Here is a 72089-nt window from a genome sequence, read left to right as displayed (position 1 = left end):
CAGACTATACAGATTGAGTTCATTCAGTCTTTCCTGATACGTTTTATACTTAAGACCTTCCACCATTCTTGTAGCCCGTCTTTGGACCCGTTCAATTTTGTCAATATCTTTTTGTAGGTGAGGTCTCCAGAACTGAACACAGTACTCCAAATGTGGTCTCACCAGCGCTCTATATAAGGGGATCACAATCTCCCTCTTCCTGCTTGTTATACCCCTAGCTATGCAGCCAAGCATCCTACTTGCCTTTCCTACCGCCCGACCACACTGTTCACCCATTTTGAGACTGTCAGAAATCACTACCCCTAAATCCTTCTCTTCTGAAGTTTTTGCTAACACAGAACTGCCAATGCAATACTCAGATTTAGGATTCCTTTTCCCCAAGTGCATTATTTTACATTTGGAAACATTAAACTGCAGTTTCCATTGCTTTGACCATTTATCTAGTAACGCTAAATCATTTACCATATTACAGACCCCTCCAGGAATATCAACCCTATTGCACACTTTAGAGTCATCGGCAAATAGGCAAACCTTCCCTACCAAACCTTCCCCTATGTCACTCACAAACATATTAAAAAGAATAGGACCCAGAACAGACCCTTGTGGCACACCGCTTGTAACCTGACTCTGCTCAGAATACTCGCCATTAACAATAACTCTCTGATGTCTATGCTTCAGCCAGCTTGAAATCCACTGAACTATCCAGGGATTAAGTCCAATCTTCACTAATTTATCTATCAGCTCTTTATGTGGAACCGTATCAAAGGCTTTGCTGAAGTCCAGATAGGCAATATCCACGGCACCACCTTGATCCAACACCTTTGTGACATAGTCAAAGAACTCAATGAGATTAGTCTGACACGATTTGCCTTCAGTAAAGCCATGCTGATTTGGGTCCAATAAGTTATTGTTTTTTAGATGCTGATTTATCCTCTTTTTGAGTAGAGTCTCCATCATTTTAACTACAACTGATGTCAAGCTAACTGGCCTGTAGTTACCAGCTTCTTCTCTACTGCCCTTCTTGTGGATAGGCACAACACTGGCCATTCTCCAATCCTCAGGAACATCTCCTGTTAACAGGGATTTGTTAAACAAATCAGTCAGGGGGGTAGCAATGACAGATCTGAGTTCTTTAAGAACTCTGGGGTGGATGCCATCTGGACCCATTGCCTTATTTATCTTTAATCTTTCAAGTTCTTCTAAGACATCGGCTTCTAAGATCACTGGAGCTGAATCCGTACAGCTGGAAGCAATGCTATATCCCTCTATAGTATTATTATTATTTTGTAAGGTGTCTTTTGAGAAAACTGAACAGAAGTAGCTATTGAAATGGTCAGCGATCTCCTTATTCCCATCAATGTATGTATTATTCCCGGTACTAAGCTTTGTGATGCTGCAGTTTTTCTTCTTCCTATCACTAATATATCTGAAGAAGGTTTTATCCCCCTTCTTTACAGATTTTGCTATTTCTTCCTCTTTTGAGGCTTTAGCAGCATATATTATCTGTTTCGCCTCCTTCTGTCTCATTTTATACACCTCTCTATCAGCTATACTTCCAGACTCTTTATACCTCCTATAGGCAGCCTTTTTTTCATTGACTATAGCCCTTACATCATTGCTAAACCATAGCGGTTTCTTCTTCCTTTTACCTTTAGTTACTTGCTTTACATAAAGTCTTGTGGCTTTTAAGATGGCCTTTTTTAATACAGTCCACTGGGTGCTTGCTCCTGCCATTTTATCCCTCCCCTTTAATTCATTATTTAAATATCCCCCCATTGCATTAAAATTTGTTTTTCTGAAATCCAATACTTTGGTTGCAGTATAGGATTGCTCACCATCAGTTTTTACATCAAACCACAAACATAGATGGTCAGTGCAACCTAAATTTTCTCCCACCTTGACCTCTGAAACCCGATTCCCATTGGTAAAAACTAAATCTAGAATATTCTCCCCTCTAGTTGGTGTCTTAACTAGCTGTGCCATAGCTGCTCCTGTAAAGGCCTCTACTATATTCTTACTTTTGCATGTAAGGGCACTGGGGATATTCCAGTCAACATCAGGCATGTTGAAATCACCCATAACCACAATATCTCCCTTTACTGCCATTAGGGTAATCTCATCCACCATCTTGTTGTCATGTTCCTCAGATTGCCCTGGAGGCCTATAGATTACCCCAATTCTAATGACAGAACCGTCTTTATTTTGCATGCAAATCCAGAGGGTCTCCAGATCTTTACATGTATTTTGAATTAGTATTGTTTTTAGACTTTCTTTAACATAAATGGCTACTCCACCTCCCCTTCTCTCTATTCTATCCTTCCTATACAGTGTATATCCTGGTATGGATATTTCCCATTCATTAGAATCCCTAAACCATGTCTCAGTTATGGCAACCAGATCCAAATTATCTCTAGATATTATGGCCATTAACTCACAGAGCTTGTTGCTCAAGCTTCGAGCATTTGTGTACATTACCCGAAGAACATTATTTTCATTATTAGTTTGCCCCTTATCATCAGCAACTACATCTATTTTATTTACAGCTCCCTTTTCATAAGCTTCCAGAAACTGATTTATCCTCATTGGTCGGGGACAGAAATCCTCCACATCTGGTACATCTCTGTCCCCTTTACCTAGTTTAAATGCCTGTCCAAAAAAGTTCTGAATTCCTCACCGAGCACCTGGGCACCTCTGTATGATGGATGCAAACCATCCCTCTTAAACAACTCCCTATTAGACCACCTATTGACATCATGACTTACATAACCAAAACCTTCAGCTTTACACCACTGCCTTAACCACACATTAAACTCTCTGATACAACTTGTTTTACCCTCCTGGCCACAAACCGGTAACACCTCTGAGAAAGTCACTGAATCAGTTATTTTACCCAGCTCCACACTTAGACATTGAAAATCTCTTTTTACTACATTAACATTTCTCTGGGACAAATCGTTTGTGCCAAGATGCACCACCACATCAACGTTATTATCTTTACTCACAGCCTTGATAATGTTTGTAATCCGCCTCCTATCCCTGTGGGCAGTGGCTCCTGGAAGACACCTCATCACCTTCACTACATCCTTCCTCTGTCCCAAATCAACACCTCTGACAATCGAGTCACCCACAAGAACATGTGTCCTCTCTTTATTTCTACTAACTGGTCTTGGTATGGTGACACTATGCTCCTCATTTACAACCACTTCTCCTTTGAACATTCCCTCATTCTCCGCCTGAGGGGCCTTGCTAATATCTACAACATCCCTACTATTTAAATCCGCAAGAACATTATAGGAATTGGATACAGAGAGACCAAAATTGTTATGTTTTGTTCAACCGCACGTAATCTTCCTGAACCAACAGTTGTCCAAACAGCCCTCCTCCTCGGGGGGTGCTGTGGAAGTGGAGGCTGCACACATGGCTGCATTACAGCACGTGGCTGGGACAATCTTTCCACTTCTGCCTGCAAGCTACAAACTAAGGACTGCAATCTAGAGATCTCGCCATCTAACCTAGATGTCCTAATGCAAAGAGGGCAGTACCCCAAGTTCCACAAGGTACTACGGAACACAACAGCCAAACAAGTTTTACACTGCACCAAGCCAATCATCTTAACAATGTATTGAAATACAGGTACTTAGCAAGAAAATGAACCCCTATTGCTACCAAACTTTGCTGATTTTGGTTTATAGTTATATAATTTGCGCGCCGCCAGGCGCGCGGGCCACTATTTTTCTTTCCTCTTCCTCAGTGTTCTTAAAGTGCAGTTTAAAATGGTTTTTCTGACTCTTTTATACTTCCCAGTCTAGACCCCTCCTCCCTGAATTCAAAAACACAATCAGCCAATAGAATTTCCCTTTACAACCAGTTATCTCTTCTCCCACTTGAATTCAGAAATACAAACTGTATAAGAGCACTATTTTTCTTTCCTCTTCCTCAGTGTTCTTAAAGTGCAGTTTAAAATGGTTTTTCTGACTCTTTTATACTTCCCAGTCTAGACCCCTCCTCCCTGAATTCAAAAACACAATCAGCCAATAGAATTTCCCTTTACAACCAGTTATCTCTTCTCCCACTTGAATTCAGAAATACAAACTGTATAAGAGCACTATTTTTCTTTCCTCTTCCTCAGTGTTCTTAAAGTGCAGTTTAAAATGGTTTTTCTGACTCTTTTATACTTCCCAGTCTAGACCCCTCCTCCCTGAATTCAAAAACACAATCAGCCAATAGAATTTCCCTTTACAACCAGTTATCTCTTCTCCCACTTGAATTCAGAAATACAAACTGTATAAGAGCACTATTTTTCTTTCCTCTTCCTCAGTGTTCTTAAAGTGCAGTTTAAAATGGTTTTTCTGACTCTTTTATACTTCCCAGTCTAGACCCCTCCTCCCTGAATTCAAAAACACAATCAGCCAATAGAATTTCCCTTTACAACCAGTTATCTCTTCTCCCACTTGAATTCAGAAATACAAACTGTATAAGAGCACTATTTTTCTTTCCTCTTCCTCAGTGTTCTTAAAGTGCAGTTTAAAATGGTTTTTCTGACTCTTTTATACTTCCCAGTCTAGACCCCTCCTCCCTGAATTCAAAAACACAATCAGCCAATAGAATTTCCCTTTACAACCAGTTATCTCTTCTCCCACTTGAATTCAGAAATACAAACTGTATAAGAGCACTATTTTTCTTTCCTCTTCCTCAGTGTTCTTAAAGTGCAGTTTAAAATGGTTTTTCTGACTCTTTTATACTTCCCAGTCTAGACCCCTCCTCCCTGAATTCAAAAACACAATCAGCCAATAGAATTTCCCTTTACAACCAGTTATCTCTTCTCCCACTTGAATTCAGAAATACAAACTGTATAAGAGCACTATTTTTCTTTCCTCTTCCTCAGTGTTCTTAAAGTGCAGTTTAAAATGGTTTTTCTGACTCTTTTATACTTCCCAGTCTAGACCCCTCCTCCCTGAATTCAAAAACACAATCAGCCAATAGAATTTCCCTTTACAACCAGTTATCTCTTCTCCCACTTGAATTCAGAAATACAAACTGTATAAGAGCACTATTTTTCTTTCCTCTTCCTCAGTGTTCTTAAAGTGCAGTTTAAAATGGTTTTTCTGACTCTTTTATACTTCCCAGTCTAGACCCCTCCTCCCTGAATTCAAAAACACAATCAGCCAATAGAATTTCCCTTTACAACCAGTTATCTCTTCTCCCACTTGAATTCAGAAATACAAACTGTATAAGAGCACTATTTTTCTTTCCTCTTCCTCAGTGTTCTTAAAGTGCAGTTTAAAATGGTTTTTCTGACTCTTTTATACTTCCCAGTCTAGACCCCTCCTCCCTGAATTCAAAAACACAATCAGCCAATAGAATTTCCCTTTACAACCAGTTATCTCTTCTCCCACTTGAATTCAGAAATACAAACTGTATAAGAGCACTATTTTTCTTTCCTCTTCCTCAGTGTTCTTAAAGTGCAGTTTAAAATGGTTTTTCTGACTCTTTTATACTTCCCAGTCTAGACCCCTCCTCCCTGAATTCAAAAACACAATCAGCCAATAGAATTTCCCTTTACAACCAGTTATCTCTTCTCCCACTTGAATTCAGAAATACAAACTGTATAAGAGCACTATTTTTCTTTCCTCTTCCTCAGTGTTCTTAAAGTGCAGTTTAAAATGGTTTTTCTGACTCTTTTATACTTCCCAGTCTAGACCCCTCCTCCCTGAATTCAAAAACACAATCAGCCAATAGAATTTCCCTTTACAACCAGTTATCTCTTCTCCCACTTGAATTCAGAAATACAAACTGTATAAGAGCACTATTTTTCTTTCCTCTTCCTCAGTGTTCTTAAAGTGCAGTTTAAAATGGTTTTTCTGACTCTTTTATACTTCCCAGTCTAGACCCCTCCTCCCTGAATTCAAAAACACAATCAGCCAATAGAATTTCCCTTTACAACCAGTTATCTCTTCTCCCACTTGAATTCAGAAATACAAACTGTATAAGAGCACTATTTTTCTTTCCTCTTCCTCAGTGTTCTTAAAGTGCAGTTTAAAATGGTTTTTCTGACTCTTTTATACTTCCCAGTCTAGACCTCTCCTCCCTGAATTCAAAAACACAATCAGCCAATAGAATTTCCCTTTACAACCAGTTATCTCTTCTCCCACTTGAATTCAGAAATACAAACTGTATAAGAGCACTATTTTTCTTTCCTCTTCCTCAGTGTTCTTAAAGTGCAGTTTAAAATGGTTTTTCTGACTCTTTTATACTTCCCAGTCTAGACCCCTCCTCCCTGAATTCAAAAACACAATCAGCCAATAGAATTTCCCTTTACAACCAGTTATCTCTTCTCCCACTTGAATTCAGAAATACAAACTGTATAAGAGCACTATTTTTCTTTCCTCTTCCTCAGTGTTCTTAAAGTGCAGTTTAAAATGGTTTTTCTGACTCTTTTATACTTCCCAGTCTAGACCCCTCCTCCCTGAATTCAAAAACACAATCAGCCAATAGAATTTCCCTTTACAACCAGTTATCTCTTCTCCCACTTGAATTCAGAAATACAAACTGTATAAGAGCACTATTTTTCTTTCCTCTTCCTCAGTGTTCTTAAAGTGCAGTTTAAAATGGTTTTTCTGACTCTTTTATACTTCCCAGTCTAGACCCCTCCTCCCTGAATTCAAAAACACAATCAGCCAATAGAATTTCCCTTTACAACCAGTTATCTCTTCTCCCACTTGAATTCAGAAATACAAACTGTATAAGAGCACTATTTTTCTTTCCTCTTCCTCAGTGTTCTTAAAGTGCAGTTTAAAATGGTTTTTCTGACTCTTTTATACTTCCCAGTCTAGACCCCTCCTCCCTGAATTCAAAAACACAATCAGCCAATAGAATTTCCCTTTACAACCAGTTATCTCTTCTCCCACTTGAATTCAGAAATACAAACTGTATAAGAGCACTATTTTTCTTTCCTCTTCCTCAGTGTTCTTAAAGTGCAGTTTAAAATGGTTTTTCTGACTCTTTTATACTTCCCAGTCTAGACCTCTCCTCCCTGAATTCAAAAACACAATCAGCCAATAGAATTTCCCTTTACAACCAGTTATCTCTTCTCCCACTTGAATTCAGAAATACAAACTGTATAAGAGCACTATTTTTCTTTCCTCTTCCTCAGTGTTCTTAAAGTGCAGTTTAAAATGGTTTTTCTGACTCTTTTATACTTCCCAGTCTAGACCCCTCCTCCCTGAATTCAAAAACACAATCAGCCAATAGAATTTCCCTTTACAACCAGTTATCTCTTCTCCCACTTGAATTCAGAAATACAAACTGTATAAGAGCACTATTTTTCTTTCCTCTTCCTCAGTGTTCTTAAAGTGCAGTTTAAAATGGTTTTTCTGACTCTTTTATACTTCCCAGTCTAGACCCCTCCTCCCTGAATTCAAAAACACAATCAGCCAATAGAATTTCCCTTTACAACCAGTTATCTCTTCTCCCACTTGAATTCAGAAATACAAACTGTATAAGAGCACTATTTTTCTTTCCTCTTCCTCAGTGTTCTTAAAGTGCAGTTTAAAATGGTTTTTCTGACTCTTTTATACTTCCCAGTCTAGACCCCTCCTCCCTGAATTCAAAAACACAATCAGCCAATAGAATTTCCCTTTACAACCAGTTATCTCTTCTCCCACTTGAATTCAGAAATACAAACTGTATAAGAGCACTATTTTTCTTTCCTCTTCCTCAGTGTTCTTAAAGTGCAGTTTAAAATGGTTTTTCTGACTCTTTTATACTTCCCAGTCTAGACCCCTCCTCCCTGAATTCAAAAACACAATCAGCCAATAGAATTTCCCTTTACAACCAGTTATCTCTTCTCCCACTTGAATTCAGAAATACAAACTGTATAAGAGCACTATTTTTCTTTCCTCTTCCTCAGTGTTCTTAAAGTGCAGTTTAAAATGGTTTTTCTGACTCTTTTATACTTCCCAGTCTAGACCCCTCCTCCCTGAATTCAAAAACACAATCAGCCAATAGAATTTCCCTTTACAACCAGTTATCTCTTCTCCCACTTGAATTCAGAAATACAAACTGTATAAGAGCACTATTTTTCTTTCCTCTTCCTCAGTGTTCTTAAAGTGCAGTTTAAAATGGTTTTTCTGACTCTTTTATACTTCCCAGTCTAGACCCCTCCTCCCTGAATTCAAAAACACAATCAGCCAATAGAATTTCCCTTTACAACCAGTTATCTCTTCTCCCACTTGAATTCAGAAATACAAACTGTATAAGAGCACTATTTTTCTTTCCTCTTCCTCAGTGTTCTTAAAGTGCAGTTTAAAATGGTTTTTCTGACTCTTTTATACTTCCCAGTCTAGACCCCTCCTCCCTGAATTCAAAAACACAATCAGCCAATAGAATTTCCCTTTACAACCAGTTATCTCTTCTCCCACTTGAATTCAGAAATACAAACTGTATAAGAGCACTATTTTTCTTTCCTCTTCCTCAGTGTTCTTAAAGTGCAGTTTAAAATGGTTTTTCTGACTCTTTTATACTTCCCAGTCTAGACCTCTCCTCCCTGAATTCAAAAACACAATCAGCCAATAGAATTTCCCTTTACAACCAGTTATCTCTTCTCCCACTTGAATTCAGAAATACAAACTGTATAAGAGCACTATTTTTCTTTCCTCTTCCTCAGTGTTCTTAAAGTGCAGTTTAAAATGGTTTTTCTGACTCTTTTATACTTCCCAGTCTAGACCCCTCCTCCCTGAATTCAAAAACACAATCAGCCAATAGAATTTCCCTTTACAACCAGTTATCTCTTCTCCCACTTGAATTCAGAAATACAAACTGTATAAGAGCACTATTTTTCTTTCCTCTTCCTCAGTGTTCTTAAAGTGCAGTTTAAAATGGTTTTTCTGACTCTTTTATACTTCCCAGTCTAGACCCCTCCTCCCTGAATTCAAAAACACAATCAGCCAATAGAATTTCCCTTTACAACCAGTTATCTCTTCTCCCACTTGAATTCAGAAATACAAACTGTATAAGAGCACTATTTTTCTTTCCTCTTCCTCAGTGTTCTTAAAGTGCAGTTTAAAATGGTTTTTCTGACTCTTTTATACTTCCCAGTCTAGACCCCTCCTCCCTGAATTCAAAAACACAATCAGCCAATAGAATTTCCCTTTACAACCAGTTATCTCTTCTCCCACTTGAATTCAGAAATACAAACTGTATAAGAGCACTATTTTTCTTTCCTCTTCCTCAGTGTTCTTAAAGTGCAGTTTAAAATGGTTTTTCTGACTCTTTTATACTTCCCAGTCTAGACCCCTCCTCCCTGAATTCAAAAACACAATCAGCCAATAGAATTTCCCTTTACAACCAGTTATCTCTTCTCCCACTTGAATTCAGAAATACAAACTGTATAAGAGCACTATTTTTCTTTCCTCTTCCTCAGTGTTCTTAAAGTGCAGTTTAAAATGGTTTTTCTGACTCTTTTATACTTCCCAGTCTAGACCTCTCCTCCCTGAATTCAAAAACACAATCAGCCAATAGAATTTCCCTTTACAACCAGTTATCTCTTCTCCCACTTGAATTCAGAAATACAAACTGTATAAGAGCACTATTTTTCTTTCCTCTTCCTCAGTGTTCTTAAAGTGCAGTTTAAAATGGTTTTTCTGACTCTTTTATACTTCCCAGTCTAGACCCCTCCTCCCTGAATTCAAAAACACAATCAGCCAATAGAATTTCCCTTTACAACCAGTTATCTCTTCTCCCACTTGAATTCAGAAATACAAACTGTATAAGAGCACTATTTTTCTTTCCTCTTCCTCAGTGTTCTTAAAGTGCAGTTTAAAATGGTTTTTCTGACTCTTTTATACTTCCCAGTCTAGACCCCTCCTCCCTGAATTCAAAAACACAATCAGCCAATAGAATTTCCCTTTACAACCAGTTATCTCTTCTCCCACTTGAATTCAGAAATACAAACTGTATAAGAGCACTATTTTTCTTTCCTCTTCCTCAGTGTTCTTAAAGTGCAGTTTAAAATGGTTTTTCTGACTCTTTTATACTTCCCAGTCTAGACCCCTCCTCCCTGAATTCAAAAACACAATCAGCCAATAGAATTTCCCTTTACAACCAGTTATCTCTTCTCCCACTTGAATTCAGAAATACAAACTGTATAAGAGCACTATTTTTCTTTCCTCTTCCTCAGTGTTCTTAAAGTGCAGTTTAAAATGGTTTTTCTGACTCTTTTATACTTCCCAGTCTAGACCCCTCCTCCCTGAATTCAAAAACACAATCAGCCAATAGAATTTCCCTTTACAACCAGTTATCTCTTCTCCCACTTGAATTCAGAAATACAAACTGTATAAGAGCACTATTTTTCTTTCCTCTTCCTCAGTGTTCTTAAAGTGCAGTTTAAAATGGTTTTTCTGACTCTTTTATACTTCCCAGTCTAGACCCCTCCTCCCTGAATTCAAAAACACAATCAGCCAATAGAATTTCCCTTTACAACCAGTTATCTCTTCTCCCACTTGAATTCAGAAATACAAACTGTATAAGAGCACTATTTTTCTTTCCTCTTCCTCAGTGTTCTTAAAGTGCAGTTTAAAATGGTTTTTCTGACTCTTTTATACTTCCCAGTCTAGACCCCTCCTCCCTGAATTCAAAAACACAATCAGCCAATAGAATTTCCCTTTACAACCAGTTATCTCTTCTCCCACTTGAATTCAGAAATACAAACTGTATAAGAGCACTATTTTTCTTTCCTCTTCCTCAGTGTTCTTAAAGTGCAGTTTAAAATGGTTTTTCTGACTCTTTTATACTTCCCAGTCTAGACCCCTCCTCCCTGAATTCAAAAACACAATCAGCCAATAGAATTTCCCTTTACAACCAGTTATCTCTTCTCCCACTTGAATTCAGAAATACAAACTGTATAAGAGCACTATTTTTCTTTCCTCTTCCTCAGTGTTCTTAAAGTGCAGTTTAAAATGGTTTTTCTGACTCTTTTATACTTCCCAGTCTAGACCCCTCCTCCCTGAATTCAAAAACACAATCAGCCAATAGAATTTCCCTTTACAACCAGTTATCTCTTCTCCCACTTGAATTCAGAAATACAAACTGTATAAGAGCACTATTTTTCTTTCCTCTTCCTCAGTGTTCTTAAAGTGCAGTTTAAAATGGTTTTTCTGACTCTTTTATACTTCCCAGTCTAGACCCCTCCTCCCTGAATTCAAAAACACAATCAGCCAATAGAATTTCCCTTTACAACCAGTTATCTCTTCTCCCACTTGAATTCAGAAATACAAACTGTATAAGAGCACTATTTTTCTTTCCTCTTCCTCAGTGTTCTTAAAGTGCAGTTTAAAATGGTTTTTCTGACTCTTTTATACTTCCCAGTCTAGACCCCTCCTCCCTGAATTCAAAAACACAATCAGCCAATAGAATTTCCCTTTACAACCAGTTATCTCTTCTCCCACTTGAATTCAGAAATACAAACTGTATAAGAGCACTATTTTTCTTTCCTCTTCCTCAGTGTTCTTAAAGTGCAGTTTAAAATGGTTTTTCTGACTCTTTTATACTTCCCAGTCTAGACCCCTCCTCCCTGAATTCAAAAACACAATCAGCCAATAGAATTTCCCTTTACAACCAGTTATCTCTTCTCCCACTTGAATTCAGAAATACAAACTGTATAAGAGCACTATTTTTCTTTCCTCTTCCTCAGTGTTCTTAAAGTGCAGTTTAAAATGGTTTTTCTGACTCTTTTATACTTCCCAGTCTAGACCCCTCCTCCCTGAATTCAAAAACACAATCAGCCAATAGAATTTCCCTTTACAACCAGTTATCTCTTCTCCCACTTGAATTCAGAAATACAAACTGTATAAGAGCACTATTTTTCTTTCCTCTTCCTCAGTGTTCTTAAAGTGCAGTTTAAAATGGTTTTTCTGACTCTTTTATACTTCCCAGTCTAGACCCCTCCTCCCTGAATTCAAAAACACAATCAGCCAATAGAATTTCCCTTTACAACCAGTTATCTCTTCTCCCACTTGAATTCAGAAATACAAACTGTATAAGAGCACTATTTTTCTTTCCTCTTCCTCAGTGTTCTTAAAGTGCAGTTTAAAATGGTTTTTCTGACTCTTTTATACTTCCCAGTCTAGACCCCTCCTCCCTGAATTCAAAAACACAATCAGCCAATAGAATTTCCCTTTACAACCAGTTATCTCTTCTCCCACTTGAATTCAGAAATACAAACTGTATAAGAGCACTATTTTTCTTTCCTCTTCCTCAGTGTTCTTAAAGTGCAGTTTAAAATGGTTTTTCTGACTCTTTTATACTTCCCAGTCTAGACCCCTCCTCCCTGAATTCAAAAACACAATCAGCCAATAGAATTTCCCTTTACAACCAGTTATCTCTTCTCCCACTTGAATTCAGAAATACAAACTGTATAAGAGCACTATTTTTCTTTCCTCTTCCTCAGTGTTCTTAAAGTGCAGTTTAAAATGGTTTTTCTGACTCTTTTATACTTCCCAGTCTAGACCCCTCCTCCCTGAATTCAAAAACACAATCAGCCAATAGAATTTCCCTTTACAACCAGTTATCTCTTCTCCAACTTGAATTCAGAAATACAAACTGTATAAGAGCACTATTTTTCTTTCCTCTTCCTCAGTGTTCTTAAAGTGCAGTTTAAAATGGTTTTTCTGACTCTTTTATACTTCCCAGTCTAGACCCCTCCTCCCTGAATTCAAAAACACAATCAGCCAATAGAATTTCCCTTTACAACCAGTTATCTCTTCTCCCACTTGAATTCAGAAATACAAACTGTATAAGAGCATTATTTTTCTTTCCTCTTCCTCAGTGTTCTTAAAGTAGAGATGCAACTCTACTATATAAAGACATGAACATAATGCATGCTTCTTCATAAAGATGTCGTCATGTTGCTTGATCAGTAAAATGATTTCCAACAAATAATAGCTTCTATGATGTACAACAAGGAGCATGGATAAAAAATAATGTATCCAAATTCTATGTGACATGAAAACAAAATGAAATATTGGAAATTATTCACAGAAAACAAAAGCAAAACAAAACACTAGAGATTACATCTTGGTAAGATGTTTACCAAAGATGAAAAAAATAGAAGAAATATTAAGACAAAAAATGTGATTTTCCTTTCCATCCTTTTATTATATTTTACAGCAAGATTACAAACAATGAACAGAATACAGAAATGCAAAAGTAATAGTGAAACAAAAAATAAGAACATTTTAAGAACTGCAAAAGAAAATTTAAATAGAAAATAAAAACAAAAGAAAAAAGTAGAAAGAACCCAGAGTACATTTTTAAAATACCAGTATTAAATATCTAAAAATATATATTGAACATGCAAATTATTGGTGTGCAAAACTATTATAATATTGTTTAATACCATATTATTATAAAATAGATAGCACATAGAAGTTCTGATAGAAAGGTGGCTTACGAAAGAAGCAAAAAGCATAGAGGATATCTGGAAAAGCCTAAAAAATAAGCTGAATCTTCAATGATTAATTCCCCCTCTATGGGGAATTCTGGGAGTTGAAGTTCACATATCTTAAAGTTGCCAAGTTTGAGAAACACTGTGTTAGGCTATCAATATGCTCAGCGTTTCTATGTACACTAATAAGGCACAGAAATGTGCTCTAATGCTTTCAGTCACTACTTTCCTTGTCTAAGCCCTACTGATAACACATGTAACACTTACAACACCTGCAGCCTTTGAAAAATACCCTTGCTCAGATGTCAGTGGTAACTCTACCCAAGGTAAAACTTCAGTTCTCCCTTATCTTCATTCCTTATTTTTAAAGGCCATAACAGCAAGTAGTGTAACTGTTTAATTGAAGTAAAGGTGTTAGGCTAAGATTTTTGTGATGAAAGTGAGACACTCGTAACTACCATAGCATCCACTCTGTCTAGGAATCATTAGACTAATCGTGGCTTTCTAATTAATGACCCAGTTGTCTTCATAAATGACAAAGATACCAGAAGGTAGCTAGCAGGAAACAGCAGGAAGCTCTTTTCTTTCCTTGTCTTTTATGTATGAAGCTCATTTCTTTCCTTGTCTTTTATGTATGAAATCTGGCTTATCTCAAAGCATAGCATGCAGCAAAAGAGTGTATCATTACAAAATCAGTTTCCTGCCCTATCATGTAATTCTTGTTCTGTTTACTATTCTGGAACAAAATTGCCATTTTCCTTGTGTAGGTATTAAAGCCTGACTTGAAAATGTGGATGAGTGTGAGTGCTTACATTTGTGTGTATGTGTATGTTGTGCCCTGCGTGCATTATCAATGCAAATTTCATTTAGTCCTCCTCCCTCTGGTTCTAGAATACCATGTCTTTGGAGATGGGGGTGGAAATCAAGCCGAACAGGTTTGGTATCACAAAGAATAAATCACATACAGTTCATTGCTAAGATGTCAAGGTGTAGCCTTAATCCAGCACAGTGGTTCTCAACCTGGGGGTTGGGACCCCTTTGGGTGTCGAACGACCATTTCACAGGGGTCACCTAAGACCCTGGGAAAAGACAAATTTTCCTGGTGTTAGGAACAAAAGCTTCTATTCAGGTGCTTTGGAACTAATTTTTACAATCCGACCAATCAGGCGTTCACAGTGGGGGGTGTCCCTTTGACGTTCCTGCCAATCAGGTTAAAGCTCTGCTGAGAGAATTGGTGCTAGACTTATGGTTGGGGGTCACCGCAACATGAGGAAATGTATTAAGGGGTCATAGCATTAGAAAGGTTGAGAACCACTGATCTAGCAGTATTAGACTTAGAGATTATTCTTATGAAGGAACATGATGGCTGAATTGGAAATCATGCTCTAAAAAGCCCTATGCAAGCTTCGTTTTCTCCATCTGTGTGATGAAGAAAGATGGAGATGGAATCAAGTATGATCTTGTTTTTTAAAAAAAAAAAAAAATCAGCATCGGCATGAATGTTTTGTAAATGTCATGGTCCAAAACCTCTCAATAGCACTAGAATTTTTCCTTCTAAAAATAGCACAGTGTCCTGTCATGAGACACTCAGCTCAAGGAATCAAAATACCAAAGTACAGAAGAAACTAGCAACTGCTCTTAGATTAAAAATATTAAAAAGTAGTGACCAGCAGTTATGGACTATTCTGCTTCAGGCTAAGAAGAGAAAAACATGTTGCCGGCTGCTACTTTATGTTTGCTTGTGGTGCCTGAACTGTGGGGAGGAGGGATGAAAGGGGGAAATGGTCCAAGAACTGAACGTAAGTGCTGTATCTACTCAAGATGCTGCCTCAAGGTCATCCAGCTAGAAGAAAGAGGGAGCCACATACCAACCATGTTTGAACGAACCATTAGGGAAACATCTTGCCTGAACTGGATTGGTTACACTGGGAGGAGCGATGAGAGACAGTTAATGAAGGGAAGAATAGAATTTAGGATTTGGGTGTGCGATTTTCACTTCTGGCTTTGCACTACTACAACACACTTGAACTTCAATAAATTATACCTTCCTCAACAAATGGAGCCAAGGGTTGGTTGGTTGGTTGGTTGGTTGGTTGGTTGGTTGGTTGGTTGGTTGGTTGGTTGGTTATTTATTTATTTATTTATTCATTCATTCATTCATTCATTCATTCATTCATTCATTCAGTCAGTTATTTATTTATTGGATTTGTATGCAGCCCTCTCCGTGGACTCGGGGCGGCTAACAACAGTGATAAAAACAGTATGTAGCAATCCAATAATAAAACAACTAAAAAACCCTTATTATAAAAACCAGACATACATACAGACATACCATGCATAATCTGTAGAGGCCCAGGGGGAAAGAATATCTCAGTTTCCCCATGCCAGAGGTGGGTTTTACGGAGCTTACGAAAGGTGAGGAGGGGGGGGCAATTCTGATCTCTGGGGGGAGTTGGTTCCAGAGGGGCGGGGCCGCCACAGAGAAGGCTCTTCCCCTGGGTCCTGCCAAACAACATAGTTTAGTTGACGGGACCCGGAGAAGGCCCACTCTGTGGGACCTAATCGGTCGCTGGGATTCGTGCAGCATTTCCAGAGGTAGATTGCACTTACTGCCACTACTGGTGCACTGTGCACGTAGCTTCGGGTCTCTGGCGTGCACATCCCAGTGTGTTTTTGCTTCCGCGCATGCCAAAATCTCACACACATGCACATCCCCTCACGAGATTTTGCTTCCTGCCTGCATGCCAGAAATACAAAGCTGTGCATGCAACACAACTGAGTCCCAAGGGTATTGGCGTCTTTTGTTCAGTTCACTACATATATGAGAAAGTTGACACTTTCCATTGCATCTCCAATTTTTGTCTGCTTTGAAAGCTGGCTGCGCCGCAGATAAATTGCCATCAATTTCACTTCTTTCTAGGGGAAGACCTAGATCAGGGGTGTCAACTGGCAGCCTGCGGGCCAGATGCATCACATACAGATCACACCTACCCCAGCTCTGCAAATGGGAAAAAACATGGTGAAACGTCATGTGATGGCAATGTGACGCCCCAAGTTTGACACCCATGACCTTTTTCCTCCTATTTAATCCCACTATGTTCCTTTGCTCTCATTGTCTTATTCTAGGTTGGGAATATATGTCATGTATTATGAAAGCAGAGGAGAAAATTAAGGCAAACTCAGATACAGTCTACGGTATAGGTGGTTGGGCCAAGTAACCAAAATGTATATCTAAATTTGATGCTCATAAATATAAATATTTGAAGTCTCTCTTTTTCTTTCTAAAGGACTTCTTTGGGTAAAAGGTGAGTAATACTTCAGGAATCACTGCTATCTATCTATCTATCTATCTATCTATCTATCTATCTATCTATCTATCTATCTATCTATCTATCTATCTATCAATTAGTTTGATTTCTAGGCCGCCCTTCTCCTGAGACTCAGGGTAGCTTACAACATAAATTAAAGTGACCAGACATCCCGCATTCATCCCGCTTTTCAATCATTTCTCCCGCATCCTGCTGGGTTTCCAAAATATCCCAATTTTAACAGAGGTCCGAATTAACAGACCTCCGCCCAGAAGTTTTAGGAGAAAACCAAAGCAGCACAGAGTGGTGTTTGATGAGCCTTGGCAGCTCAGGAAGTTCCCCTTCTTCCTTTGCCTCCCGGTGCTTCCCTTTGTGTGCTGCTCCTGCTGTCAATACTGTTGCTGCCGGCATCACTGCCACTACCACTCAGGCTACAAGGGAAGGGAGGGGGGAGATGGAGGGGGAGATGGAGGCAGGGGGAGGGAGAGAAGATGAGAATGGGGTCCATGTGATGCCAATACCGCCAGCCTCCTCCTCCTCCTCCCCCCCAGGACTGGGACAGAAGGGAGCTCCAACTCCGGGTCACCACACCCCGTTTTCCCAACAGCCACCACTTTCCCGTTCGCAGCTGGGAGGCGGCGCCTTCAAGTAGTGCCTTGGGCACCTTCTTTGGTCGCTGGTCTTGGGAAAGAGGGTACACACTTGGGCACTCCTCCTCACATGTGAAGCCTGCCGTGGGGTGGCCGCATTGGCTGGTTGTAGTTTTGCCTCAGGAATTGGGGCGTTTAAATCACCTCCTTGGAACTAGCTGAGAATTAAACTGGCGAGAATTGAACCGCATATTGGGAGAGGTTCCGGTGAGAGAAACAGAGCAAGAGGTGGGGAAGGAGGGAGAGAGAGAGAGAAAGAAAGAGAATTAGATACAAGGGGAGAAAGAGAGAGAGAAAAGTGAGAGGAAAGGAGGGAGGGAGGGAAAGAAAGAGAAATAGGGAAGGAGGAAGAGAGAGAGAAAGAGAGAGAGAAAGAGAGAGTAAGAGAGAAAAAGATCCCCCCCCCCCAAATGGTGTCCCTCTTTCCCAGTCTTAAAATCTGGTTACTTTAACATAAATACATAAAAAGCATGTCAGAAATTGAATTTAAACTAAAATGCAATTCTAAAACCCAATAAAACATATTAAAAGTCCCTATCAAACCGAAATCATAAAACATGCAAATTGATCCATCCATATCTCTCTCATAAAATGGGCTGGAACATCTTATCCAGGCACAACAGCCCCAGGCCTGATGGCATAGATTTGTTTTCAGTGTTTTCCGGAAGACCGGGAGAGTGGGAGCAGTACAAATCTCCAGAGGGAGTTCATTCCATAGGACTGGGACTGCCACAGAGAAAGCTCTTCCCCTAGGGCTCACTAGCCAATATTGTTTAGCTGACAGGACCTGGAGAAAGCTAACTTTGTGAACTCTGACCGGTCGCTGGGAAAGATGAGGCAAGAGATCATCCCATAGGTAATCTGGTCCTAAGCCATGTACCTTTCTTAGTATATTTTTCATTGGCATTAGCATTAGCCTTACCAGATAATGTGGCATGTGTGTTGTGAAACTACCTCTCTTGATTTTGAGGGTGAGAAGCATGGAAGACGTCCTTTCCAGCAGTTATCATTCCAAGTCACACCATCATTTTTCTGCTTTTTTGCTTTCTAAGTTCCTTTGAATTCTGATGGGAGAGGACAGCTTTATTTCTTTCCTAGTGCCACAATTTCTTGTCAGATCTCCATTCTTACATGATACAACATTTCTGTTTTTGAAGCTGAAGGACCAAACAGACATTCTTGTTTTTTCCCCTGACAAACCTAAAGGCCACTATCAATTATTTTACAAGTTTCAAGTCCTCAGAATTTGCTGTCTCCACAAGGTATAAGCGAAACCTTTGCCATTCCCCCCCCCAAAGAAGTGGCTCAAATCAGTCCTTTCATATTAAAAATGGACAGTTCAAATGTGTTATTTATTGATTTAATAACTTCCTTGCAGTATAAAAATAAATATTTCCTTCAAATTTTCCCCTGCTCCTCCCAAAAATAGCTCCCAAGAATTAGAAAATGCTTCATATCTGATTTCGAGCAATGCAAACATGCTGTAGAAAAGGCATGGGGGAAATTACAACTTTATTTATTTGGTAGAATAGCAGTAATGAAAATGAATATTTTTCCAAAGTTTTTATACTTTTTTCAAACAGCCCCCATTAGTTTACATCTAAAATTCTTTAACGAACTAAACAGAATGATCACAAACTTTATTTGCCAAAATAGGAAAGTTAGAATTAAATTAGCATATTTACAAGATAATAAAGATGGAGGAGGCTTAGGGCTTCCAGACATGAAATTTTATTACTGTTCTGCTTTTTTAAGCTGGATAAAATATTGGATAAATTTAACAAATAAAAGGATCTTGACCTTAGAGGGGCATGACTTGCAGTAGGATTGCATGCCCACCTGTGGAGTGACAACTCAAAAAGACAAACCACATTCAATAAACATTTAATTTGGAAATCCCTCTTAAAAACTTGGCATGAAATTAAAAAAAAATGATATCAAAATACCAAGGTAATTATCTACAATGGAGGCTATTATCTAATACAGTGTTTTTCAACCAGTGTGCCATGGCACACTAGTGTGCCATGAGACATGATCAGGGGCCGTGGGGAAATTAAACATGGGTCCCCAAACTACGGCCTGTGTGCTGGATATGTATGGCCCGTGGAGGCCACTTATCTGGCCTTCTGCCAGTCGCCTCCATCTGAACATAAACATTTCCCTCATGATCTCTCCAGCTATCAGCGACAGGAAGAGTGAAGGCATAGGGAACACTCACTGACCAATCACCTTCTAGGATTCATCCTGACCACTAGCAATGGACCAATAGCAGACCACCTCTCATCCACACCCAGGAAGGTCCCTGCTCGGGCTGCTGCGCACTTGTCATTGTATGGCCGCGGCAAGTAGTTGAAGCTGCTATTCCTCCCCATGGTCCCAATTTCTAATCCTGGTCAGGACTGGAGGCAAATGTTGCCACCACTAGATAAAGTCTCAGCCTCAGCTGGTTATAAAACTATATTATTAAGGGTACAAACAGCAAAGAATTCAATGAGATATCGAAAAACTGTTATAAATGGATGGAGGAAAGAAAAAGGATAATATGACACAATGTAGTTGCACTGGTTAAATAGATAAATACATACACATGATACAGACAATGAGTAAGGGAACATAAATACAAATGTATAAGCAATAATAGCTTTCGACATATTCACCTCTGTATCTACTGTGTCTGTATCTGTATCTCTATTTCACAAGGTTACTCAGTGATATTTTTGTACACTTATAAGTGTAATCAACTACTACTAATCTATTTTACTTATCACACTTATCCTATATGTGTTAACCAGGAATGTATTAGAATGGCTTATGATCTGTAAATGACAAATGTGAATAATATTTGCTTTAGTCTTTTGTATTTGTGTAAAAACCAATAAATAAACTTTTAAAAAAGAAAAAGCATTTCATTGCAAAAACAGAATTCCTGGCTACAACATACACAACTCTAAGCCAGTCATGGCTAATCTCAAAAAAGCTAAATAGGCCTAGAACCAATCAGTATTTGGATAAGAAACTACCAAGAAATCTCAGGTAGTTTCCCAGGATTGTGGGGTGGGAAGAATAAAGATAGACTACAGTAGACCAACAATCAAGCAACAAACAATACCCCAGTCAAGTAACAACCGACTCAGACAAACAATCAAATAGTAAACAACAGCCTAATCAAGGAACCATCAAAAACACTCCTACCAACACTTATATGGCAACCCACATGTATATAAAGAGTGCAATCCCACTCCCACCAACCACTGATGATGTTCTCTAGATGGGCAATGAAACTTTTGCAAGAAAACAAGTAAGGTCAGAGAGCACTAAAGACTCCACATTTCAACCCTGAGATACAAATATTTTTTTCTATTGGTAAAGATAGGGTAGGATGGAGATCGATATATTAATGAGAAGTCTGGACAAAAAGAACAGAGATTTCCTCTCTCACTACAATCAAACCAGTCTGGTTTGGACCATCATGTGTTTACAATTAAGTTAATGAAATTAGTAGCTGGAGAAGATTCTCATATAATTTAGATGTAGTTTAACCACACATGTGTTAATTTCCAAATCATCATGCTCAATCTGTGGGATCATGCCAAAGCACAGATTTTATTCCCCATTATTGTTATAAATTGCTCTCATGCAATGTTGACCAATCTACAGGCAGGGAAACTACTGAAGAGAGAAAAAATTATTCTTGCTGGTGGTTAGTCTGGTCCAGTAAAGCAGTGTTTCCCAACCTTGACAACTTGAAGCTATCTGGACTTCAACTCCCAGAAGTCCCCAGCCAGCGAATGCTGGCTGGGGATTTCTGGGAGTTGAAGTCCAGATAGCTTCAAGTTGCCAAGGTTGGGAAACACTGCAGTAGAGAACACAACTCACTTATTTCAGAGTAAGAAATAAGCAGAGGAGAATCTTCATGCTATATAACTAACCTAACCTAAATTTAGCCTGCTATCAGGCCTTCTTCCTAGATTGAAGAAAAAAATGTTTTTAAAAAAAAATTGTAGAAAGCTGATATCACACGCTCTTCACATGGTGTCTGATAAAGCAGAATCCACAGGTCCAAATGTTACAATTTTTCTATTAGATGTTAGGCGTAGTTTAAAGGGCAAATTCAAATACCATAAAGCAGAGGAATGGTAGCTCACAAGGAGTTTACACATAGCACAGTGGCATACGGCCTTAGTAGTTTTGTGTAATTGTATCAGCTGACGCTTTCCCCTTGAGATATTTCATATTGCTATTGTAAAAGCTATGATCACTTCCTTTGAATCACATCTAAAGCACATGATGCTTCCTTTTAATCAGCCACCCCCTTTGTTTCGCTTTATTTTTCTAAAAGTAGATGCACAATGTTAACTGATTGTAGAAAACAGCCTACCACTTTAAGAGTGTGCAGAGAAAACTGACTAAAACAGACACACACATCTTCCACTCTCATTTGTGTAGATATGCATCTTTTAGAAAGTCACACAGGAAGCCGAAATGTGCCTTATGTGCCTTTGTTTGATATAAAGGTGGCTGACAAATGCACAATACCAAAAACTGTGGAGAAATGAACATGCTGCACCTACTTTGACTTAGTTCTGTCATCCATCAAACAGAAGAGCTGCTAAACACATTCCACTCTCAACATTAATTTCTACTTAGACTCATAACTGATTAGGAAAAATCTGATTTTTCTGGAAATATCGTAATTTCATAATAATAGCATAAGTGCACCAGCGTGCCTTCCGTCCCCTGTCCTAATGTTTCTTTTATAATAATCTTTTCTATAATGTTTCTATTACCATGCATATGAATGTTATTATATCTAATGTTTCTTCTTATTTTTTTCTTTTTCTGTTCTTCTTACTAGTATCATGTATATGAATATTATTATATTTTACATACCTCCAATATGTACTTGACAAAACAAATAAATAAAAATAAATAAATAAATCTTCATTAAACAGAAGGCTTTTTCAAGAGCAGAAAGCAGCTTCTTTAAAACAGTAAATATCCATTATGGCAACTTCCAATTGTACCAGGATTCTAACTTGCCAAATTCTCAACCATCCACCTCTATGCTGGAAATGCAATAGAAACATATATGAAGGACACCATGTTGGGACCGATTTGCTTAGAACTGGTGCACACCAAGTGCAATGCAAAGAATGACATCTCAGGTCTGATTTTTCCACCAGATTCCAATGCTTTCTTATATCAGCAACAACCCTTCCAATTTGTGCCTACCTTGGCCTTTTTGTTCTGTACCTGCTAATCTACAGCACAAAAACATATAATATAGTGTAATACTCTGTGTGAGAAACAAAGTATATAAGATACTTTTTAAAAGAACTTTGTCTTTGAAATTATTCAAGCTACGAAAAATTAAGATATGAAGTGGTACGGAATTATACCAGTGGTGGGATTCAATGTTTTTTTACTACCTGTTCAATGGGCTTGGCTTGGTGGGCATGGTATGGCTTGGTGGGCATGGCTTGGTGGGTGTAGCAGGCCATTTTTTTTGCAAAAATCATGGCATTTTGCCTTCTCTCAACTCCAGGAGCACTCTGCAGGCATCCCAAACTCTCTGCATGTCCCAATATTTGCAAAAATGGATAACAAATGGGCCCATTTTTGCAAAAAAATGGGGCATGCAGATGGTTTGGGAGGCCTTCAGAGTGCTCCTCGGGGGTGGGGAGGACAAAACATTTTTTATTTGCTTACCTGTTTGAAATCTTAGTGTGTCGTATACACCAGCGCACCTTATAGTCCAAAAAACATGGTAAGTTGAATCAGTAGAAAATATTGCATGCATAAAGATATCTCTTACAGAAAGTCAGTTCAGATAGTTATTGCAGTTTAGTAAAAGCAACAGATTTTTAAAATCAAGATGCAAAGTTGATGCAATGTAGAATGAACTCTGTTTTGCCCATTCCTGCCCTCAGCAAGGGTCAGCTCCCTCTATTTCACTCAGCTAAATTAATAATGAAACATAATGACACTCATTTCCTGTTTTCCAGAAAGAAGGGAAGCAACAGCTGAGTGAATCTTTGAGCTGTATTAAATCTCTCTGTACCCATGAATATTAGTTGTAAGTGAGAAAGGTCAGCCGACATAAGCAAACTAGCATTTACAGAGATCACAACAGGTTACGGTAGCATCATGAAAGAGAATGAAGGGATATTTGTGCAAAAAGGCCAGGGATAATGCATCTTCATTAATTTTAATGACGGGGTAGGTTAATGAAGTTATTAATCATGTATCTCTAAATTAAGATGCCATTACTTATTCCCTTAATCAGTGTTAAAGTCAAACAGCCACTAAAGTTTAGCCGAAGTTTGTAATTGTAAGCTATTAGAAATATATGTTTGACAATCCTTTCATTAATATGTCCGATGATGTATGACGATGAAACTGTATCCCTGAGCTTTATTAAATCTAACACTAGCACGTTCCCAGCGTGACTCTTTTATCTCCCTGTCTGTCTTGCGTGACAGTACTAATTTTTCATACTCAACATCTGGATCCCATGGAATCCGTGGTCAAAAATCAAATCAAATAGCCTCTAAGATTCTCTCCCTTCATTCCTTCTTCTTCAACTGGAAACTGAAAATAACCTTGCCATATTATCAATTTTGCAGCACTTTTTGCTGGGTTAAAGTTTTGTAAAATTAGAGAGAAACTGGCAGAAAGAAAGACATAGGTGTGTGTCCATGTGTGTGTGTGTGTGTGTGTGTGTGTGTGTGTGTGTATGTATGTATGTATGTATATATATATATATATATATATATATATATATATATATATATATATATATATACCGTATATATATATAAAGAATAGTCCTAAAAATGCGAATTCCAGGTACATACGTGAATGATGAGACAGCAGCCATCTCGATCACCGGAACATAGAGACTTTAATAAAACCACTTAGCTTTCGTTAGCGTGCTGCTAACTTCGTCAGAGTTTTTAAAAAATGCCGTGGGAGACAAACATCTTTATAAAGCATTACTCAGTCTGCTCATTGCCCGCGTCACGGGGCCACACCCTTCCCTCCCCCCTGCGGTAAGCCTAATTGTGGGCTTAATCCTGCTGGCTGAAGGGAGATCTACCACTTTTGCTCGTGTTTGTTGCCTTTTTCCCTCCCCAAGGGAGGGGGTGGGATTGTGAGGCTTAATCCTGCTGGCTGTAGGGAGATCTACCGCTTTTACTCGTGTCTGTTGCCTTTTTCCCTCCTCAAGGGAGCGGGTGGAATTGTGAGGCTTAATCCCTACAGCCAGCAGGATTAAGCCTCACAATCCCACCCCCTCCCTTGGGGAGGGAAAAAGGCAACAAACACGAGCAAAAGTGGTAGATCTCCCTTCAGCCAGCAGGATTAAGCCCACAATTAGGCTTACCGCAGGGGGGAGGGAAGGGTGTGGCCCCGTGACGCGGGCAATGAGCAGACTGAGTAATGCTTTATAAAGATGTTTGTCTCCCACGGCATTTTAAAACTCTGACGAAGTTAGCAGCACGCTAACGAAAGCTAAGTGGTTTTATTAAAGTCTCTATGTTCCGGTGATCGAGATGGCTGCTGCCTCATCATTCATATATATATATATATATACATATACATATACATATACATATACATATACATATATATATATATATATATATATATATATATATATACACCTACAATGTATACCTACAAATGCCAATTCAGAGTTTTCAAAAGGAGCTCATGCAACTGCTACTCTATGAATGCCAGTTTTGGTTGCAACCGCTTCAACTGTACCTATTAAACACAAAATATCAGCATGGAAAAGATGGATAAAGTTCATAAGGATATTTATGACAACTTGCCATAATCTCTACCAGAGTTTATGAAAACTTACAAAGAATGTTCCCAGATCCCTGAGAGATGTGAGACCAGCTGAGATTTGTGCATTTCACCCATTGTACGAGTCAGTGGTGGGATTCAATTTTTTTACTGCCAGTTCTGTGGGCGTGGCTTGGTGGGCGTGGCAGGAGAAGGATACTGCAAAATCTCCATTCCCTCCTGATCAGCTGGGACTCGGGAGGCAGAAAATAGAGGGGGCAGGGCCAGTCAGAGATGGTATTTACCAGTTCTCCAAACTACTCAAAACTTCTGTTACCAGTTCTCCAGAATAGGTGAATCCCACCTCTGGGACATTGAGACAAAATAAACATTTCTGTTTCAAATCAGGTTTTGTTGCTATTTACCATATTTTTCTGAGTACAAGATGCACCATTTCCTCCCTCAAAGAGGCTGAAAATTTGGGTGCATCTTATATTCTAAATTATACTAGAACAGATCACCTCCCAGACCATCCAAGTAAAACCCGAACTATTTTTATTAGGAATCATAAGACAAAATATTAATAAAGAAAACAGATATATTATAATTCACATTATTACAGCTGCGAGGATTCTATATGCACAATACTGGAAACAGGAAAAAAAACCCAACCATTTTATCTCTTTTGATTAAAAAAATGGAATGTGCAGAAATGTCCAAGTTAACAATGGAACGGCAAAATAAGGATGAGACAGATTTCTACAAGGCCTGGGACAAATGGTACCATTGGTTAAAAAAAAGAAATTACTTAAAAATTATTCATCAAGAAAAATATCCAACAAAAACAATATGAAATACCAGCAATCTACGACACAAATCATAATATCAAATTGAAACGACAAAGTAAACATCGATCGACACAAATTTCAAACTACAAAGAAACCGAATGAACAAACTCTTAAATCACTGATACGTGTTGGCACTAGCAACTACGTCAAACGCATATGGATAAAACTTTAGAGAAATCTACATCACCTATATGTTCAAACCACAGGCCGCTAAACATTGAAGCCCCAGCTCTAACGCTGGCCCTCTATACTCTTCTTACTACTCTTTTTTGCTCCAATTTCCTATCTCTCTTCCCCTCGTATCTATTCCCCTTCTTCCCCAGCCCCCTCCCCTTCTTCTTTTCTCCTTACCCACTTATGCGTACTATATAAGTAAATTATAATCGATAGAATGTATATTATATATATTCCCTTTATTTTTCTGTACCCGTTTTTAATGTATATATTCAATAAACATATTTTTTTTAAAAAATAAATGTGGCTTTTTTGAAGCTTCCCCCCCCCCCAGTTCTAACAAGGTGATAATGATCTTCCCAGCTTCCTACTCCCTCTGAAGAAGATTTTTTCCATCCCTAAGTTTCTGCAGGCTTGTTTTCATTCCTACTCCCTCTGAAAAAGGCTTTTACAGCCCTAACCAGATGATGGTAGCCAGATGAATACCTGGTAGGTAGATTCTTTTCCCTATTTTCCTCCCCCAAAAGTAAGGTGCATCTTATACTCAGGTACATCTTACTTTGAAAAATATGACATACACTTTCACAACACAAGCACATGAAGAAAACAAAGTTTGCCTTCCACAGCACCTAGATTTTCCTAAAATAGTTATATGCTTAAAGTTATTTAAAATTCACACCTCTAGCTGAACATGTTGTTGGCATCTATTTTTGTCTGACAGGTGTTTTCTTGAACCTATGGAAATAACTTTGCCCATGCTTGTATAGTCAATTTCTCATGCAGATACCTGTGTGCCTATTGGGAGTGGGGGGGGGGATGGAAAGAGCTTTTAAAATTAGGAAAAACAATTTGAGGATAGGTGGATGGGCAGGTGGTGAATATTTTACCTCTCATCTAAGATGAGCTGCCTTTCTGGTATGTAAATATATGAAAAAGAAGTGGAGTGTACAAACATATAAAAATAAATTAAGCATGCAGAGGAGGGAGTAAACAGAACAGTCTTCTGATCAGATAATGGTGCTGTTTCTCTTTAAGGGGTACAAGATTATCATTTTTATACATGTCTATTCTGCAGTAAGCACCACTAAACTCAGAAAAGCTGCTTATAAAATACAGGAGGCACAGGGAACTGCCACTATCCTTTAATCCTGGGACTCTGGAATTGCAATTGCCAGCCTTCCTGTTACACTTGACTTTTTATATATTTTAAATAAGGGTTAATTAAAGTAGTAAGAAGGTGCCATGTTGCAAAGCAGTGTAATCTGTAGGTTCAACAATGCCTGGGAGGGTTGTTAAAACTTTACATTTTCTTTAAAATACCAAACAGTCCATTTGGCCAAACATTTCATTCTGATTCCCCCCCACTTGTGACATTACAGTGCTAATTTCCTGCCAAGCACCTTGCAGGTCTTTAAGTTAACACATATAACTCAACATGTATAACAAAATAAAGTAATGTCCTTTTTTAAAAACTGCGGTGGAGGGATATGGCAATGCAAAACTTATAAATATAGCCTTAGAGCTTGCTTAACCAGAGTGATTAAGATTAGTTAAGTCTGTAATAAGCATTGATCCAAAATTTCTAAACTTTTCATTAACCCTATTAACCCAATCCAGGCACAGAATTTAGAGATTATGAATTTTAGTCACACTAAAGTTAGTTTAACGGACATACCTCCATCAGATTACTTTGTTTTAGGCTGCCATGAGACTTTTGGCCCCAATACAACCCACATTGAACATGTTTTGACAAATCCTGGATTGGGACTGAAAGGCGAAAGCAGAAGCAGTATGCTCCATCCCATATTTGGGTAGTCCAAGTTGTCCTGATAGACCAATCTCGCCAGACCAACACTTAATCTTTGGAGAAAGTACTGAGGCATCATTCACTAATCTATCAGACTTCAGATAGTTGGGATTTTCTCACTTTGAGAGACACTCATACTGGTTGGGGATTGATTGATTGATTGATTGATTGATTGATTGATTATGTGCCATAAAACCCTTAGCAACAACATAGAGAGACCTTCTGGATGATCAGTCTTCAAACCTGGCCTTTCCAAATCCTTCCTTTCTTTGGAAGGAAGTTTGCCTACCTCTAAGTATGGCAATCCTTTTGTAAAATAACAACCATTGGAAAAAATTAGGCCTTTGAATTTGGAAAACTCCTGAGTAAACTTTGTGATTATAGAATAAAATATTACCATATTTTTCAGATTATAATACACACCTCCCCCCCCAAAAAGAGGCTGAAAATTTGGGTGTGTCTTATACTCTGAATGTAGCTTTTTCGAAGCTTTTTTTCCAGCCCTAATTAGGCGCTAATGATCTTCCCAGCTCTTACCAGCTTGCAGGCTTTTTCATTGCTACTCTTTCCAAAAAGTTTTTTTCCAGCCCTAAGTCTTTGCAGGCTTTTTTTTTTCAGTGCTGCTCATTCAGAATGCTACTCGCTCAGTTTTTTTTAATCATGAGATAAAATGTGCTGAAGCTGATCAGATTAATGCTGTTCTGTTCGGGTCTGTGAGACCCGAAATCAAGGTTTGAGACCCTGTAAAAAATTTTCCCTGCATATCTGAAACTTGAAATTTCATGACTTTTCATCATTTCAGGGGTTCTCTCTATGAGAATTTTTTTTGGGGGGTGGGAGGTTTCTTTCTTGCTGAAAAAAAAAAACTCCCTAATGTTATGTTCCCGGGTCACCCTGACCCGGACCGAAAACTCTTCATTTGCAGTGCTTATGTTTGGTCTTTTTGAAAGCTTTTTTCACTTGGAAAGTAGTCTGAACATTTCTTCACACAATGGAATGAAAATTGAACTGAAAAAATTAATCCTTATTGGTTTATTTTGCCCATAAATGTGCCTCCCCCCCCCGTTTTTGTGAAAGTTTTTTCAATTTATGGATAGTTTTGCTTGCAAAATGCAGTCTATTTTACTGGAGTTGGTGTGGGAATGGTACCTTGAACATTTCTGAATATAAGAAAAATATAAAGGAACTGAAAAAAATGATTCTTACTGGTTTTTTAACATCAGAAATAAGGCCTCCCTCCCCCCCTCGGCTGCTTGCAACCATTTTCACTTTATATTTATGCAGGCTTCAAATCCAAAATATTTTTAATATCTTAGGCATTCATTTACTCAATTTAACAATGCTGATCATCAAAAAAATATTTGTGGGGGTGGGGAAAATTTTTTTTTTCTGGGCAAAAAAAAAGTCACGTTTAGTCTGTTCGGGTCATATAGACCCGGACCAAAATGATTTTTTTTAGGTACTTGAATTTGGTATTTTTGAAAACTTTTTCAACTGGAAAACTAGTTTGAACATTTATGAACATAATGATATGAAAATTGAACTGGAAAAATTGAGACTTATATTTTTATTTTGATCAAAAAGCCCCTCCCCCCATCCTTTCTGAATTTCGTGTCAATTTCTATTTTTTAAGGCTACAAATCCCTAAGGAATTTTCCCCCAAAAGGTTTGATATACTAAATTGAACATTTCTGAATATAAGAAAAATATAAATGAACTGAAAAAAATGGTTCTTATTGGTTTATTTTTGCCACAAAAGGGACACCCCCCCCCCGGCCTTGCTGTGTGCCATTATTGTCACTGTTCATACATATTTGTCTAGAAATATTTGGAATATCCTTTTGAAAATCAACCACATTGTAGCCAGATAACTAATTTTATGAAAGAAATCCATTTTACTAAAAAAAAGTATGTAAATTTGAAATTAACAGCACAAATTTTATATAAATTGAAATAACTTTATATGCAAAATAAACCAATATGCATCAATTTTTCCACTTCAATTTTCATATCATTATGTTCAGAAATGTTCAAGCTACAAATCCCACACCAACTTTAGCAAAATCGAATGTATTCTGCTAGCAAAACTATCCATAAAGTGAAGACTATGTCACAGAAACGGGGGGGGAGCACATTTATGTGCAAAATAAACCAATAAGGATTAATTTTCTCAGTTCAATTTTCATATCATTGTGTGCAGAAATGTTCAAGCTACCAATCCCACACCAACTTTAGTAAAATAGAATGGATTTTGCAAGCAAAACTATCCATAAATTGAAAAAACTTTCACAAGAGTTTTCGGTCCGGGTCAGGGTGACCCGGGAACATAACATTAGGAACTTTTTTCGAATAGAACAGCAAGGACGCTAGCCAGATGAATACCTGATAGGCAGACCCCCCCCCCCTATTTTCCTCCCCCAAAACTAAGGTGTGTTTTATATTTTGGAACGTCTTATACTCTGAAAAATATGGTAAGTCTTTGTACAGACCAATAACTAATTTGAGCCTAAGAACACAGTTTTCACAGTGCAATTTTCATATTCAGCAGTGGTACTAAAAAGTATAAGGCATCTGATGTCTGAAATAAGCAGTGTGTGAGCCAAGTCTGGAGATGACTTTAAATTTTTCTGGATCATGAAAATCCAAGCAAAGATGTGTTGGAATGTAGTAGAGGGAGGGGAGCCTTTTCCAAGACCAAAGACCCAGCATGGTCTGGAATTTTTGGTATGTAAGAAGAGAGCCTCCCTAACCTTTCACAGGGTATATTTAATAGTTTTACAGATTTGTGCTTTAGTCTAGCAAGATTCCTGTCTATAGGCAAGCAACGATACAGACACTGCTCTAGTGTAACTCCTGGTGCCGTTCTTTTTACTTTCTTGCTTGACACACTATGAAATGCATTTAAAAGTTTCCACTAAAATGGATGAAATAAGAATTTAATGGAAAACATTCATTTCAATGGCTATTAGTCATGATAGTGATACAATATTTGGGATCTGAGTACAGTATAGTGTGTTTCCTTCTTGATAAGAAACAAAAGCTTACAACAAACCCCCCCCCCCCCAGGAAAGGCAGCTGACTGGATAGACTATTCATGGGATTCTTGAAGTCATTAGGACAAGTGCTCCCGCTCTCTGGAACCAACTACCCCCCCCACGGTTTGTACTGCCCCCACCCTACTGACTTTCTGAAAAGCCTTGAAAACCTGGCTCTTCCAGCAGGCCTGGGGGCTATGAATAATTGACCTTTTGATTCCGCTCTCAATAAGACATAAATTGGGATGTATGATATGGTGTGACTGCATGAATGAGATGTTTCATAGTTTTATATTATTGTTATTGTTGTTGTTAATGGTTTATATTGTTTTATTATTCCTATTGTTGTAAGTCTCCCTGTGTCCCTTGGGAATGGGCAGTATACAAATTTAATAATTAATTAATTAATTAATAAAGTGACAACTGAGCACTTCGAAAATCCTAGGGCTATTTTGAACTTTAGGGCATTTTCAGCTGGGTAGTTTGGACTTTACACACACACATACACACATACACTCATAAACACACAAACACACAAAGTATATGGAATCTATGGTTCCAATTTTACACCCAGTCCTTCAAAGCTTATATGAAGAACCTCTCCAAAAGTTGCCTTTGAACCATCATGTTTAATGCAAAGGATTATTAGACATAAATAGTTCAATGTTCATAATTGTATTTAGTGTAAAATGAAATGGAATTATATGTTTATCTTTCATTTTGACAAAGCTTCATCTCCTTTTTGTTGCTGCAGCCACAGCTTTCTTGAAAGCAATTCTCAGGACCCAGCATGTCCATTGTAAGAAAAAAACTTCAAGTATCAGATCATAAAAGCCCTCTTAGTTTAATAACAAAGCTGAATTCTCATGCATTCTCTGATTCCATCTGCAAGCCACTGAAGTCAACTAGCCATCCACAAGTTGGGTAAGCCTTCTCTATGTGACATCCAAGAGGAAGCTGAAGTCATTAAGCAATGGGTGATTGTGGTTGTTGTTGTAGTTTCTTGACCTGTTTTCTGAAGGACAAAACCAAATTAATTCTAGTTAAGTAGTCTAACCAGTTCACAGGGAGTTAACAGGTGTCAGCAATTGATGCTAAACAAGTAGGGTATATTAGCCAGGTATATTAAGTGTTTGTGTTGTTTCCAGTGATGGGCTACCAAAATTTTTACTACCACACTGTAGGAGTGGCTTATGCATTTTGTTTCAACATCTTTCAGTACAAATTGGGTGCTCTGGAGTGGAGCTCCAAATTTTGCTACCGGAACTGCGTTCCTGGCCGTTCCCATAGGAGCCCATCACTGGTTGTTTCCCTTGAGAGTTTTATTAGATACTGCCTTCACCAATGCAAGCTAACTTCATTTAAACCAAGACAACTTCATGAGAGTTTGGCTGCATTGTACCTGGAGGGAAGTACCAATTGCAAAAAAATATATGTGAAAAATTTGAAAATAGATCCAGAGCAAAACAGGAGAATAATAGAGTAAAATACAAGGAATAGTAGAAGAAAACAAGTGATGATAGCATCAGTCTAGGGCAGTGATGGTGAACCTTTTTTCCTTCAGGTGTCGAAAGCGCTCATGCGTGTGCTATCACATGCGGGTGTGTGCCCACACCCATAATTCAATGCCCACATGTGCCTCACACCCAGCAGCGGGCAGAAGCTGAATTTTGCGTGAGCATGTGAGTAGAAGTGAAAAGAACCCAGAAATGGGCAAAGAGGTAAGTGCCTGCTTGCCGTTGCCCGCTGCTGTTTGCCCCCCCCCCACTTGCCACCGTTCACCCCACACAGTGGCTTCCCCCCACCACCCACTTGCCACTGTTTGACTCTGTTTGCCCACTTGCCTCTCGCTCTCGAGGTGAATTGTGGCAGCACAGGCAGTGGGGAGGGAGCCGGTGCAAGGGGTCCGCCTCTCGCTCTGGGGGAAAACAGTGGCAGCGTGGGCAGTGGTAGGGACCTGGTGGGAGCTGGTAAAAAGCAAAGTCACTTTATATCTTTGAAAACAAACACAGAGAACAAAAACTGTTCTTACAAACTGGAATGCTATGAGGCTTCACAGAAGAGTCACGATGGCCAGACAATACAACAGGCTTCTTGCTGGCACACACACCACTGTAGATAATAAAACCCACGCCTTCCCCAAGTTTTCAGCCTTCGAGGCCACAAACCAGAATCAGAGACGCCAAGGATCGAAGCAAGGTCACAGAACTCCCAAAAGATAACTCTCCACAATACAGGAAGGGCGGGCCTGCCTTTTCAACCTTTCTGAGGAGAACCACACCCAAACCCAGCTGTTGCCTATTAGGGATGGAAGTACCTGGCTAATTGTCCCCTTCGTTGGGATGCCCTTCTCTGCCTCATATCGATGATGGCTTGTGCGTTCTCATCTAAGGATTCCAGGCTACTCGCTGGGGAGAGCTACCCCCGGGGGTCTCAGGCTATTCTCCCTCCTCTTCATCCTGGCATTCCTCTTCCCCGTCTGCCTGGTCCTCCTCCTCCTCCTGTTCCTCGTCCTCCCCCTCTGAGCATGGAGCCGGCAGATTTCCAGCCGTTCCCTGAGGAGCCTCAGACTGAATCACAACATCCCCCCACCCCGAAACCTCTGCACAAGCTGAAAATCATCTGGCTGCAACACACCTGCATGCTGGAGCTGAGCTAGGGCAATGGCTCACACGCTGGCAGATATGGCTCCATGTGCCACTTGTGGCATGTGTGCCTTAGGTTTGCCATCACCAGTCTAGGGGATTGCTTGTAGAACTGTTTCTAAGAGTCTTGATATAAAGATGGCGATGTTGGAATAGTGCTGGAGTGAACTAGGTTTTAGCCTGTCCTCATTTATAAAAGTTAATTTTGGGGTAGCCACATTCCTTCAGGGTTTTTACTGTATGACAAAAAAAGGTGTGTGCGGGTGTGGAATTCCAACTTCAGAGGGTTTTTTACAAAAAGGCAGGAGATAAAAGAGACACACCAATAATCCACAAAAGATGACCACAACAATAAATCAGAATCTACCAATTTCTCCACAATAATTTCAAGAATAGAATTTTCAATGTGGGAAGAAGAAAGTCTTGAATCTTCCATGTGGCAAATGAAAAATGTCTAGACGTCTATAGTGGGAAAGGGAAGACTCCCAAAAGATCTTGAGCAATACAAAATATTGCAGCCTGTTTTAATCTGGAACTCTTCAACTGCAACTTGTCTTTTTTAGAAGACACCAATTTTGGGAAAGCTGCTGGAATGGAAGGATGCAATAAACTCCAGGAATTGAAAAGCGTTTCCCTTCTGATAATCTTTTGGAAGCAACCAATGTTAATTTTTGTCTCAAAATCTTTTTTAAACCATAACTTTAAGTTGGTTGGTATTCCTGCTCATTCTTTTTTTCTATGGCTTATCTTTAAACCATCTTTTGTGTTTCACAGAAAGCAAAAAGTTTCATGTTTGATTCATGGTTTTTGTCTGCAAATTAGAAAATTACCTGATGGCCGAACCCAGATTTATAACAGTCTTATTGCTGAATTATGAAGGCACTATTTTACTCCCACTAACTCTGCCATTGCAGAAAATGATTATATGGGAGACTTTTGCATACACTTTGCAAAGACCCAGCTCTTTGGAGGGTGAGAGAAATGGAAGGAAAGAATAGAGGAAGACATTCAAAAATAAATGGATCGATTTTGTTGCAATGGCGATGAATGGACCATTTGACAACTTGAAAGAACCGGCTAAGATTGTCATGGGGGGAAAAATCTATATATGTGTTCACTCAGAGTTGAAAACAACTTTATGGCACATAATCAATCAATTAGCAGGAAAGGTGAATTCTATTTCTTTAGGCCTTTCAACAAGGGGTACACTTATTAGATGGTTTAAGGAGACCCTCATGTCATAGCAGAAACACACACACAGAGAGAGAAGGGTTTTGTTGCACTTGACATAAAAACTACTAAGCCTCTTCAGTGTGGGTTTCTGTGTTTTCCTTGCAATTACTTGCCTTTGACATTTTCTAAAACTTGTAAAATCACAAGATCAGCATGAAAAGCATCATGTGCTGCTCGACTACTTATTCAAAGAAGTCCATTGAGGTAGAAAAGGATTAGAAGAGAGAGAAAGAGAAAGGGTTGTGCCAAACCAAATAGTTGGCAAGACCAGGATTAGAAAGCAGATTATCCCAAACAAATTAGCATTGCTTGGTTTGGGAGTAGAGAAACAGGGGAATGAAAGGAAAATTCTACCGAGAAGGGCTGAAGACATCTGTAAATAAAAAAGGTAAAAGGCAGAAATCTCGGAAAATATACATTGAATAGAAATTAGAGTACTGTGGAAGTGCATAATGTATGCAAATTATACTTGGAATTCGGGAAATTAAGGTTAATCTAAGGGGTATGTTTATCAGAGTAGGAGTGTTAAAACTATTAGATATTGTAAACTATAATTGTGGTAATTAATATGTGGAAAGGTTTCTTGCTTGATATACTTGGAAATATAATTTGATGGTTGAACACAATACTATTGTGATCCTTTATCTTTGTGAAGAGGGAGAAGCAGAAGATAGGATGACAGAAATATAGGAATTGAAATAGATTCATTATAGGAATATAGGAATCGCTGAATGGATCTACAAGCTTCTGCTTTCTCTGGGAATGATGAAAACAATGTTTAAGCTTAAAGAATATAATAGTTTCTTTAGGTCTGCAACAAGTGTGTATGCATTTAGTCACCGTTGTTTTGAATGTTGATATTAATAACCATGGATTCAACTCTCCAAAAAATGGAAGCAAGGTATTCCTTTTCATTGGTGAAACAGGGGATTATTACACCCCTTTTCCTCTTTTATTTCAGAGCCCATTTTTCTACAAAGAAATTAAGAGAATTTCCCAAATACCGAGAGACACAAACTTGCAGCTTTGCTTTGGTGGGATCTGAAAGTTATTATGCATCTTGCAATACCATTACTCCTCCTGTTGGAAACAATCAATGCTCAGTTTCCACGACAATGCGCTACAGTGGATGTGCTGGTCCAAGGTGAATGTTGCCCAGACCTATCTCCTGGAGTGGTTCCTGGTTCAGATCGCTGTGGCTCATCTTCTGGAAGAGGCCAGTGCGTACAAGTGATAGCAGATTCCCGACCCCATGGACCTCAATACATGCACGATGGTCGAGATGACCGCGAGCAGTGGCCTCTTCGTTTCTTCAATCGAACTTGTCGGTGCAACCGCAATTTTTATGGTTACAACTGTGGCTCATGTCAACCTGGCTGGACTGGCCCCACCTGTGACCAGAAGATTAATATAGGTAAGCACAATAGCAAGAAAGAGAACCTAGTCCTCTTTATGTTCTACCTTTGAGCTCCCTGGTGTTTCTTTCTTGGCCCTTCCAGTAATAATGCTCATGTTTGAAGAATGACTTCACAAGATGCTTGCCTGATCATCTCAAATGACAAAAGTGTTGGCATCTATCCTTGCATCTTTTGCTCACCCAAGCCTAAGTCTTTAAATTTAAAAGAAGAGCAGACTTTAAAAAAAAGAAAAGAAATAAATCATAAGTAAATAATTGGGAAATGCATGTATATTCATGACTGGATTGGCACTCTAATGCCAATTTATTTCACACTAATATAATAGGCCTTCCAGCTTCATGCTTCTCCACTAAAAAATTGTCATAGAGGATGATGATCAGAACAAGAAGACTTGAGGGAGTAGGAATATAAAAGTCACGAAATATATATTTTGTTTGAAAGCTTTTTGGTAGTAAAGTCAGTAGAAGATATAAACAGCAGCCCTATAGCAATGTCTTTCTGTTCAGGCCATTAAGAATTATTAAGAATTATTCTAAATGAGTTTTTCTATGTTGTTTGATTCCAAAAAATGGGTGTTTGTTTGTTTGTCTCCCTAATGCTAAGCATTCAGCAGAATGAAAGAACATGAGCGCATAATAATATTTAGTAAAAAGAAGATACTTAATGCATGCATCTCAAAATATAGCAAAATAATTTGTTTTCAAAGGAATTTTTTTGTTGTTCTCATTGAACAATAAAAATGATCCCACTCAAACCCAGTATATGATTTCATCCAATAAATAAATACTTTGTGCTGAATAAAAAAAAACCCGAGGAAGAGCTAAAAATTCAGATTATTATTATTTTTTAAAGAACAGTTTTTAGATCCTTCAGAAGTTACATTGGATATGACGGAAAATGCAGCAAATTATCTGGATTTCTTTTGATCAACATTCAGGCTTGTATATAGGACAGAATCCACTTTCATTCATTGTGGTGGGTCATCTTTATCAGGGCTTGATCAAAAAAAGTGTACCCCTCCTGTTCCTTTTGGATCTCCAACGGCTTTCAAGACTGTTGACCATGGTATTTTTCTGTAGCATCTATGAGAGTTGTAGGTTGCACGGACTGTTTTATTGTGATTCCATTCCTTCCTAAAGTGGACAGTACTAGTTGATTGTGAGAAAGAAAAATCATGCAGGCAGTTATGATTTGTTGCTCTCTGTTGTGAAATGTATGCTTATAGCAGCAGAGCAGAAAAGATTTTGCCAGCTCCACAAAAAAAGCTCAGATCAAGAGTCATGAGTTGGATTGGGGAGGAAGGAAGGGGTTCGGGGTAACCACACCCTAAAATCTCTCAAAATGTATAAGTAGTCCTAAAATTACGACCCCAATCAAGTCCAAAATTTATGTTGCTCGGTGAAACATTTGTTAACTGAGTTTTGCCCAATTTTACAACTTTTCTTGCCCCAGCTGTTAAGTGAATCATCACACATGTTAAGGTTAGGCTTAGGACCAGATTACTTACGGGGCCATCTCCTGCCTCACGTATCCCAGCAGCCAGTCAGGTCCCACAGAGTTGGCCTTCTCCAGGTCCCATCAGCTAAGCAGTGCCGGCTGGTGGGGCCTAGGGGAAGAGCCTTCTCTGTGGCAGCTCCAGGCCTTAGGAATCAATTCCCTTCAGAGATTCACACCACTCCCACCCGCCCGGTCTTTTGTAAGATTTTAAAAACTCACCTTTGCCGGCAGACCTGGGGCCATTGAGTGCTGGTATCCTGCTCTGGCCAATGACATGAGCATATGATTGTGATAGGATGAATGTGGGTGCCTGTTTTTAATAACCCTGGGGTTTTAGAATCAGATTTTATGTTTGGGTTATTTTATATGTTGTATTTTGTATTTATTCTTGTATTTATTCACCCTGAGTCTGCGGACAAGGGCAGCATAGAAACCCAAACAGATAAGTAGGTAGGTAGGTAGGGAGGGAGAGAGAGAGAGAGAGAGAGAGAGAGAGAGAGAGAGAGATAAAGTGAATTTAGGGTCCCCATTGACTTTGCTTGTCAGAAGATCATAAAGATGGTCATAGGATCCCAGGAAACTGCAATCATCAAAAAATAGGAGCCGGTTGCCAAGCATCTGAGATTGGATCAGGTGACCAGGGGAATGCGGCAACAATCATAAGTATGAAAAATGTCCGTAAGTCACTTTTCCAGTGCTGTTGTAACTTTGAACAGTAACTAAATGAATTGTTGTAATCGAAGACTACCTATTTACGTTCAAGTTAATAAGAGTTGGACTCAGTTGGATCTCAGTGTCTCATCTCTTGGCTTGAACCGGACTTCAATGTGTTAGACACCCAACAAACAGAATCTTGCCAAACTGAAGCTATTAATTTTTAAGTTATTTAATGTGTCTCAAGAGATTCTAGGGTGTGGTTGCCATTAATAGTTTTCCTTCTCTCCTATCCAGCTTGGGGCTATGTAGTCTCTTGGGCTGGGTCTCCTTCTAGGAAAGCTTTGAACTGCCAAAATCTTCTTGGTCTGCTGCTGCATTCTTATCACTGTTCTTTAATATGTGCATGAAGATGTTTGGAGAAGTCATTCACCAGCTTGGGTTGAAGAACAATCAGTAAGCCAGCTATACATTTTTGCTCCCAACAAATGCAAGGGAATTGGATGCAGGCCAATAGAAATTGGATAAGTAAAACTTGAGATTGAATCTCTGCAAAACAAGATTATTGTTTGTCCCAAAGATACGTGAGCTTTTTCCTGCTCCAGTAATAATAAAATGGGGAGACACTGTTGCTAAAATAAATTTAAAAAAATCATAACTAGGAATCCTCCTAGACTCAAAGCTAATGCTAGACAGCAGTCAAAGTTGCTTCATCTCTTCCTAAATGAGCTTCCAACAACAAATATTAATACCTTTATCATGTTTAAAATTGTTGATCTGGATTGGGAAGTTGCAGCTGGTGCAGAGTTTGGGAATCTCATGGGACAAGAGACACCTGTCCATGTCATAAAATAGTGGTTTTTTGGGGGGTGCCACAGTAGTTTCCAATAAGCTTCTGAGTAAATTTGAGTTGACTTTGTTTATTGCATGGTATCTGGGTAAGCTATTGCCTTCTGTTATGTGCATTTGTTGTTCTAAAATGCTGTGTTTATGTCAGATTCTATGTCAGATCAGGAGAGGGAAATAAGGACATGATGTGTGTGTGTGTGTGTGTGTGCGCGTGCGTGTGTTTGTGTAGGTATATAGCTTTATGAGTTATCCCTGTGAAATTGTTTCTTATCGGAGTCTAACACGAAGTCTTTCCATAGTGAAATTCAGAAGTGTAGTCACAACTCATCACTTTATCAAAAATTATAATGGAATTACCCAGATGTTATTAAATAAGAGTTTAATACATTTAAATGTAGCCACTGGACATGGATACCGAGGTTAGGTTGAGATTTTATAGAGACAACAACTGTGATGGAAATATATTACTTTCACTTGTGGAGCTAGTGATATGCAAATATTCCAAAGAAATACATAAAGCAGCTGCATCTCACCAATTCAGAATAAAAAATGTTTTCAAATTGCAATGTGCATTTGTAGTGGTTTGTAGTGGTGAAAGTATATTGTTGGGTTTTTTTTAATAGCCTAGGTACCAGCTTCTTTGCTTGTTTGCTTGTTTAAGTGAAGCTAAATGACAATTTATTATTTATTTTGTTTATTATTTAGATTTGTATGCTGCCCCTCTCCGCGGACTCGGGGCGGCTCACAGCAAAATATAACAAATCGTAACAAATCCAAATAAATTTAAAATATTTTAAAAAGTTTAAAAAGAACCCCATTTATTAACAAGCACACACACAAACATACCATGCATAAATTGTACATGCCCGGGGGAGGTGTTTCAGTTCCCCCATGCCTGACGGCAAAGGTGGTTTTTAAGGAGTTTACGGAAGGCAGGGAGAGTAGGGGCAGTTCTAATCTCTGGGGGGAGCTGGTTCCAGAGAGTCCGGGCCACCACAGAGAAGGCTCTTCCCCTGGGGCCCGCCAACCGACATTGTTTAGTTGACGGGACCCGGAGAAGGCCCACTCTGTGGGACCTAATCGGTCACTGGGATTTGTGCAGCAGAAGGCGGTCTCGGAGACAATTACTATAACCTTCCCTTACTAAGAACTTCATTCAAAAAATGCAGTGTGGGAGAGTTGTCTAAAAATTGTAACTTCAAAACCTTAATTATGAAGATAATGAAGATGTGTTCTTCATCGTGTGTTCTTTGCAATGCAGCTCTAAATCTTTCGTGCATCCTCTACTTCCTGAAAAAGTCTGAATTCATCATGCACTCATTCCACCCAGAACTACCCTTTGGTAAAATTGGTGGCCAATAAATCTGATAAATAAATTCATGAAGGGGCATTTTTACTTACACCCATATTTATTCACATTCAAGGGACATATTACTGTAATGATAAGCCAATTCATTGTATGAAGTGAAATGTGGAATTTAAAACCCTCATGCAGCTGATGAGCTTCATCAAATACATGTTTTTGAAATTCACGAGGTGACATGTTAATCTATGTATCTGCTAAATGGCACGTACATCTCTTGTTTACTTCATAAAAGGTGTAACAAATCAAAAATTACTGCATAACATAAAATGATCTATGTGCACAAGATATTTACTCTCCTTACAATGGAGTGGGGGTGGTGAGGAGGTGATATATTAATTTAAAACTCTTTGTTATACCATAGAAAGTCCAAAAGATTCCATTAAAAGGCTAATCCAATACCCAGCTCCCAAAATAGTCACATTATTTATAGAGGTAAAAAGCTAAAGGTATCTCTGCAGTTTTTACTCTGCTAGTTGTTGCCGACTATAGGGGTGGAGGTGTTCATCTCCCTTTCAAGGCCTTTGAGCCAACACTTTCAAAGACATTTCTGTGGTCATGTGGCTAGCATAATATCACAGAACACTGTTCCCTTCCCACCAAAGTGGTAATTATTTATCTACTTGCATTTGCATGCTTTCAAACTATAGAACAGTGATGGCGAACCTATGGCACATATGCCACAAGTGGCACATGGAGCCATATCAGTGAGCATATGAGCTCAGGCCTGACATGCATGTGCATGCCAGCCAGCTTATTTTTGGGCAGGGGTGGGCTACTTCCAGGACTGGGGAAACGCAGTGGGCTAGCGAAAATGGAGCTCCACCTCAGAGCACCCAATTTGCACTGAAAGATGTTGAAAGAAAATGCAAGATGTCCTGCATAGGTCAATGCCAACAGTGTGCTAGTAAATATTTGGGTAGCCCTTCACTGTTTTTGGGCCACCTGGTCCCAGTGGGAATTAGGAAATAGGCTGTTCCAGCCTCCAGAGGGAGTGAGGAAGGCTTGGGTTGGGTTTTTTTTTTTGCTCTTCTCAACTTCCAGAGCTTTCTAGGAGCCTGGGGAGGGTGAAAATGGCTTTCCCCACACCCCTGGAGGCCCTCCAAAGGCAAAAAATGGCTTGTTTTGTTTTGGGTTTTTTGTCTCCTCAGGCTTCAGTCTTTCAAGGAGCCTGGGGAGGGCAAAAACAGCCTTCCCTACTCCCCCTGGAAGCAGAAAACGGCCTATTTGCAGGGGTCTCTGTTCTCTTCCAAGCTATTTCAGCCCGGGGAAGGAATTATGGCACAGGTGGGGGTGGGGTTGGAGGCATTTCCATCCCCAAATTACCAGCAGTGTCCCAGGTGCCCCGGGCTGAGGTGGGGAGAGGGAGATAGAGAGAGAGAGAGAGCTGACCAAGAAGCCAGAATTCCCGGCCGTGGAGGCAGGGAGCCTCAGACTTGCCACGAACAGCAACGGCAACCCCTCCCCAAATTCCTCCTACCCTTTTGACTCAGTCTAGCCTTGCCCACTGCCCCCCTCCCTTAAAGCTTCCTGGGCTGCAAAGGGAGAGAAAGGATGGAAAGACTCCCAAGGCAGGTGAGCACCCACCCACAAATCTCTCTCTCTCTCTCTCTCTCTCTCTTTCTCTCTCTGCATCAATGACAGAGCACAGTCAGTCTCTCCCTCCATTCACGGCACCGGGAAAAATGCTGGGCCGAAACGAACCCACCTTTATTCACCGGGCAAGCTGGTGCTTGGAAAGAGCAGACGGGTTTTCCCACCCAGCGCAAATGCTGGTCCATTTGTCTACCCTTCTCCAAGCACAGTGGATAGGCTATTGGAGGAGGAGGGGGCAAACTCCTCGGCCACGCCTCCCTTTCCTTTTCTTCCCCTTTGCTGTCCCTACTAGCGTAAGGTGACCAGACGTCCCGTTTTTTAAAAATTGGGACTTTTAAAAAATGCCCCGGGATGCAGGAAAGTTGCTCAAAAGTGGGACTGTCCCTCCAAAAATGGGATGCCTGGTCACCTTATCCTAGAAAGGCACTGAAGCCTGGGGAGAGGGAAAACATAACGGACTTTATGGTCCAACCCAAAGTTGGTAAATGAACCATTTTCTGCCTGTGGAGGTCCTCTGGGGTGGGGAAGGCAGTTTTTATCCTCCTCAGGCTCCTAGAAAGGCTCTGAAGCCTGGGCAGAGTGAAAAATGGGTGTGCCATCGCATGCCAGAGGCCTGGATAGAACAGACAGGAGGGGAGAGGTCACAAATGTATGTGCAGAGGGGCCACATGGAATTATGGGTGTGGGCATGCATGCGCACAACCCCCCATTCCAACCCTTTTGCCACGTGAACCAAAAAAGGTTCACCATTACTGCTATAGAAGCTCTAGAAGCCCTCTTTAAAATCTCCGGCTTAATTTATATACTAAATTGAATTAAATCATATGATTTTATATATATAAATTATATGATATAATTATAATAATATAATGTGCAGCCCACATTTTACTTTTATATTTTATTTCAAAATATTAAAGTACAGTGATACCTCATCTTACAAACTCCTCATCATACAAACTTTTCAAGATACAAACCCGGGGTTTAAGATTTTTTTGCCTCTTCTTACAAGCTATTTTCACCTTACAAACCCACCGCCACCCCTGGGATGCCCCGCCTCCGGACTTCCATTGCCAGCGAAGCACCCATTTTTGCACTGCTGGGATTCCCCTGAGGCTCCCCTCCATGGGAAACCCCACCTCCGGACTTCGGTGTTTTTGCAATGCTGCAATTTCACTGATGCTCCCTTCACTGGGAAACCCCACCTCCGGACTTCCGTTGCCAGCAAAGCGCTCGTTTTTGCACTGCTGGGAATCCCCTGCTGGGATTCCCCTGCAGCATTGCAAAAACACAGAAGTCTGGAGGTGGGGTTTCCCATGGAGGGGAGCCTCAGGGGAATCCCAGCAGCACAAAAACAGGCACTTCAGCTGGCAAAAGGGGTGAATTTTGGTCTTGCATGCATTAATCACTTTTCCATTGATTCCTATGGGAAACATTGTTTCATCTTACAAACTTTTCACCTTAAGAACCTTGTCTCGGAACGAATTAAGTTTGTAAGACAAGGTATCACTGTATTTTTATCCATTTTTTCTAGGTACAACATCTTGTTGAAATGTGATTTGATTTGAGAACTTTTTAAACCAGGATATTGATAACCATGTATTTTCAGTCTTCTATTGATATTTTCACTGTTCCTTTAATATGGCTTTAATTCTATTTCATTGCTCTCCAGTTAGACGAAATCTTCTGGATTTTAGTAGTGAAGAAAAAAGAGAGTTTCTAAGAGTCTTACAGCAAGCCAAAACTACAACCCACCCTGACATTATGATTGCAACACGGAGACGTGAGGAAATCTTCGGTCCCGATGGCAATACTCCACAATTTGAAAATGTTTCCATTTATAACTATTTTGTGTGGTCTCATTATTACTCGGTCAGAAAAACTTATCTTGGTCCTGGACAGCGAAGTTTTGATGGAGTAGATTTCTCCCATGAAGGACCAGCATTTGTCACCTGGCACAGATATCACCTGCTACAACTGGAGAGAGATATTCAGGTAAAATGTTTTTATTTATATCGCCTTATATCAGATCAAAGAACAGGCATGCCCTGCCTCTTTTTCCATTTGGAGTAATGATGTACCTTGTCTAAAAGTAAAAATACCTGTGGCCTAGGTAGCGCTGCTGTGGCCTAGAGGTTGTGAGTTTGATCTTAGGTAGAGGCAGATGTAGGATCTCCTGTTTGGGCAGTGGGTTGGACTAGATGACCTTCAAGGTCGCTTCAAACTCTGTTAATCTGTTAGCTACTGGGAAAGCAGTAGATCAGGGATGTCCAACCTTGGCAAATTTAAGACTTGTGGACTTCAACTCCTGGAATTCATGCCTGGCTAGGGAATTCTGGGAGTTGAACTCCATAAGTCTTAAAGTTACCAAGATGGTCATCTCTGCTGTAGATGATTTGATTTGATTTGATTTGATTTGATTTGAATGCCGCCCCTCTCCGTAGACTTAATGTTGGGTGGCCTAGGCAACCTGCTGTTTGACAATTATATATAAAATGATTCAAACCTCCCATAACCACATATATCAAAATGTCAGATTACTTTATATGCAAAACATCTGAATAGCACCAAGGACTTATCCAGGCTGCAGATAACTTGAGTATATAAGGCCACACCTTAAGGAGGGAAATCGGAACCTGGTTCGTTTGTTTGTTTTTTGTTTTTTTACACAAATGCCTCTTATTAGAATTAAAACTATCATATTCAAATCCATTTACTTCATTATATTGACCTACTAAGTCAGTGGTTTTCAACCTCTCTAATGCCGCGATCCCTTAATACAGTTCCTCATGTTGTGATGACCCCCAACTATAAGTCTAGCGCCAATTCTCCCAGCAGAGCTTTACGCTGATTGGCAGGAAGTTCAGAGGGACACACCCACTGTAAACACCTGATTGGTCAGATTGTAAAAATATGTTCCTAGGCACCAGAATAGAAGCTTTAGTTCCTAACATTATGGTCTGTTAGGTCACCAAATTTGTCTTTTCCCATGGTCTTAGGCGACCACTGTGAAACAATAGTTCAACCCCCAAAGGGGTCCCGACCCCCAGGTTGAGAACCACTGTGCTAAGAGAAGGAGCTGCCAAGAATAACTTGCATTTCCTTGTGAATTGTATGTGTCTGTCTGCAAAACAACATGGCTCATCATGAATCCCTTATTCTATCCACCAGGATATGCTACAGGATCCTTCTTTTGCCCTCCCTTATTGGAACTTTGCCACAGGTAGAAACAGCTGTGACATCTGTACAGATGATCTTATGGGATCCAGAAGCAGCTTTGATGACTCTCTTCTCAGCCCCAACTCAATCTTCTCGCAGTGGCGCATCTTGTGTGAGGCTATTGAAGACTACGACACATTGGGCACCATTTGCAACAGTAAGCCTAGATTTATAATGCTATTTAGTTTCATAAAATGTAATAAAGATATTTAAGAATTCTTTTTGGTTCATATATGGAACCTAGCAGGCTTAATTTCATCTTTACCTCAAGTTGCACATATACATACAAAATATTACATGTTTCATTCAGAGGACATGAAAACTTTTTATCATTAATCAAGTTCATTAATCAAGTTCAGTTCCAATTTTGGATGTTGAGGAAAATTCTGCATTCTTTCACATTTATATCTAGTCTAATGAAGGGAAGAACTAGCAGATTCCAATATCTGAAGGGTTCTCACAGAGAAGAGGGGCTCAACCTATTCTCCAAAACACCTGAGGAGAAGACAAGAAGTAACAGGTGAAAACATATCTGGCAGGATTCCAAGTAATAAATCCATATCAACCAAGACTCTGAGGCATGTAGATTCCTCAAAAAATACTTTCACTTGCAATTATCATAGTGGCACATATCTGGTGATAACCAAGTCTAAGGCTCCCGCACTTTAAAAGAGGAAGTTTTTCCTCAAACTCCAAACAATCAGTTACATTGTCCAACCAAGGCACTGTCTAGTCGTCTGGAAACCTCCTCCTCCTTCCAAAGTCCAGGTTTGAGAATGTCCTTGGTTCCCAAGAGAAAGTATTTTATTTTGGCTACACAAACCCCTCTATCTCTACTTTCCTCTCTCTATCACTCAGTTCCAGTGTGGCAACACTGAAGTTCCAATATGGTTCTGGTCAGGTCAGCTTCAGAGTTGACAGTATCAAGGAGATATTTATTTGTTTGTTTGTTTGTTTGTTTGCTTGCTTGCTTGCTTGCTTATTTATTTGTTTGTTTGTTTGTTTTGTCCAATACATAATACACATTGAAGAGAATAGATATGTAATAATATAAATAAAGAAAAGAATAGAAGAAAAGATATAAAAGTATAGGTGAACATATTTGAAAGGAAGAAAAGATAAATGAGATAAGGAGAGACAATTGGACAGGGGACGGAAGGTACACTGGTGCACTTATGCACGCCCCTTACTGACCTCTGAGGAACCTGGAGAGGTCAATCGTGGATAGTCTAAGGGGAAAATGTTGGGGGTTAGGGATTGACACTACTGAGTCAGGTAATGAGTTCCACGCTTCGACAACTCGGTTGCTGAATGGAGGCCCCATCTAGAACTAAGGAGAAAGATTTATGCCAGAATGGCTAGCTTTTTCCTGGTTTGAGATCCAGACTTTGGGGCCCCAATTGAAAGACATGGAAAGAGGTCAAAAGAAAAACTGGGTAGGTCCAGAAAAAAAGCCATAGGTTTTATTAACTTTAGAAATATCCTTGCTATGGTTCTTCCCTGTTGTTTTCCCCCTACTATTTCACTAACAGTTACAATTTTGCAACAGAGGCTGTATGTGCTATGTCCAAGAGGTTGAAGGATGATATAAATGTGACCTCTAGCACAACCTTGGAAACTTTAAGATGGATGGACTTTAATTCCCAAAATTCAATTGAAGTTCATCTTTAAAATTGCCAAGGCTGAGAAACACTGACCTGGTGTCACAGCACTACACCTGTAATCTAATTGATTGAATTAATGGCAGAGGCAAAATTTAAATTAGAATCTTTCTCATTCAATGTCTTAAAAGTAGGTCTTACTGCACTTTTATATATCACAGTTATTTCTTTTACCCTTTATGAAGCCTAAATGGTATTGCTTCCATCCTCCCTCTACTATAAAAGCGTCAAAGTAGCAGAGAAAGAGAAGAAATCTATTCAGACTAATGTTTTATGTTTTAGTGATCCCATGTTACCCTCTTCAAACTTACATAAAAAACAATATACCTTTTATATATCAACAGCTGCATATTTGGAATTCTCTAGTTTAATTCACAGCTCAAAATATCTACACCAAAAATGTACACATCAGAAAACAATGTATATGCAAATTAATACCATTTTTTTAATCCAGCCTGCTTTGAGGGAAACCAATGCATAAATAGAGTGAAATAAAGGTACAGTTGGAGGGGGAAAACATTACAATTGAGCGCAACCAAGTGGACAAATTATGAATAAATCTATATATTTTTTTGTATTTACCATGTGATAACTTCCCTTTAGAAAAATAAAAGGAATTCAGCAGTGTCAAGACAAAGGAGTGTTTATCCATATGTTTTGGGAATGCCCGATAGTGCAAGAATTTTGGCAAAAAGTGAAAGAGGATATCAATAGAATGCTAAATATACAATGGACAATTACTAAGAAAATGGCAGTACTAGTAAAAAGCAATGCGATGGGAGAATTTAGAGAAATAAAAAAAGCAGCAATAGAAAGCGCTCAGGCAGTAATAGTTTTGGGTTGGAAGGATGCGACAAAATGGACAATGCAAAATTGGTATAGGTACATGGTGGACCATATTCAGTTTGAAATTATGGATAAAAGGATAAATTCGGATAATGAAACTGAGTTGGGACAACTGATGGGACGGTGGGACAAGGTAAGACAATATATGACGAGCAGAATCCGAGACCAAGCTACAAGAAATAAATTGAAATCACTCTATAATATGTAAACAGATATATTGCTCTTGGGTCAAGTGGACTATACAAGAAACACCCCCGATTTGGTGGTGGGGAATGTGTGTGTCTGGGTGGTGGGCACAATTCACTATGCACTGTTTTATGTTGTGTGATATAAAATTTGTTAAAAATTTATTTTAAAAAATTTATTAATTAAAAAAAGCAGTGATAGGTAACATTAACTGTGAGTGGTTCTTAGCTTAAAAAACAAGGAACTGGGAATTTTCTCTCTCTCTCAAAAATGCCTTCCCTGCATTATTTTTTAGATTATGTGATTGACCTGATAATCCATTGAATCTTATTCTCCCTCCCTCATGCCCCTGTTTTTGTTTTGTTTTTCAAATGTCAGACACAGAAGGTGGTCCAATTAGACGCAATCCAGCTGGAAATGTCGCCCGTCCCATGGTGCAACGCCTTCCAGAGCCTGAGGATGTTGCTCTTTGTTTAGAAGTCGGATTATTTGACACGCCTCCATTCTACTCCAATTCAGCAGACAGCTTCCGTAACACAGTAGAAGGCAAGTCATTTCAAAGCAAACAACAAACCCTTGAAGCCAAAGGTGAAATCCACCACACTCCTAATAATGAAGTGGGTTAAAAAACAACAACAACCCAACTGTTCAAATCCATTTGTGGAAAAATAAATTGGTTAACTCCTGCAAGATTCATTATCTGGTTTTCCAAATCTGGAAACAAATAGGATGAGAGGAAACTCCTTTTATTGAATTCAGCAGGTTTTCAAAAAAACAGTGGCCCTGCCAGTGAAGGGTGAGATGGAAGCAAATGTTGGCTTTATCAACATCACCAAGTATTACTATTTGAGGCTAAGGCTCATGGTACTTTGCATCAGGAAATGATTTTTTTAAAATAAGAAGCACTTCAAAACATAGCATATTCTTGACTTTGTTAAAAGCAGTGACATACTCAAATGTCCATCTCTCATTATATTATATTACATTATATTATGTTATATTACATTATTATATTATATTATATTATATTATATTATATTATATTATATTATATTATATATTATATTATATATTATATTATATTATATTATATTATATTATATTATATTATATTATATTATATTATATTATATTATATTATATTATATTATATTATATTATATTATATTATATTATATTATATTATATTATATTATATTATATTATATTATATTATATTATATTATATTATATTATATTATATTATATTATATTATATTATATTATATTATATTATATTATATTATATTATATTATATACACAATCTGAAGTTAGTTGGGGGAATGATCAAAGGCAACATGAGAAAATATTGTTTTACTGAAAGAGTAGTAGATCCTTGGAACAAACTTCCAGCAGACGTGGTTGGTAAATCCACAGTAACTGAATTTAAACATGCCTGGGATAAACATATATCCATTGTAAGATAAAATACAGGAAATAGTATAAGGGCAGACTAGATGGACCACGAGGTCTTTTTCTGCCGTCAGTCTTCTATGTTTCTATGTTTCTATTGTATTATATTATATTATATTATATTATATTATATTATATTATATTATATTATATTATATTATATTATTATATTATATTATATTATATTATATTATATTATATTATATTATATTATATTATATTATATTATTATATTATATTATATTATATTATATTATATTATATTATATTATATTATATTATATTATATTATATTATATTATATTATATTATATTATATTATATTATATTATATTATTATTATATTTATTATATATTATATTATTATTATATTTATTATATTATATTCCTGGAGATCTCTGCATGTTAGGCAGCACATATTGCAAATGTCCATGATTTAACAAGTCTCAGGATAGCCCAATCCCAAGAGGCCCTGGGCCAAATGGAAACTCCCAACTTTCTGATGGACCCAGAAAGCCATTGGTAGATGTCTCTGAATAATGAAATGCTAAAATTAGGGAAGAGGAGGGGGTGTCTCTTGGACTTTAAAGGTGATAATCGGATATGGAGATGTTTGAGATGTTTGAGATGCAAGCTGCTAGAATGCCCATCCTTTAAGTTACATACCATTTCAGGAAGTAGACCCACAATAGTCCTCAGGGTTACTTTGAAGTGAGAGCAGGAACTGAAACTTCATGGAGATAAGCTACTACTGTTGCCATCCTCCAAACCCTGTTAAGGCTTGGAAACTCCTTAGAAATGCTGCTGCTGAGGTTCTGCTATTTTGCCACCAGGTTTTGGTAATATAATCTTAGTTTTAGAGTGGGCATCATTTTTAATGTGCAAAGCGGACTTTTTAATGCACAAAAAGCATTCTAAATGAAATCATTTAGAATGGTTCCAAATAAAGTCATTAAATTAAGCAGTTCTACCAATCAATTTTGATTTAGTTAAATATGTTGACTGAATACGTACAGTTAAATATGATATATGTCCATTTGGACAAATCATTTACACAGACCAGGTCTAGATTGTATAGATATCCTTATATAAAGATATAGAAGAAAATAATCACCAACAGCAAACAATTCAGAAACCCAATTCAACAGGTAGACCTCATTTAGTGACTACCTTTTTTAACAACACTGGCTTTTTGTCTTAGAGGAAAATTATATATTATATAACTAGCATGTCCACATGTGTTTTTACCTGTACCACATTTGGAGAAGTCCCATCCAATGCAATATTACAGTTCAGTACTTGACATGATCAAATGGCTCAATACATTTCACCTACATTTCAGCTACAAGATTGAACAGTGAAAATATATCCTCGGAGAGGGGCGGCATACAAATCTAATAAATTATTATTAAATTATTATTATTATTATATAATCCTGTATCCTATTTCACTTGATGAGAATACCATCTCAGGCTCAACCTTAAAAAAGGATAAGTATATCTGGGAAATAATTTGTTATATCACCTTTCCTTATGTTATTGCCCATTTGGAATAATATATTTTGGTACAACCAAGTTGGCTTCTGCAGTTGAGGTCTATCAACACCTGATAGAAAAGTATGAATTCCCAATTATTAGTTAAATATGCAAGTTCTGGCATTTTGCTTAATTGCTTTGCATTTAGTAGCATTGAATAACATGGATATTTTAGGCAAGAAAAATTAAAAGGAATTTTTTAAAAAACCAAGATATGGTATTATCTGAACATCAATAGCAAATGGAGTGGAGGTGGAAAAGAAATGGTTAAATTCAGTTTTAACTCCAAAGAATCCCTAAGATCACCCCCACCCACACAGTCAGGCAAGACACCAGAATATAAACTGACAGCAAACAGCACTTACTAGCAATGATGATGTTAGCTTGTTAGGGTACTGAAATGTCTGCAAGAAAACAAGCAAGGTCAGATAGCCACAAGGATTTCTCATATGTGTGCATGTATCAGGGGTGAAATACAGCCAGTTCTCACATGGTCTGGAGAACCGGTAACAAACATTTTGAGTAGTTCAGAGAACTGGTACCAGAAATTTTGAGTAGTTTGAGAACCAGCAAATATCACTTCTGGCTTGCCCCAGAGTGGGATGGGAATGGAGGTTTTGCAATATCCTTTCCCCAGGAGTAGGGAGAAAATGGGGATTTTGCAGTATCCTTCCCCTGCCAGGCCCACTAAGCCACACCCACAGAACTGGTAGCAAAAAAAATAATGATTTCACCATATGCGTATGTATATTTATGTATCTAGGTTCTCTCTCTCTTTCTCCCTTTCTCTCTTTCCCTACCTCCCTCCCACCCTTATTTATTTATTTATTTATTTACTTATTTATTTATTTAATTAGATTTGTATGCCGCCCCTCTCCGAAGACTCCTTCCACTCCTCTCCTCTCTCCACCCCTCTCTCTCTTTGATAGAAGGCTAAAAACCCCTTAACCCCGCAGCAGATACATATTTAAAGACAGTGTTCCAAGAATGAAAAGTACCACAAAACCTGGACAGAGCTGTTCCATAAGTGTGTATGTGTTGTTGTTGTTTTAAAAGCACAGCAATATTGCAAGCATGCATTTGCAAGGAATTAATATACAGGATGCTTAATACATTATACTAAATACTTAATTTTATTCACTCCATTACAGCCACCTAACTTCATCTTAACATTGGGCTAAATTACAATCAAGATTCACACAGGCCAAGAAAGCTAGAGTGCTAGTTGGGTTTTCAGAAGCCCAGTCACTTCTAAAAGACACACGGAGAACTGAAAAAAATACCTTGGAGAGCAGAGAACGCCCATGTTTATTAAATGAATAAAGAGATTTTAGCTATTATTATTGCAATGTTGATACAAAGTAATTGTTTTATTCAAAGCTAGAAAACACATCCTCCCTCCCTCCTTTTTCTTCACTATCCATGTGTTCTACCTCATTTTGTGCAACCAACATCAGAACCAGGTCTATTGTAATATATTGCTAAGTCACTTATTTCACACTTATCTGTTCTTGAGAAACAGAAAGTTATATCTGGGCTAGGGGGTGATCTGTTTTTGTCATATAATTGGCCCAGACTTTTAGCAATGCAATTTCCCTGGAGAAGATGAAGACAGTTTTCTGATTTATGCTAGGCAGGATTGTGCTTAGCTGGGACTGTCAAGCATTCCAGAATTGCTTCTCAATTGCTCCTCTTCTTTATTCTTATGCCCAGGCTACAGCAATCCTTCAGGGAAGTATGATCCGGCAGTGCGAAGCCTTCACAATCTGGCTCATCTGTTTTTGAATGGAACTGGAGGGCAAACTCATTTATCCCCAAACGATCCCATTTTCGTCCTCCTCCACACGTTTACAGATGCTGTTTTTGATGAATGGCTGAGAAGGCATAACCCTGGTGAGATATTTGGATTTATCTTATTCCTCTGTATAGAACCCGAGGTACAATCCATGCCCAACACGGGCTTGAGATAAATTATCCAGGCGACAATCTTTGTCTCTGTAAAGAGGACACTAAGATCCCACAGCAGCAATGTAACCAACCACAACCACATCCTTTATCTCCTCTTTCTAGAAGCAGAATAAAATCTACCCCCAAAAGGAATTACTGTATATACTGCTGATAAAGGATAAATCACACCAGAAGATCATAAGCTCTTCTGGTATTTCCTTGTGTCAGCAGATCCAAGAAAGAGAAATGCTAACAGTTTTGGGTTTTTTTACATCTCCTAACTTCCCAAAAGTGTATTTCTCTGTATTTCCATCTCCCAAGAAGAAAGCAAAACAATGCACACTCTGTTGTAGGGTATACATTTGAAGGTAGTCTTTATTAAAAATCTTAAAGCAACACTCTGTGTGTGTTTTTAATAGCAAGTCAAATGACATTTCTTAAGATTCATATGACTGTTCGTTGCTGCAGGAGAATTCCTTAAGTTCATGCCATGCTTTGCTGAGCAATAACAGCCGAAAGGAACTGGCACAGTAGAAATCAGATGGGGTTTGTGTAAGTCTTGTAGAATTAAAAAAAAATGAAACTTTTAGGGACTGTAACATGAGAGCAACAGCTTTCAATTGCATGGAAAGATGGGAAGGCATGGTGAGTCTCACAAGATTATGTCAGGAGGCAATTAATAATGGATAAAGTAGTTGGTTAAGTACTGGCCCAGTTTAATTCATTGTACCCATGATCAATGTCCAGGCATGAATGTCCAGCATGAATAAATTTTCAGCTTCCATGAGGCAAAAGTGACACTTGGTGAATATCACAAATATTCATGCATGGGGGAAATTATTATTATTATTATTATTATTATTATTATTTATTGGATTTGTATGCCACCCCTCTCCGCAGACTCGGGGCAGCTAACAATGATAAAAAACAACATGTAACAATCCAATTTAATAAAACAACTAAAAACCCTTATTATAAAAACTAAACATACACACAAACATACCATACATAACTTGTAATGCCTTATAACAAGGATAATGATCTAGAATTCAACTCCCATCAGTCTCAATCTGCATGGGCAAAGTGTTGTGGAATTGTTAATTCAAAGCATCTGGAGTGAATCCGACTGACAATCCTTATTGTTGAATGTGTTCTGGAATACTTTTCAATACAAAAGTTCTATGAAAGATTCACAGCCAGACTCCAAGGTACAAGTTCAGATTTTCAGATGCTTTACAACACTTGAATACTTTAGAAATACACATACATACACACACAGAAACACACACACACACTTGCAAATGTTTGATTCACTCAACCTATATTATTATAGAATATTAATTGGTTCTGTCCCTGAATCTATTCTAAGCTTTGTAATGTTTGGCATCTATAGAAGGATGGTTTCCCTATAAGGTGGCATTAAACATTGATTCAAGACTACAAGCTTCACTTTATTTGCATGTCGGTCATGCCTCTATTATATTCAGGGAGGGATAACATTTCTGGTATGGGGGCACATCATGTCCTTTTATGGCTGCCCATTTTAGGGTAGCTTTTAGGGCAGCTCGCTCACCTTTGGTCCTCACCTGTCACTCAACTCTCACCTGTAACTCCTAGTAGTTGTAGATGTGCAGTGGCCACACCCTGAGTAACAGCTCTGACAGGCTGGCCAAAGCAGATTGAGAATAGCCATTGGGTTATTGACCTTCGATGTGATAGGGACATGTCTATCCAGAGCATGTGAAGACTGAGTGGATGAAATCTAGATTAGTACAATGGTCACAAAAGCAGTCTCTGCAAGCAATGTGGTATGCTAAGAGCATGGCAAGATACAAAAGATCTTGCCATGCGCCCAGACCATTTCCAACTGTCTTGACTCTTGTTCTGCTATTTGAGCAAGATGGAATCTGGGAAGAGAGAGAATAGAATAGAATTTTATTGGCCAAGTGTGATGGGACACACAAGGAATTTGTCTTGGTGTATATGCTCTCTATATAAAAGAAAATATAGATTTGTCAAGAATCATGTGGTACGACATTTAATTATTGTCATAGGGGTCAAATAAGCAATGAAGAAGCAATATTAATAAAAATCTTAGGATATAAGCAACAAGTTACAGTCATACAGTCAACATGGGAGGAAATGGGTGATAGGAATGATGAGAAAAACTAGTAGAATAGAAGTGCAGATTTAGTAGAAAGTCTGACAGTGTTGAGGGAATTATTTGTTTAGTAGAGTGATGGCATTCGGGAAAAAACTGTTCTTGTGTCTAGTTGTCTTGGTATGCAGTGCTCTGTAGCGACGTTTTGAGGGTAGGAGTTGAAACAGTTTGTGTCCAGGGTGTGAGGGGTCAATAAATATTTTCCCCGCCCTCTTTTTGACTCGTGCAGTATACAGGTCCTCAATGGAAGGCAGGTCTCTCCCTCATTTTAAATCCAATTCAGGCGCAAGTCTTGACATCCCCTCCAAGATGTCCAGGTCATCTTCAAAAACAATGGACAAACATCATCATCATCATTAAAATAATCCATAGATTGTCAGTCCATTAACTAATCAAATAACACTGGAAGCCATGCAGTATTAGATGAACATTCCATTTGGTCTCACAGTCACCCAGCTGTTTATACTGGATTTAGCATGGTTGTCCACCTATCAAGTCTTTCCCAAGGATATAGATAGGTGGATGCTGTTGTTTAATCTATCATTTAGTGCTGTTTTATCAGCCATGAAAAATGTCAAACCAGTTTTTTCTGAAAAACCATTTAAGTGTTTAATTCCAAATTTTTAAACTTTATTTTTTTGTTTAGATAACTCAACATACCCATTAGAAAATGCCCCCATTGGACACAATAAACAGTATAATATGGTACCATTTTGGCCGCCTGTAACCAATGATGAGATGTTTGTTACAGCACCAGAAAACCTGGGATACAGTTATGAAGTTCAGTGGCCAGGTAACTTATGACTTTCTTCTTTTCATCATGTACCATAGGACTATTATTTTCTCTTAGATAAAAGAAACTTTACTATCGGTGTATATATTATGTGCAAAATAATTGTCATGTACTGATTTTTGCAGCTGCTTTGACTGGTTTGGACTATTAAATAATAATCAGGCTAAGTATCAAATACATGTGGTTTTTAAAATCTGAACATCTTGATTTATCTGTTTAACAACAACATTGTATTTGATAAATGGTAAATGTTCCTTTTTAGCATCATAATAAGCTAATAAAAACATAGCAAACAAGTCTATAAGAAATAAATTAAATATTACAAGGTCTTTATTTGATGAACAGCTTGGTTTATAGTAAGGGAAAATACATTTTTGAGTTGGCTACATGATATTTTCTAGTAATGTTACCAATAGCTTTCATTTCATTTCATGAGTTTATATTACAGAGTTAAAAGCTCAAGTTTTGAATTGAATTCAGACTCCAAAAGGATGTATTCCATCAATTCAATCTTTCAATTGGTTTAAAAAAATGATTGGGGGGACTGGGCAACATAGAAATGCTTATAAACAAACAATCCATAAAGCAGGGGTGAAATGCTCCTGGTTTGGGCATGCCTATTGGTTGTCAGAGAGCCAGTCATGAAGGCAATGTGAGGCTCCGCCCACCCACCCGGACACTGCCATTTGAGTTCTTTGACCATCTGTGCATGCGCAAAGTGTTGTTTGCATGCACAGGGGCTAAAAGAACCCAAATGGTGGCATCTGGATAGGTGGGCAAAGCCTCATGCTACCTTCATGGCCAGCTTTCTGATGACCGACAGGCACTCCCAAATTGAGAGCAATCCACCTCTGTCATATGTTCTATGATTTTAGATCTATGGCAATTTAAGAAGGCATTTTTTAAAATATAAAATAGCTATTTCTAGGGCAGTGTTTCCCAACCTTGGCATGTTGAAGAGATCTGGACTATGCCGCCCCGAGTCTTCGGAGAGGGGCGGCATACAAATCTAAATAAATAAATAAATGAATAAATGAATAAATGAATGAATGAATGAATGAATGAATGAATAAATAAATAAATAAATAAATAAACAAACAAACAAACAAACAAACAAACAAACAAACAAACAAACTCCCAGAATTCCCCAGACAGCGAATTCTGGCTGGGGAATTCTGGGAGTTGAAGTCCAGATCTCTTCAAATTGCCAAGGTTGGGAAACACTGCTCTAGGGGGATAAGGCTGCAATTAATAAGGTTCTGAAATTATTGGAATTTGGTTAACTTGTCTTAAAATAAATTCCCAAGTGGGTTAAGAGCTCACAAATCTGACACTCTTCTTTGTGTTTTTCCCATTTCTTTCAGCTCCAGTTCTCCATGTGACCGAAATCATAACAATTGCAATAGTTGCTGCTTTGATCCTGGTTGCAATTATATTCGCTGCAGCCTCTTGTATTGTGTATTCCAAGAGACAGGAGGAGCACCAGCCACTTCTCGCTGATCACCATCTGACCTATTCAGATGATTATGACAGCATTCCAACCCCAAGGCAGTCAAACGTGTGAAGATAAGTGACTTATCTGCATTTGATGGCATCTGCTGTGTCTGATCCACGCTTGCAGGAAAAAAATCTTCCTTCGTCTAATATTTATCTCCAATCCATATTCTTTCTTAGAAATCAACATTTCTACTGATTTCACCCATTTCACTCCAGTTTTATCTACAGAATTTTCACAATATAAAAGACTAACAATGAATATTTTACAGAAGTTAAAGTAATTACTAAGTATATATTAACTGCTTCTATATGGAAGATGGTGCAAAAATTAAGTCTATGCTAAAATTGTTCTGAGAGCCAGTTTGGTGTAGTGTTGAAAGCATCTGGCTAGAAACTAGAAGATCATCGGTTCTAATCCCAAATTAGGCATTAAGTTACCTGGGTGACCTTGGGACAGTCACTCTCTCTTAGCCCTAGGCAGAAGGCAATGGCAAACCACTTCAAAAAGCTTGCCAAGAAAATTTCAGAGACTAGTCCAGGCAGTCTCTGAATTAGATACAATTGAACAAAAGGAAAAAAGAAAATATTGAAATAAGATGTCACAAAACACTATTAGCACCAAGGAAACAGCTACCCTGCTTTTTTTTAGGATTCAGTCACCAGCTAGATTCTTTCTGTGCACCTCGATAACAAATTAATTCTAGTATCTTAGCAGACTATAGTGATGTGTTTTTCTGTAACTAAGTTTATATTGAGCCATTCTCAAATAAGGCTGGACATTGGGTGAAATTTCCCTCCAAGAGATATGCCCAGGTTCGCCTGGTGCACCAGTTGCGGCCCTATTTGGACAGGGAGTCATTGCTCCCAGTCACTCATGCCCTCATCACTTCAATGTTCGATTACTGCAATGCTCTCTACATGGGGCTACCTTTGAAAAGTGTTTGAAAACTTCAGATTGTGTAGAACGCGGCTGCGGGAGCCATTGTGGGGCTTCCTAGATTCGCCCACGTGTCTACAACACATTGGCTGCCGATCAATTTCCAGTCACAATTCAAAGTGTTGGTTATGACCTTTAAAGCCCTACATGGCATTGGACCAGAGTACCTCCAGAACCGCCTGCTACCACACAAATCCCAGTGACCAATAAGGTCCCACAGAGTTGGCCTTCTCCGGGTCCCGTCGACTAAACAATGTCGTCTGGTGGGCCCCAGGGGAAGAACCTTCTCTGTGGTGGCCCCAACCCTCTGGAATCAACTCCCCCCGGAGATTAGAACTGCTCCCACCCTCCTTGTCTTTCGTAAACTACTCAAGACCCACCTATACCGCCAGGCATGGGGGATTTGAGACATCTTTCCCCCAGGCTCCTTATAATTTATGTTTGGTATGTATGTGTTGTCTGGTTTTAATATGATAGGGTTTTAGTTATTTCTTTTAATATTAGATTTGTGTCACTCTAATATTGTTTTTTGTCATTGTTGTGAGCCACCCCAAGTCTTTGGAGAGGGGCAGCATACAAATCTAATAAATGAATGAATGAATGAATGAATGAATGAATGAATGAATGAATGAATGAATGAGTAAGTCCTGAATCCCAAAAGATCCATCCATATCAATCTATCCAGGTTGGGCATTTGTCCAATCCGTATCAGAAAAGATCCTCTCTATCTCCTCAAGCTGAACAAGATCCCTTTGCAAGAGTTTACCTCACTTATCATGCCAGAACACCCCTAACTGGCATTCAATCCAACCAAACACAAATGACTAAATCTGAAAAGGAACTGGCAGACATTATTTTAGCAGCTTGCTAGAGAGGGGTCCCCAACTCCTCGGCCATGGGCTGTTCGAAACTGGGTGACCAATAGGTAAAAGTACACCCGTGAAGCTCCACTCACTTGATGGGCAGACCCTTGCGCTTGCATGCGAAGCTCTACTTGTGCAAATGGAGCTTCGTGCACAAGTACTCTACACTCAGACGAGTGGAGCTTCGTGAGTGAGCACAAGCACCCTCATTCACATGCAAAAGCCCATTTACAGATGCCACTTGCACACACACACACACACACACCACAAGGCTAGGCCACCAAGCTGGAAAGATTGGGGATCACTATGCCAGAGTATGTCTTGCCTTTCCTTCTGTAACAGGTCTAAGTAAATCTGAGCAGGATCGTTGGACAGAGATCTAAAGATAATAATAATAATAATAATAATAATAATAATAATAATAATAATAATTTATTAGATTTGTATGCCACCCCTCTCCGTGGAATCGGAGCGGCTCACAACAAAATAATAATGTCAACAAATGTCAACAAATCTAATATTAAAAAAACATTTTAAAACCCAATATTAAAACCATGCAGCGCAATCATTCCATACATAAACTATATATGCCCGGGGATATCTAGTTCCCCCCTTGCCTGGTGGCATAGGTGGGTCTTTAATAATTTACGAAAGGCAAGGAGGGTGGGGATGGTTCTAATATCTGGGGGGAGTTGATTCCAAAGGGCCAAGGCCACCACAGAGAAGGCTCTACCCCTGGGGCCCACCAACCGACATTGTTTAGTCGATGGGACCTGGAGAAGCCAACTCTGTGGGACCTAGTTGGTCGCTGGGATTCGTGTGGCAGAAGACGGTTCCAGAGGTATTCTGGTCCGATGCCATGTAGGGCTTTATAGGACATTACCAACACTTTGAATTGTGACCGGAAACTGATCGGCAGCCTATGCAACAAGATGCAATAAGAATGCAGAACTATTCATTCTTTGCCATTCTTAACCATCACAGTGGAGGTCTAAATGTGGACATTTATCTGTATTCAGTCATAATCAGTCCATGGTTCCTTTGCTAATATTGTTCCATGCATATGTTCAGTAGCATTATTTTCCAAATTGCCCCAGTAAATGAAAGACACATTCCCTCCAAGGATAAGCAACTGTAGAGAAGCATATGGGAGCAATCTTGTCCAACCCCCTAATCATTTCTATACAAGTAGTCCTTGACTTAAAGACCATTTATTTAATACCATTCAAAGTGATGATAGCCCTGAAAAAAGTGACTCATGACCACTTCTTCCACTTACAACCACTGCATTGTCTCCACAGTCACATCCTCAGAATCCAGGCACTTGGCAACTGGGTTGTGTTTATGACTGTTGCAGTGTTCCAGGGTCATATGATTGCCATTTGTGACCTTCTCAAGACAATGCTGACAAGCAATGGGGAATCAGGGAAGCCAAATTAGCTTAATGATTGTGTGATTTAATTGTGATCATGATAATTTGCTTAACAACTGTAACAAAATTATTGTAAAATGGAGCAAAGTTCATTTAATGATCACATTGTCAGGGTTCCAAGTGATACATCCATAATAAACAGAGGTCCAAGACAAGTTGGTTTCTCAAAGAATTGGTTCATTAGATATATCTTATTGGCATAAGCTGTTGAAAACGAACTCTGAATATTCCTGCAGTTACATGGTCCAATCAAAGCCCAGTCCTGTTGCCAGCCAACATTGTTCCTCATTTCCCCAGCCACCTGTGGGAATGTTCTTGGTTCCAAAGTGAAAGTATTTTGTTTTGGCTACAAGGTCCCTATCTCTATTCCATTCTCCCTATGCCTTACCTCCAATGTGGCAACACTGAAGCCTCAAAATGTGTTAGGTCAGGTCAGCTTCAGAATTGATACATATCACTAAGCTAAGCTTTGATCCTAACTGTGGTTGTAAGTTGAAGGCTACCTTTATTCCAAATATTGCCTAGATGTATGATGAAACTGCCTATAAAATCACAGGAAAAATCCCAAAAGGTATTCAAAAAGCCCCCAGAGTCCATCAAATATCTGGCTTTGTATCATCCTAAATAGTCACCATCCTCCCAGACCTAAAAAGCACCAGCAGTCTATACCCTGATCAGAAAATAAATTCACTGCAACACAAGATTGATAACAAAAATACCATTCATCCTAAGATCCTCTACATCTATTCTGATCTAACACTGGGATTAAGATCAGCTGAAATAAACTCATAGTTTTCAATAGAGCTAGAAATTCCCAAATTCCTGTGAGTAGCTGTTAAGTGGCCTATTCACGTGCTGCACAATTAGTAATGGACCCAGAGGACCCAGAGACGCTGTACAGGAGTCCTGTGTTCCTGTCACCTGAGACTGACAGCGAAGAGAACATGGTGTCAGAGGCTGAAGAGGAACCAGGGCCTTCTGCACCTCCTGAGATGAGTGATTCAGGAGGAGGAGCCTCTTATTGATGCTAGGATTCGAAGGGCCTCTAGGAAACTTGAGTGGTTACTCAGGAGGAGATTTACTCTTCAGTAACACTGTTGGCTAATAGGTCATTCCCTCAAGCTATTTAAGGGGGAGTCATGTGATGCTTCATCACAGAGAACAATGAAGTGCATTTTAGAAAATCTGGTTGCAGCTCGTGTCTTCGGCTTGTGATTATAGAACCACATTCTTGGCTGCAGTAATTAGCTCTGGGCTTCCAGCCTCTGTACATCTACATTACTGAATCTTGTTTCAATCTGGTAATTTCGTTTGTGTTTATCTAGTCTTGGGACTCTGGCCAGCTGATTAGACTTTATAATCAGTGCGGTGAATACTTTGCTAGCATTTAACTTCGAAAAGACTCAAACTGCACAAGACTTTTGTACATAGTAAAATCTTTAGTAGTTAATGTGGTGGTGTGCATCTTACTTTGGGGGGCTCGACACTGGGACAGAACAGTAGCACTCCGAAGGAATATGACAAAATCTTTTGCAGGGTTTTTTGTTCTTGTTTCAAGTTTCAAGTTTTATTGGATTTATATGCCGCCCCTCTCTGAAAACTCGGGGCGGCTAACAACAATCATGAACAATATACAATAAAATCCAATACTAAAAGCAAATTAAAACCCCTTAATATATAAAAACCGAACATACATACAAACATACCATGTATACAGTTGTAACGGCCTAGGGGGAGAAGAAGTCTTAATTCCCCCATGCCTGGCGGCAGAGGTGGGTTTTAAGTAGCTTACGAAAGGCAAGGAGGGTTGATTCAGATAATCTGTGCCTTTACAGAGGGGAAAATCATTAAATCAAGCACATTCTTAAATTGCATTATGAACCATTATGTTGGCTGTTGAGAAAAAAAGAGGACATCCATTGCTTTTTCATGTGTGGTACTTGTTCCTTTGCTTCAACCTCACTGTATTTCCTCTTCCCTCCTCCCATAACAACAACTCATAGAGATAATTGAGCTGGGGTGGTGGAAAAATCCTTTAAGGACTTCAATGGCTACAGTGAACTACAACCTCGGTTTCCCCAGGTCTAGGCTAACTCTTTAAATACTTTTGATACCCCCTACTTCAAGATCATTTAATTTTGTTCTGATATCAGTACATCAGAGATCAAAGCTCTTTATTATTCACTCTACAACATTTGATCTGCCCAGCCGAGAGGAATTTGAGTGGGTTAGCAGCACAGAGAGTCATGTACTCATTAAATATAGGTCTGGTGGGTAGAATTCTTGGCCTCTCTTAGTTATGTTGGCTGAACTGTAGCACTGAATAGTTATGTCAAGCTTGTGCACAGCTGATATAATTTTCCAGTTTTGAGGGGAAGGGTCCACATCTAGTCTATGCTGAAGTGAATAAATTCCACTACATTCAGTTTAGTTGATATTAGCATAGATCACCATAGGGCAGAATAGTAAGAAAATAGTTATTGGATTAAAATTGAGCTGAAAGATGGTAATATTTGCATCATTCTTAAATAAACTGTGTGAGATGCTAAAGTTCATATTTGACCCAAAGGGGTTGAGAAGCTCAATGACATTTATAATCCAGAGAAGATGGGGATTGCATACTATCAAAATGTTACACTTCTTATGATTAAATAAAGAGCGCCGGTGATGGGAAAATAGATCATAGAAAAACATATCAGAAAGTATAAATATGTATATGAGGAACTGCTCTGACTATGGCATTGACCAAGAAGCATTATAGCTGATATTATTTGGGGACCTCACAAGCAGTGATATTTCTTGGAAGCATACCCTGACTAATTCCTTTAAACACAAGTCACATACTTTCTCTTTTGCCATTGTGAAAGCAACTGAGTAAAAGTGAGCAGATAGGATCTGCAGAGTTGATTTAGCCTTGGAATTACAAACTGCCAAGTCCAAGAATGAACAATTGTTGATCATTTGTTTAAGTGCTCTAGGTTTGCTACAAGGAACAGGTTAGCTGGCAATAAAAGCAGGTGGTTTTTTTAAATAAAAAAAACCCTGCCAAAATAAGAGGTATACATAATTTTTGGAATGGAAGGGGTTATCTGAGGGACAGCTTCTCCACAATTATATCTGCTTGTCCAACCAGATCCCATAGAGAGAGCATGTTAGTGGTTCCATTGACTAGGGAGCTACGTTTGATGGCTTGTAGGCAATGGGCCTTTTCTATTGTGACTCTTGTGTTATGGAATATCCTCCTCATTGGAATGAGGTTGGGTTTCATTACCTTTGACTTTCTGAAAATTTCTCAAGACCTGCTTATGCCATCAGGCTTTGGGATTCCAGGGGACTAGTGAATTATTGAGGTGGCTCTGATATGATTAATGTTCCTTCAATCAATTTTCCTCTTTTTAGCTTTGTTTTTATATGTTTGTATTATTATATGTTTGTATAATAATAACAACAACAATAACAACAATAATCATTTGATGTTTGGCAACTAATGTTTTTTAGCTTTGTTGTACACCGTCCAGAGTCACTTGCTTTGTAAAATGGATGGCTATATAAATTTGACAATAAATTTGACAATAAATAAATTGCATCCATATTCTCATTTTTCATTTCCAGTTTGTGGGAACAACAGTGACCTTTGCATACTCTATGTGTTACTCAATGATATTTTCTCAGTACTTCTTAACCTGTACATATAACAATATCAATTATTTGGAGAAGTCAGAATTAAAGCCCCATATTAAATATTTTGGATTATAACTCTCTAGAGATCATGCTAACTGCTGTGGTTAGACAGTAGTTTAATCAAACACAGTTGTCATGATTCATGACTCATGAACTAAGTGAAATAAATTCTTTTCATTCTTTCAGAAAATACATCTTAAAATATGTATGTTTCATTACTGTTCGTGTTGGTTTCATGTATTGCCAAGTGTTTCTTTTAATTCCTAGTTTGGACAAATGCCAATCCAAATCCAACATTGCTAAGCCAAATCAATTTTTGTGGTTCAAAGTCCTTTGAACTTGCATAAATTACAGCTTGGATCAGTTTGGCATACAGAGTAGAAACATTTTAGATATTTGAATGAGTTTGTACCTATTATTTGCTGTCCCATTGGCTGTAAACCTCCACTGACACATTAGAAATATGAAAAATCTGTTTAGATATTCATGAACTAGGATAGCCATATGAACAGCTATGTTGTGAGTGGTCCACAACCAGCTCAGTTAGTCACAGATTCTAAGGAGGATGAACTGGGTCCATCTTGGTACCCGAGACCAGTATTATTGACAGCTGAGTCAGAGAGAGAGAGTGAGGGAGAATTGGAACCTGAGAAACCTGGGGAACCACCAAGACTGTAGAAACCCCAACAATGGTAATGTCTGACTCAGAGGAGGAGGAGGACATTGGAGACCAGAAGCCCTTATTAGATGCCAGAGTCAGAAGGTCATGAAGCGGACAGAAATATCTTTATGGGATGGCGCAGCAGGTAGAGTGCTGTACTGCAGGCCACTGAAGCTGACTGTAGATCTGAAGGTCAGCGGTTCAAATCTCATCACCGGCTCAAGGTTGACTCAGCCTTCCATCCTTCCGAGGTGGGTAAAATGAGGACCCGGATTGTGGGGGCAATAGGCTGGCTCTGTTAAAAAGTGCTATTGCTAACATGTTGTAAGCCGCCCTGAGTCTGAAGGGCGGTATAAAAATTGAATAAATAAATAAATAAAAGTTCTAGAAGTTGAGTCTATGAAACAAAGTCTAGACAGTGAATACTCTACAAAGCAGTTGATCACACCCAGACAGTATATAAGTGAGGATTTATGGGTAAAGAGGCATGGCGTTTCAATGTTTGTAATAGTGGAAGTCCTAGATCCGGGGTTCCAGAATGCATTCTTTCTTTCTTTCTTTCTTTCCTTTCTTTCTCTCTCTCTCTTTCTTTCTCTTTCTTTCTTTTCTTTCTCTCTCTCTCTCTCTTTCTTTCTCTCTTTCTTTCTTTTCTTTCTTTCTCTCTCTCTTTCTTTCTCTCTTTCTTTCTTTTCTTTCTTTCTTTCTCTCTCTCTCTTTCTCTTTCTTTCTTTTCTTTCTTTCTCTCTCTCTCTCTTTCTCTCTTTATCTATCTATCTATCTATCTATCTATTTGATTTTTATGCTGCCCTTCTCAAGGTAACTCAGTTTTCTGGCAAACTGCTGTAATCTCTTTAAGTTCATCATGCAGCGAGGCAACTGTCTGAGGAAAACCTGAAGATTCATGAGTGTGTGATTAAAAGACTGAAAAATGTCTAAATTGGATTTGGCTCCTGGCTGCAGCCACTCCTTATCTGATAGCCAATTTGACTGGGAACACTGCCAACGTGGACAATAATAAAGACTTTGCTTTGTACAAATCATGCTTAAATATAGTTTTGTTTTTAGTTTGAATTCTCCGTGAGTGGGTGCTTTTGTTCTGATCTGAGTAGGCCCAAGCAGAACAAGCCATAGCAACTAAGACAGCCAATGAGAGTTAAACACTTCTGAATCTGTGCAGAGAATTGAAACTGAAAACTTAAGCTTAAGGCTGGACTTGGCTCAGTCCACACTCTGTACTCTCTTGGCTCAGTCCACACTCTGTACTCTCTTGCCCACTCTGTACTCTCTGTCCACTCTGAACTCTGCTGAACTGAAACTAACTGTTCTCTGCTGCCTATAACTGCCTGAAGAAGAATCTACATTGGTATTGTAAATATATATACATTACTATGTTTATAAAGAAGTTAATGAATCCAGCTGAATCAGTTATCTATGTGTGTTTTTGGTTTTGATTTATGCAACAAACTCTAATAGAATCTAATTTGGGCAAGCACAGAGGGAGGGGGGAAAGGAAGAAACAGAACCTGCTAGAATTTACACTTTGAATATTGAGAAATAGATTTAAAAATAGTTACAGGATCTTGTGAATTGAAAAAGAATCACAGAAATTGGAATGAGCCCAACATATTGTCTTGTTTTGCATTAACTATGGTTATTGTTTGGTCTCACTTACACAGCACTCCATACATTCTAATTCTGAGCTATTATTTGTAATTGCTAAGTGGGCCAGTTATATAATTTAGTGCTGTGTCTAAGGAAACAATCATGTTATACCTTAAGTACATACCACTTCAGTAAGTATTACTATATAAGGCCTACCTTTGAAAACTGTCCAACTATATAGTTAGCTCACTGCTTTTTAAAGCACACATAGTATGCTACAGTATATGCCTATGGCTAACAGGATATGTGTAGCTTGGTGAATAAGCTTTTGAAGCTTTATTTATTAGATTTGTTTGTTGTGAAATTTGCTTTGAGGTGACTCTTTCATGATGGGAATCATCTATATCACTTGTTTCAAAAGTCTCCAAGTACTCTTTCTCAAGTATTGTTAGGAAATGTGGAATGAAGAAAGGTTAAGCAATATTTATATTATGTAAATATTGTAAATATATGGAAGACACATAGAGTTGGGATTGCAATTGGTTAGGGTTAGAGTTATGGTTACAACTTTTGTCCTCAATTCTCCATATTAATTATACTTTACCTCTTTGTGTTCCTTTTTAAAAATATTGTAAGGTTTCAGGGCAGCTTTTTATACTTATACCATAGAAAACACATTCACTGTGTTGTATGAATTATTTTATATTGATGTTTTTTATTGAACTATTTTAAAGAGGGCCTCACTGGAAATCAAGGTGAGGTCCAAGAACTGATCATTCATCTGTAATTATATAATAGTTTTGAACACAATTGGTTCAGCTATTCTAGAAATATAACATCAGGAATTAAAGAGGGAGCACAAAAAAAAATTGGCATCTTTTCTCAGAGCATCTTAAAGCAGCAGCTCAGTAAATCCGAACCTGCCCATAAAAGTTTATGGAGTTTAGGAAAAAAAATCTTTATTTATTACATTTTTCTGAAGAGTTTTTGGAAATTCTGAGAATACTGAAAATGATTTCAACTATAAACCTGTACTTGCTTATCTGAAAGTAAATCTCAAAGTATTATACTATTTCTGAACAAATATGCATGCATACATACATACATACATACATACATACATACATACATACATGGGTGGGCTACTGCCCGGATGGGTGGGGGTGAATGCAGTGGGGTAGTAAAAATGGAGCTCCACCCCAAGCACCCAATTTGCACTGAAAGATGTTGAAAGTAAACGAAGGGCGTCCTGCATAAGCCATGCCCACAGTGTGGTAGTAAAAATTTTGGTAGCCCTTCACTGCATACGTACATACATACATGCATGCATGCATGCATACATACATGCATATCACAATCATGCAGACAGCTAGTTCAGTGCAATTGTTAAAATACAAACTATACACTAGAACAGTGTTTCCCAACCTTGGCAACTTGAAGATATTTGGACTTCAACTCCCAGAATTCCCCAGCCAGTGTATGCAGGCTGGGGAATTCTGGGAGTTGAAGTCCAAATATCTTCAAGTTGCCAAGGTTGGGAAACACTGCACTAGAAGATTTGAGTTCTAGTCCAGTCTAGGCCACGAAGCCAGCTTGGTGATTTTCGGACAGATAGTCTCTCTCATCCCTGGGAAGCAGACAATTCTTCTGAAATTTTGCTGGAAAACCCTGCAGGGGTCCAGGAAGTCACAAGAAGTCAAGACTGATTCAAACATAAAAAAGCAGTGACCCTGTATACATGACCTATTAACAATAGTCAATGATTAAATATTAAGAATTGCCTCCTGAGAAATACAGTGTGTCGGATGTGCTTCTGTTCAAAATCCAAGAAAGAAAGACCCCGACTCCATGTTACTAGAGAAAGGTACTTTTACTAGATAAGAACTGATGGCAACACATTGAAAGCAAGATCTGAAGCAAATAATCCCTGAGCTGGCCATCCAATCCCAGGGCCACCCAGATTCAAGTGGACATATCTTCAGGTTGAGTCTTCCCCTCTGGTCTGCAGAAACCGTTGACCTTGAGTCAGCTGTAAACACATCCATCCAGCCTGGCTGTACTAATGAGAACTTTCCTCCTTAACCCCCTAATCGGACACATAAGGAGATATCTCAAATACTGCTTCCCCTCTCCTTCCTCCCAAATACCTAACTTCCCCTCCCCCCTTCATTTCTATGGCAGCCAAAGCAAGCAGGCAGCATAAAGGTTGTTCTTGGTGTTGTTGTTCTTGTTGTTATTATTATTTATTAGATTTGTATACCGCCCCTCTCCGAAGACTTGACAGTAAGTAACAGTAAGTGTGTAAATTAGTAACTTGCAAGTCTCTTCTCAGGTAATAATAGGAGTCTTGCTTTTATGTTTGGTTTGCAATGATTCTTTATTTTTCCAAACTCCATCTCAGCATTTTTATTTTTATTTTTTGCAAGGTGGGTCCAGTTTAAAATTAAGGCTTGTACTGCCTACAGCCTTCTGTGGCTCTGAATCTGCTCCAGTTGTTGCTGTCAGGAAATCAGGAGGGAAACGGGTGCACTTTTGGGTGCCATGATGTCACAAGCGATAGGAATACAGTAGTCAAATTCTGAAATGCCATACAGAGCTATGAGCATGGAAGAATACAGGGAACAGTAATTCAATTGCAGCAATGGCAGCTATTGTGTAGCAGTCACTGGGTACCTTTGATAAATCAGCTGAACTCAGAATCATTTAAAGTTTCTCTCTAATTGGTTTTAGGGGGGAAAAGGGATTCTCCTGAGCTGAAGGAGATACTGTTAGGAATACAAATTGTTCCATATTTTCCCTGGTAATCTTTTGCAAAAGATTCATGGCCTTGAATGGATTGAAAGAAAAGCCACATAATGAACATTTGGAATTATGACAGACACCACCCTAAAAAAAAAGCCCCATATGCCCCATTTTCAAAGTTATGACACCTAAAATAGTCCAGCAGCCATTGGTCCTTACCAGGGAGCCACTGCAGCACCCTCTCGCCTTTCTCTCCCCATCCCAACCTGTTGAAACCCTGCAGCGCTTGGGCCAGGGGTGGCTTCTACCTTACCTCACTGCTGGTTCACTTCCTCCCGCACAGTGTGGGTACGCCACATGGGCGTGCGCGGACTTCACGTAAACACGCATGCTCAGTGCCATTTTTTTAAAAATAACCCCTCCCCCCAAATAATTTTTTTAAAAGATGGCAGCGTCCACTGACTGGCAATGAGCGAATCAGTTCTGTGATCACCAGCGGGTTGCTACCAAATTCGGGCAAAAATAGGAGAACCCACCTCTGGCTTGGGCCCAGTGAAGGGCTACCAAAATTTTTACTACCACACTGTGGGCATGGCTTATGCAGGATGCCCTGCATTTTATTTCAACATCTTTCAGTGCAAGTTGGGGGCTCTGGAGTGGAACTCCATTTTTGTTACCCCACTGCATCCCCCCCGTTCCGGGCAGTAGCCATTCCTGCTTGGGCCTGATCCCCACCAGCCTGTCATGCGTCATACTTATGTTCTGAGCTCTCCAGAACTCAGACTGTGAAAGGAGGGGAGGCCATGTGCCCTTGGGCTGCGCACTAATGATTCAAATGCAGCCACCATTTTGTCCCACCCATTTGTGGCAGGGCAAAAATAATGCTTCATTTTGCTGCCTTAAGAGAGAGAGGTCAGCACACTGCTGCAGAAGTGTCTGAAAACTTTCACAGCACTGTGCAGAGTTTTCTAAGGCAGCAAAATAAAACAGTTTGTACCCAGGCTGAGCAGTAGCAACCCTAATGCAGCTCCCATTTTGTCCTGCTCATTTGTCGGCTGGACAAAATGGGAGCCACTAGACAAACTGCTTCTGCAGCATTGAGGAGACTTTGTTAATGATTAGAACAAAGTAGTTTGTCTGTGGGTTGTGTGAAAAGCGGCCCAAATCCAGCCACCAGTTTGTCCCCATTCACAAGCAACACTGAAAAAGTGGCATCATTTTTCACACACCCATTGCAGCATCCCCATAGTCATGTGACCAAAATGCAGATGCTGGGCAACTGGCATGTATTTATTATGGTTGCGGTATCGCAGAGTCATGTGACCACTTTTTGCAGCTGTTTGACAATGTCAAAAAGTCAATGGGGAAGTCAGATTCACCTAACAACCACATAAGAACATAAGAAAATAAGAAGAGCCAAGCTGAATCAGGCCAAAGCCCATCGAGTCCAGCATTCTGTGTCACAAAGTGGCCCAACAATTATACATGGGGATCTTGAACAGAAAGAGAAGGCATGACCCTCCCTTTCCCCTGACCCCCAACAAATGGTAGTCAAGGGAATCCTGCCTGCCTCAACCAACACAGAGGCGGCACATGGACATCCGTTTCAATAACCACCGATAAACTTGGCATCCATGAATCTGTCCAATCCTGCTTTGAAGCTATCAAGGCTGACAGCTGTCATAACCTCTTCTGGAAGTGAATTCCATAAACCAACAACCCTCTAGGTGAATAAATATTTCCCTTGATTTGTCCTCACTTTCTTACCAATGAGCTTTAGGGAGTGCCCCCTTGTCCTAGTATTTATTTATTTATTTATTTATTGGATTTGTATGCCGCCCCTCTCTGCAGACTCGGCGGCTAACAACAATAATAAAAACAGCATGTAACAATCCAATACTAAAACAACTAAAAAACCCTTATTATAAAACCAAACATACATACAAACATACCATGCATAAAATTGTAAAGGCCTAGGCGGAAAGAATATCTCAGTTCCCCCATGCCTGGCGGCAGAGGTGGGTTTTAAGAAGCTTACGAAAGACAAGGAGGGTGGGGGCAATTCTAATCTCTGGGGGGAGTTGGTTCCAGAGGGCCGGGGCCACCACAGAGAAGGCTCTTCCCCTGGGTCCCACCAAACGACATTGTTTAGTTGACGGGACCCAAAGAAGGCCCACTCTGTGGGACCTAACTGGTCGCTGGGATTCTATTGTGTGATAGAGAAAATAATTTTTCTCTATCCCCCTTTTCTATCCCATGCATGATTTTATACACTTCGATCAAGTCACCCCGTAAACGCCTTCTTTCAAGGCTGAAGAGACCAAGGCGTTGCAACCTGTTATCATAAGGGAGGTGCTCCATTTCCTTTATCATTCTTGTTGCCCTTTTTTGCACCTTTTCCAGTTCCATTATATCCTTCTTGAGGTGTGGTAACCAGAACTGTACACAATACTCCAAGTGTGGTCTCACCATCATACTAACTTAACAACTGTAATGATTCACTTAACAACTGTTGCAAAAAAGCAATAATCCTAGCTCTTAGACTTCACAATATTTTACAGCCCACT

The 72089-nt window shown here is 39.0% G+C and overlaps 1 protein-coding gene across 1 annotated transcript; it reads left to right on the top strand.

Moving 5' to 3' along the window:
- Positions 1-35985: 35985 nt before the first annotated feature.
- Positions 35986-57710, top strand: TYRP1 (tyrosinase related protein 1). Its single transcript, XM_070736262.1, has 7 exons — positions 35986-36346; positions 43979-44301; positions 45478-45682; positions 48597-48764; positions 52920-53099; positions 55961-56107; positions 57472-57710. Exons 1-7 carry the CDS (start codon positions 35986-35988, stop codon positions 57669-57671), a joined length of 1584 nt encoding a protein of 527 aa, XP_070592363.1. The 3' UTR covers positions 57672-57710.
- Positions 57711-72089: the final 14379 nt, after the last annotated feature.

This window comes from Erythrolamprus reginae, chromosome 2, assembly GCF_031021105.1.
Source record: "Erythrolamprus reginae isolate rEryReg1 chromosome 2, rEryReg1.hap1, whole genome shotgun sequence".
NCBI lineage: Eukaryota > Metazoa > Chordata > Lepidosauria > Squamata > Dipsadidae > Erythrolamprus > Erythrolamprus reginae.
This window is presented reverse-complemented; position numbering and strand designations above follow the sequence as displayed.

Coding starts and splice junctions, on each gene's coding strand:
- TYRP1 (XM_070736262.1), top strand. CDS start 35,986: ATGCATCTTGCAATACCATTACTCCTCCTGTTGGAAACAATCAATGCT. Junction 45,683..48,596: donor ATTGGGCACCATTTGCAACA/GTAAGCCTAGAT, acceptor TTCAAATGTCAG/ACACAGAAGGTGGTCCAATT. Junction 56,108..57,471: donor TTATGAAGTTCAGTGGCCAG/GTAACTTATGAC, acceptor CATTTCTTTCAG/CTCCAGTTCTCCATGTGACC.